This window comes from Panthera onca, chromosome A1, assembly GCF_046562875.1.
Source record: "Panthera onca isolate mPanOnc1 chromosome A1, mPanOnc1 haplotype 2, whole genome shotgun sequence".
NCBI classification, from domain to species: domain Eukaryota; kingdom Metazoa; phylum Chordata; class Mammalia; order Carnivora; family Felidae; genus Panthera; species Panthera onca.
In genome coordinates this window covers 184456241-184528329 of record NC_138339.1, presented here as the reverse complement: position 1 = coordinate 184528329, position 72089 = coordinate 184456241, and the positions used below count along the sequence as shown (strand labels likewise).

At 34.7% G+C, this 72089-nt stretch overlaps 1 pseudogene; it reads right to left on the bottom strand.

Annotated features, from left to right (window-relative positions):
• Positions 1 to 40700: 40700 nt before the first annotated feature.
• Positions 40701 to 42002, bottom strand: LOC132680272 (eukaryotic translation initiation factor 3 subunit E pseudogene; annotated as a pseudogene).
• Between the last annotated feature and the right edge of the window lie 30087 nt (positions 42003 to 72089).

Sequence of the window (72089 nt, the reverse complement as noted above, 5' to 3'; positions counted from 1 at the left end):
TATTTTTAAATTTTGAGGTTCTAGTTTCAAGCAGGAGAATACTCCATTGACTTACAGTCTACAAATTTAAAAGTAGAACAATTTCGGGAATTCCTTGGGCCTTCTGGTCTTAACAACAAAATACTTGGAAAGGGATAATAACAGCAGATAGAGATGGCTGAGCAAATTCTAGCTGGCAGCTCAGTGCTAGGAGCCAGTCAGTCTCCATTGATTTTTAGTGTGTATGCTCCTTGCTTACTCTAAAGCTGATTAAAAGAAGGCAGTGTCCTTTTTACTTTTTGTGTTGGGACACCAGAATTTGATTCATTTCAGATATATCCCATGATATATTTAATATTTTGTAATCCATGAAACAAGGGGGGAAAATCCAGACATAAAAATATTTGATATTTCTGGGCATTCAGACCCAACTATTACATAAAAGTAAAATATTGCTATATATAAAGAATAGTTGGAGTTTGTGAAACATGAAAATGTGAGACTTACAGAGAGCCTTTACAAATTAGACATTAATTTAATTTTGAAAACTATATAACTCAAGATAGACTCTGCTATTTGCCCAAATATTTCATGGGAAAAGGTATTTTTAAATGATTTATTTTGTAGCTTCTTATATGTTTATATTTAAAATATTTTAGCATTATCATAAAATAGCTTAAATAATAAATATATAATATGCAAGCTTCTTCAAAAAATAATAAAATGCATTGCAATATAAACAGAATTTATCATGATGATGTATGTGGAAGTAAAAGGCATAAACTATTAAACTTATTTTAAATCCAATGCTTGACTTTCCTCAGGTATTAGATATTTCAATTTTTAGGTTTTAAAAGTGATTACTCATTGATTTGTGTATGCAAAACACTCTACCTACAAAACAAAACAAAAAAAAACACCTTGAAATGTAGGTAATAGTTGAGAAGAAGAGACTCATAATAAGGAGTAAAGGCTTCATATTTTTTGACAAAAATCAGAGAAATTAAGTTATAATTAGGATGTGAAGATAATAAAGGCTAGATTAGTTTATTCACAATTAGAAAGTAGCAACTGACACCAAGTCAGGGCAACACATACCTCATTGACAAATTTTACTTAAGCTCATTTATGGTTTTACTTGTACATCAGCCCACTCTTAAGAGGTCCTTATAACAACAGGCTCCAGAATCTGGCCCAATTGGAATACAAAGGCACTCCCATTTGCCCCACACCTTCCTCACCTTCTCTACCCCAAATCTCCTTCACTGTTGTCACAGTAGAGGCTTTAGCAATCTCCTCTCATGTCTCCTGGCATCTTTGGTAACACCTGATGGTCATAAAATGTCCATGAACTTGCAAGAAACTATGTTACTTGGTTTTATACCATGTGCCATTTAGAGTGGTAATTATTGTTGTAGAATTAGCTCTCTGTTCTTGTGGCCTGCGTTTCCTCCAGTACAGAACATCTGAGCCACTAACTTGGAGGTGTGAGTGGAGACAGAGGTCTACTTTTGGAGTGACACTTCTTAGACAAAAGTAAGACCCTGGAAAAGGGTGGTGGGCTCCTGTCTTGTTGGCTTGTTTTTCCTGGAGCAGAATATTTGCCCTATGAACAAGTTTAGGTATGATGGCAACCAGGTCCCCACTATTCTTAGTCTGTCAAAGCTGTGGTAGAGCCTTAGCTCTACAAGTAGAGACTGGGTCGAAGAAGAAATCCTACAAGGACTTGGCTGCACTCACCTATAATTTATCCTTTGTAACATAGCTGAGTGGAATGAGAAATGCTAGTAGCCTGCCTATCTCACGGAGATGCCATAGCCTTCAACTTTAAGTTGGGTGAAGGAAGGAGTCCTGTGTTCTTGGATACACCCATCCAGAGTGCACTTTCTATTATGCTGAGCTAGAGAAGGAAGATAAGGAGCATGCTGTGGTATAAATGCCATCCTACTTACTGAGGTTTAGCAGGCATTTTTAAAATAAAGCCTTCTTTATTTTCTGTATGCTCTTAGGTCAATTTTCAGAGATGTTCTATGGTTACATTTTTTAAAAAGAATTTTCACCAATTGTGCCTGTTTCATTGGGGAGCAAGTCCCTGTAGCACTTCACAAAACTATTTTGAAAGTAGAACTCTCTCATGAAAACCTTTCATGGTGATAAAGTTAAAATAAATGTATGCAAACCATATTATACTTCTCTGATTTAAAAATACACAGACAGCATAATGTATACCTTTTAAAAGAGTTTGTACCTATTGTTTTATATAAAAATTATTCTTTTACTTGGGATTTAAAATATTTATTTAATAGTCCATTTTAATCCTCATTGTTTTGCTCCTTAATATATATATATATATAATACATATATTAAATTACATTAAAATACATATATATATATGTATTTTTTTCTTCATAAATGATTTAAACTAAGGAGAATTAGGAAGCATTCCTAATACATACATTAAAATACATATATATATGTATTTTTTTCTTCATAAATGATTTAAACTAAGGAGAATTAGGAAGCATTCCTAAGTTCATAAAGTGGTAAAGCCAGAATTCAATTTCCATGGTATCAAATTTGAAATTCATTGCTCATTGTTGTTCTAATAAATTTACTGATCAAGTTAATGTGATTAATAAGAAGTAACCAAACACATTCAAATGTGTTTTTGACAGTATCCAGTATAGATTATCTTAGGTTCTCATGCAGTTTGAGACTAGGTCACCTGTAATAGGACCAATTTGAATTCACTGATGTGGTATGAAGATTATATTAAGTTGAAAAACATCAGAACAAACAGAAGCTACAAAAAGTAAAAAGACATATACAGAAAAAAAAAAAAAAACCCTCACCTAAAATTTTTTTGCTGACTTAAGCAAAGATCCTTCCCCCATAAAAAAAAATGCATCATAATTCTCCTTTTCTGGAAATTTACAGCCAGAAAGGAGAGGCACCACTCATGCCAGAAGAGAATTTACATAAACACAACCTTATCAAAACTTTCCTTGTCATCTACTTGTTTCTCCTCTTGTTTCTCATTGGTTTCTCATCATTTGCTTTCTCTTGAGGTTCTAACTCCCTTTCTTCTTATGATGATATATAAGCCTTTAATTCTAGCTGTTCAGGGAGTCACCTCTTTATGTGCTCCCATGTAGGAGAATACATTTTGCTTTCTTTACTGTTAATCTGCCTTTTGTCAGTTTACTCACAGACTCCCAACCACCAAGCCACTAAACCTTAGATGGTAGGTGGAAAGGTTGTTTCCTTCCGACTCCTGTTTTGGAAACTGTATTGCTACACCATGGGTATCAGATCAACTGGACAGCAATAGTTCCAACTAGAGAACTATGAGGAAAGTAATTTGACTTCAAATTGAAAATTAGTCACTGGTAGAATAAGATCCTGATTACAGAGCAGCCAAATGCACATAAAGATGTCTTGGGATGTGCTAAAAAGAAGAAACAAGAAAGAGTATGTAGTAAATCCAACTGTTAGGGCTAAAGGATAGACTAAGGATTCTAAGGCAAGCAAAACACTGAAAATAATAGGAAGATTTGTTTGTGCATTAAGTCAAAGCCAAATTAATCAAATGATGTAAAAAAATACCTCACTGAAATTTTGTCACTCTAAATATGATGCATTTTTTTTAAACATGGTAAAAGTATATTAAAAACCCTATTGGAAAATTTGGGGATTATCAATGTCCTCCCTAGATTTCTGTGAATTTCTAGGATCTGGTTACCAGCTTATGTTTTCATGGTAAATACATGGTGCAAAATCTTTCTTCTCTTGATTTAGTTTAGATTACTAATTATCATGCAACTCCTTATATGCTGCCTCTATACTGTAACATAGTCTGACAAGGTACTGGATCCCTTTGTCTAATTTTTAAAACAACCATAAAACAGCATCATGAGAGGAGCCAGGGATGTGGCATAAGTAAAGCTTTGGAGTGATAGAATTTTATAGCATAACATTTTAAATAGCTTTAAAATATGTTTATCTAAAGTTCTGATTGGCTTACAGGTACCTATAAATCTTATATAGTTTAATATGTTTTGTCCATTTTTTTCCGGAGTAATAACTGAAATAATATTTTCACAAGAATGATTTATTCATTTACATTCAACCTCAAATTTGAAGGGAATAATTAACTTCGAAATCATTTTATTCTACCCTGTGAACCATGCAACATTTATGAAAACTAAAAATTATCTGCCGTTATATCACCATGACATAAGTGAGTAAATTTTGTAGCTCAAACCTTCTTGGTAATCCCTTAAGCATAAATGGAGATATCCAATATTCTAAGGAAGATTCTGTAAGATTTTATACCAAAGGGGTTATGGTAAGAGATCCACAGTTTGTATGAGATAAAATAAATAATATTTTCTTACGATCGTAATGTGATAGCACATTATTTTCTCAGTAGATGCATACACATGTATGTATAGTTTGCCATGTATATCATTAACCTCTTTACATCTCATATTTTGTATACTTATTAATTTATACTTCAGTCTTATTTTGAAGGTCCACTGTAACCCTCACTTTAATATAAATTGATTCCCCATTACAATCTCACATTCAATTCTTTATTTTCTTTTATATATCATAATAATTTGAATTGCCCTCATATTTAAATAATATTTAGCATGTTTCCCCATCAGTATAGTTTAAGTTTCATAAAATGCAGACTATGTATATTGTATCACCATGTTATAGAATCTCAAAGTTATTTATAACACGAATGAATATCTAAATAACTCTTTCTCAATTGTTTGCTTTCATTTTTTTAATATAGTATTTACGCATTTAGGATTTTCAGGGTTTATTTTTTTTCTCTCAGTATGATTAATGATGTTATGAGACAAATGAATTTTTAAATTTTCATATTTGTTTTGTTTTACTTGTTTTCTCATTTGTTAAGTGTTGCAGATGTGTTTTTGTGTGGCACCAAATTAATTTGCATAAAGTAGCTATTTTAAATCATATCCATATGCTACATTAAAAAATTGCAGTTAATTTATCCTTTGTTGATAAATTTAAAAAAAGCATTAGTTATAAACAAAGAAAATTTGCATTTACCTCGTTAGTGCACAAGGAAAAAAATGTTTTTACCATTTGAGGTTATTTTGTAATTGTAAAAATTTATTTAATGAAGACATATCCTTTTCTTGTATCTTTTTCTTTTCTGTGCCTGGTTTTCTCAAAACTGCTCCATTTAAGATTTATGTTGGCCCTATCCTAAAAATATAAAATCCAGATACCATTGTGGCCAATTGAATATAATTTCCACAGGAATAATGGGAGAACCTGAACATCTGTATAAATTTGTATAAACCAAAGTTGACACAAACTCTAACTTACATAGCACTTTAAGTGCCCCTACCACACACACTCACATGGAAACACATACATGACAAATGAAAGTAAAATCTGAAGGAAAAAATTAACTGCACAGCAACAACAAAATCAGGACTATTAGCCTTTATCACTGTATCTGAAAATATTTATTTAATACTCTTTTAAGCTTTTCTAAGTTTATTACAACCAATTACAGAAAGAAGGGAGGAAGGAATAGAGAGGAGTAAGAAAGACAAAAGAGACAGAGAGACAGAGAGACAGAGAGAGGAAACGTAGACATTCTTGAGCCAGTATTGAGACATTCCTTATGGGTGACACAGGTTTCTGAACATTTTGCAGAGACATTGTCTACCTGTGTCCTAGAATATTTTCAAAGATATTTGTTTAACAATCAGCCTAAGAAAATAGAAACTGTCTCCCTTTGGAGCTGGCATGCTCACTGCCTTTTATAAAAGGTTTGAGTTTCCTAAACTAAGGATGCTTTTCATATAATGCAAACTATTCCATTTGCCTGCATCCATTTGGACCCATCTGATTGCCATGTGGCATAGGGGGCTGAGGAAAAACCCTGATGCTCATGCTGCTTTCATTGCCATTAGCAATAAAATTCTTTGTCTCTGACCCATGTCTCATGTTTTGCCCACATCTGTAAAACTGTAGCAAACTACTTTGTGAGCTTGCAAGTAGAGCAAAATTACACATCTTTCATGGTTGTTGACAGTTTTAGCAATGATGATGGAATGCTGATATATAGCATTTGTGGAAAAAAAGAATGTAGGCTTTTTATAGGTTGATTAATGGAATTTGAAGTAATTTCATCAAAACTGATAGTGAACATATTGTCCAAAGTGTTATGGTCTAGTGGGTAATAAGTAGTCTTCTGTTTATTTCTTATAAATGTAGACAAATTTGGGATGAGATGGGACTCTGTACTAAACAATAAGTTCAAAGACAAGTGACCAAGTGGTGTCCTAATTGTTGGTAACAGTTCTCTGAGAGTAGTTCTTACCAATCAGTTAGTCTCAGCTCCACCCCATTGTAACAGCCAGCATTAATTTCCGTTCTGAGTAGACCAAAAGTTCCAACCCATTTCAGACAGCAACTATAGGTTCATCCTCAGCATAGAATCACGGGATAACCATGGGGGTGGGGGATCTGGAAGCATTTACAGGTGGTTTCCATGAGAGATACAGGATTTAGGGTCACCTATTGTTTTTATTAGAATTGACATTAAGGTTATGGAAAATGGCTATCAAATCATGATCTAAACTGACTGGTGAATGATATACCCAGCATTTAAATTTAAGGCTCTTGCAAAACTTATGGAGAGCTGTGACATAGAATTTTGTATGAGGGGCACCTGAGTGGCTCAGTTGGGTTAAGCATCCGACTTCGTCTCAGGTCATGATCTCACAGTTCGTGAGTTTGAGCCCTGCGTGGAGCTCTGTGCTGATAGTTCAGAGCCTGGAGCCTGCTTCGGATTCTGTGCCTCCCTCTGTCTCTCTGTCCCCCCTACCCCTGCTCGCTCTTGCTCTCTCTCTCTCTCTCTCTCTCTCAAAAATAAAACATTAAAGAAAAAACAATTTTAAAAAAAGAATTTTGTTTGAGAGGAAAAATATAAGAATGGCTGTATAAGACAAAGTATCATCATCAATGGCTTCCGTCTCCAGTACCTATTGTGGTCTACAGGATGTCTTCATCAGATGCCAGTGTTGCTATCCCTCCACTGCCACAAAATTGGCAATTTGTTTTAAAAAAACAACAACTGTAAATACATATTGTTTTAAAGCCGATAGATGATGCTTACACCACAAGTTTAAGTGGGGAAAAGTGACACATAACCATTTATAGAGAACATGTACTGCCTGAGCTCAAATGCATTTAAATGCATGTGACTCAAAAAATGGGAGAAAAGATATTTTTAATTTTTTTGTTTATGTCTGAGCTGTGGCATTATATGTGACTCAGATTTTGTTCGTGAACCTTTTTAAAATTTTCTTTAGTGTTTATTTATTTTTGAGAGAGAGAGTGCAAGCAGGGAGGGTCAGAGAGAGAAGAAGACACAGAATCCAGGTGCAGGCTCCAGGCTCTGAGCTGTCAGCACAGAGTCCCACATGGGGCTTGAACTCACAAGCCATGAGATCATGACCTGAGCCAAAGTCAGACGCTTAACCGACTGAGCCACCCAGGTGCCCCTCATATTTTATTCATTGAAAACTGTATTTTTATTTATTTAATTTTTCATTTTCTTAATTTAAATTTTTAAAATTTTATGAGTTTATCATTCAGGTATATTAAAGCTCCTTTAATCTGTTTTCTGCATTCAGGTAAAATGTTATGTCTTAATATATCAGAGGTTAGCTATTAAAATCTAATTGTTTATTAGCAGACAATTTCAATTCATTCAAGTATACCTTATATAATATGATTTTCAGACCTATTATCTCCCTTTTGTCATTCCTGATATAAAAATATTCCATAGCTTATCTGAATCTCAGAACCCTGTTTTGCCTTTATATTTTTCATGCTCTCAGAAATCAAAATGAAGTTGGATGGTTCAAAATACTTCCATTGAAATATATACAAAATTATCAGCCCAATTTGTAACCTCATTAAGAGGACACAAAATGGAACAACGGAAGAACCAAATTGTGTACTTGGATGTGCCAGACCTATAATTAAATTTCATTTTGATGTGAGGTATTAATCAGTGTTTGAAAATCATGTATCCATTTATACATTATAAATAAAAATTATGAAATGATATATATTAATATTGTATATTACATTTTCATTAGCCATATCACTTCTTTATGGCCCCAATATGACTTCATTTTAGAATATTTGGTAGCAGCAATTAGACTATCATCAATACTTAAGTTTTTTTGTTTTGTATTTAAAAAAATTTTTTTAATGTTTATTTATTTTTGAGAGTGAGAGACAGAGCATGAGCAGGGGAGGGGCTGAGAGCAAGGGAAACATAGAATCTGAAGCAGGCTCCAGGCTCTGAGCTGTCAGCACAGAGCTCGGACTCACGGACCGTGAGATCATGACCTGAGCCAAAGTCGGAAGCTCAACTGACTGAGCCACCCAAGTGCCCCTAGGGAGGGAGAATCTTAAGCAGGCTTCACACCCAGCATGGAGTGGGAGGTGGGGCTCAATCTCACGATCATGACCTGAGCTGAAATTGAAAGTCAAATGCTTAACCGACCGAGGCATGCAGACACACCAATAGTTAAGTTTCATTATTTTTTTTTTATTCTGAAGATTACATATACATGTATGATTCGATTTTATAGAGTCTAATTTAATTTGTCCATATTTTGCAAGTGTATTGTCAGTTTAATGATAACATATACTGTATATTTAAAAGATTGTTCAAATTGATACTTCCTTCACTCCCCTTTACTTTCCCTTTCAAAGCTCTAAGAGAAAAGAAAATTTATTCTTTCCTTTTCCCCTTTTATTCTATATAGGATTCCAATTAGAATTGTATTTTTTATGAATAGGTGATTTTTCAGTCTTACGAGATTCTATTAGTAGCTTTCTGTCAACAAAGCATGCTTATCTAGGGGCGCCTGGGTGGCTCAGTTGGTTAAACGCCCGACTTCAGTTTAGGTCATGATCTCATGAGTTCAAGCCCCCTGTCAGGTTCTGTGCTGACAGCTCAGAGCCTGGAGCCTGCTTCAGATTCTGTGTCTCCCTCTCTCTCTGCCCCTCCCCTGCTCATGCTCTGTCTCTGTCTCAGAAATAAATAAAAACATTAAAAAAATTAAAAAAAAAAACAACAAAGCATGCTTATCTAAGCCTGGGGAAGGTGTGCTGTTCAATGAGAAAAAGAGGAGCATGTTTAAGGTGTGTTTCCATATAGAGCTATTTCTTACACTTCAGTTGTAACAGCAGCTCAGATGTCACAGAGCTCACTAGTCCATTGTGATCATAAAACAAATGCCTTTTTTTATGTCTTTATTGGGATATAATTGATATACAAAAATTGAAAGTATTTGGGGCACCCTGGTGACTCAGTCAGTTGAGCATCCGACTCTTGATCTAGGCTCAGGTCATGATCTTGTGTTTTGTGGGTTTGAGCCCCACATCAGGCTCCACGCTGACAGTGTGGAGCCTGCTTGGGATTCTCTCTCTCCCTCTCTCTCTGCCCCTCTTTGGCTCATGTGCTCTGTCTCTCTCTATATATAAAAATAAATAAATAAATTTTATTAAAAATTTAAAGTATTTAATATATATAATTTGATGAGTTTAGATATAAGCATATAGCCATGATACCATCATCACAATCAATATAATAATTATATCCATCATTTCCAAAACTTTACTTGTCCCTTTGTCACCATCACCTCTGCTACTGCTGCTTCTGCTTCTTCTTCTTCTTCTTCATCTTCTTCTTCTGGTGGTAAATATATTTATCATGAGATCTACCTTCTTAAGAAAATTTTAAGTGCACAAAACCATATTTTTTTACTATAGACACTATGTTGTATAGCAGATCTCTAGAACTTATACATCCTATATAATTGTAACTTTATACCAACTGAAAAAGCATCCTGTGGAATGGGAGCCAATTTGACTTTAATGTATAAAGACATATACTTAGAATATAGTCCATAATGACAAATTAATGACTTCATATGGTGATCAGTCCCCCAAAAGTGTCTATTTCAACAATTAATTAAAAACTGGCTGTTTTAAAATACTTTATACGTATTTTGAATGCTGTGTGTGTGTGTGTGTGTGTGTGTGCGTGCATGTGTGTGTTTTTGGGTATGTGTTCTCCTTGTAGGTGCCCAAGGAAGATATAAAGAATAAATGATTTTCCTTGCTACTACTGACTTTGCATTTTATCACATAACAAGCAACTCAAATGTATAAAAAACAGGTGATGCATAAATTTAACTAAGAAGTCAAAAGATTAGTATACTGCAAAATATAAAATATTGATAAGAGCTTAAACAAGACACACACACAAAAAATGAAAGATACACATATTCATGTACTGGTGGACTTAATATTGTTAAAATGTCCTTTGCCCAAATTAATCTAAAGATTCAGTGCTGGTGGCTCCACACTCCTAATTTCAAAATATATTCCAAAGCTACAGTAATCAAAATAGCATAGTTCTGGCATAAGAACAGACATATAAAACAATAGAACAGAATAGAAAGCCCCAAAATAAATCCATGTGTGTACAGTCATCTGAATTTCAACAAGGTTGCCAAGAATATAATGGTGAAAGAATAGTCTCTTTGACAAATGATGTTTTTTAAAAAACCCTGAATATTAATATACAGAAGAATGAAACTGGACCCTTATCCTACAGCACACACAAAAAAATCAATTCAAATGGATTAAAGACTTAAAATATAGACCTAGAATTATAAAACTAGCAGAAGAAAATGGAAAAGGTCATGACATTGGTATTGGCAACGATTTCATAGAGATGATACCAATGCATGAACAACAAAAAGAAAAATAAACAAGTGGGACTACATCAAATTAAAAAGTTTCTGCACAGGGGCACCTGTGTGGCTCAGTTGTTGAGTGTCTGACTCTGATTTAAGCTCAGGCCATGATCCCAGGGTCTTGGGATCAAGCCCCATGTCAGATCCCACACTCAGCTTGGAACCTGCTTAAGATTCTCTCTCTCCCTCCGTCTGCCCCTCTCCCCTGCTCACGTGCTCTCTATCCCTCTAAAATAGAAATGAATTAATAAACAAACAAATAAATACAGTTTTGCATAGCAAAGGAAACAATGAGCAGAATGAAAAGGCAACATGTCTGATGAGAGAAAATGTTTGCAAACCATATATCAGATAAGTAATTAATCTCAAAAATAGTTAAGGAACACCAGTAATTCGATACCAACAATAATTTAAAAAACTAGTAAATTGATTTTTAAAATAGATTAAGGAATTCAATAGACATTTCTTTAGAGCAGACATACAAATGGCCAATAGTATATAAAAAGTGCTCAATATCACTGATCATCAGGAAAATGCAAATAAAAGCCACAGTGATTCTGAATAACACACTGGTCAAAGAGAAATGTCAAGAGAATTTTATTAAATTGAACTAAATGAAAATAAAACACAATTTATCATAATTTGGAAAAGCAGTTAAAGCAATACTGGGAGGCAATTTTGTAATGCTAAATGACATACATTGCCAAAAAGGAAAGATTTAAGATGAATAATGTACACCCCCACTGAAAAAACTACAAAAAGAAAAGCAAATTATACTGAAAGAAAGAAAGAAGAAACAAGGAGGAGAAGGAGGAACAGGAGGAAGAAGGAGTGGAAGAGAAGGAGGAGGAGAAGAGCAGAGGATAAGGAGAAGTAGAGCAAAAATTTTAAAAATTGAAAACAGGAAATTAATTGAGAAGATCAATCAAACCAAAAGTTACTTCTTTGAAAAGAAGCTTCTAGTTAGTCTATCTAAGATATAAAGAGAAAGTATACAAATTGCTAATACCAGACAGGAAAGAGGGGATATCACTACAGATCCTATAAACATTAATAATAATAATAACAATAATAATAATAATAATAATAATAATAATAATAAATACTATGAGCAATTATATGCCCATGGACCAATTTCTTCACAATTTTCCAAAACTCACATGCACACACAATATATACAATCTGAGTTCATGGACAACGGAGTCCATGTCAATATATCAAGATGTTAGTTCTTCCCAACTTGCTTTACAGATTCAATACAATTCAAATTAAAATCCCAACAAGTTATCTGCAGATAGAAGCAAATTGTTTCTACAGTTTAAATGGGGGGGGGGGGAAACAGAGTAGCTAGCACAACATTAAAGGAGAATAACAAAGTTGGGAGACTGACACTACTTAACTTCATTACTTACTATAAAGCTGCAATAAACAGGATGGTGTGGAATTAACCAAACCAAAGCAAAACAAAACAAAACAAAACAAAAACAAAAACAAAACAAAACAAAATCAATGGAACAGAATAGAAAGCTCAGAAATAGACCTACATAAACATGGTCAAGTGATCTTCAACAGAAGGTCAATGGCAATTCAATGGAGCAAAGTTACTGTTTTCAACAAGTAGTGCAGAAACAACTAGACATCCACAAGCACTGTTGGTAGCAATGAAAATGGTACAAACCTTGTTAGAAACATTAAAATGACTTCTCAGTATATAGAAAATAGAACTACTATGTGATCTAGCAATCCCACTCATGGGTATTTATCCAAGATAATTTAAACCGTATTCTCAAGGTGATATTGCTGCTTTCATGTTCATTGCTGCACTATTCACAGTAGCCAAAGTACGAAAGCAAACTAAATGTCCATCAAACAACGAATGGACAAAAAAAATATGATATATACTTTCAAGGGAGTATTCTTCAGCCTTAAAAAAAGAGGAAATTCTTTAATATGCAACAAAATGGATGATCCTTGAGGACACTATGCTAAGTGAAATAAACCAGACACAGAAAGACAAATGTTGCATTATTCCACAGATGAGAGGTATCTCAAATAGTCAAATTCATAGAACAAAAGAGTTTTATAGTGGTTCTAGAGGCTGGACAGAGGGGGAAATTAGAAATTACTAATCAATATGTATTAAGTTTCAGTTAAGTAAGATGAATAAAGATATGCTGTACAATATTATATCTGGTGTCAACAACACTGCATTGTACACTCAAACATTGGTGAAGATGATAGATCTCATGTTAATTGTTGTTGCTGTAATTAGAAAAAAAAAGATGAGAGTAGAATTTTCTGACTCTAGGACACACTTCTTTCTTTCATGTTAGCCATGGAAACGCTACTTCAAACATACAGGGTTTGGTGAAACACAGATTAGAAAACACCATTCTAAGACCATTTGTGATTATTAATGCTCATTTTTGAAATCATTAGTCCAGATGAATACTTCTTACCACTTAATGTGTGTACAAATCACTTGGGGATCCTGGTAAATGTACATTTAGATTAAATCTGGATAGGTACAGTTACTCTGCATTTATAATTAGCTTCCAGGGGATTAATGTGGACTCTCCTCACTGTGAGAGCCAAAAGGGGATATATTATTTAAATCAAATTATTTTATTTTATCTAAAATTATAATATATATTTTGGGTCAACTCTGATATATATCACTAAATTACAATTGATTATATTTTTATTTAAGTTAATTTTATGACAGCCAAATCATTTATTCTTTATTTCTTTTTCTTTTTTAAAATTTTAATTAATTAATTAATTAAGTAATTATTTTTTTACTCTTATTTATTTTTTTTAGAGGTAGAGAGAAGAGAGCACATGGGAGCGGGAGAGAAGGGCGAGGGAGAGAGAGAGAGAGAGAGGGAGAGAGAGAGAATCTTAAGCAGGCTCCACGCTCAGCATGGAGCCTGACATGGGACTCAATCCCATGACTCTGGGATCATGACCTGAGCTGAAACCAAGAGTCTGATGCTCAACTGACTGAGCCTCCCAGATGTCCCAATTGCTAATCATTTCTTAAGTACATGAATAACTGAGTATTAGGGTGAGGCAGCTTGATATGTATGGGCTGGCAGTCATTAGAGAACACTGTGAATAATAAAAAAATGCCCTAGGTAATTTCTATAAAGAAGATAAGTAATGGCTGATAAATAATATACTCTAATTATCACACATTAGTTAACTCTTATGAGAATACACAAAGCACTGACTTGTATTCCTAATTTTCAAGAGAGAAATAATACATTAAATCAATATTAAATATTTCCCAACAATTTACAAATGTTGAAAATATGGTACTGCCACCTCTTGGTTAGAGGTATAGTAGCAAGATGAGTGCTGTTTAAGAGATATATATTTTTTCATTGTTTTATATACTAATATATTTAGTAATAATAGTAATATGTTTCCATCACTTTATTTACTAATAGTTGATGACATCAGATTTCAGTCATTTAGGTAGAAAGACATCAAGTATTTGGACTCATTTGTGAATACCTTACCTTGTGTTGATATATTATGCTAAAGAGTTTCTTAGTGCAAAATAGCTAGCCTTTCCCCTTTATTCTGGTGTCACTAGCAAAAAACATAATGGGAAATTATTTATTTGGTAGAAAGTCATATATGTCAGTGCTGATTTTCATTATGAGTAAATTGAGGCTATTTTTTCCTCTTCCTTTCATGTAAAATTGAGCCATTTGGAACAATCTGCCTAGCTATGGAAAGAAGAAACAAGTAATACCCACATTATTTTACAAAGAGGATGAGATTTTACTACTTGGTAACATCCTGGGACTTAATACATCATTTAATGTCATATTCATATGACTTCATGGATCAATTTTGTTAGACAAAACAAAGAAAAATCAAATATGTACATGTATATATAGTTCTTTTAGAACATCAGCTGCAATTTCAGTTGCCTACTGAAGGTAGAAAGGGAGAAAAACCAAATCACTGAACAATATTGGAAGATTGAGTGTCTGATATTTGATACGTATTTCTTTAAACAGTAAATGACAACCAAAAAGGAAAGATTATACATACCATTGGTATGAACTGAAATGTGCAAGTTTAGGAGGGAGTTTCCAAATCTTATTTTTTAAAGAAATATAGCCATTTAATTTTTTCTGTAAAACATTATGTTTTATAAATGATGAGTTCCTTTTATTCTTCTTTTTAAAACTGTAGGCCACTGGTTTGCTACCTATCTTATAGTATATAGAATCTTAAAATAGGATGTTTTGTTAGAGATCATGTCTTCCTTTTTATTTATTTTATTTTCTTTAATGTGTATTTATTTTTAAGAGAGACAGAGTGCAGGCAGGGGAGGGGCAGAGAGAGAGGGAGACACAGAATCTGAAGCAGGCTCCAGGTTCCGAGCTGTCAACACAGAGCCCAATGCAGGGCTCGAACTCACGAACCACGAGATCATGCTCTGAGCCAAAGTTGGATGCTTAACTGACTGAGCCACCCAGGCATCCCAGAGATCATGTCTTTCTTAACAGTTTTACAAATGAATATCCTAAGATCAAATTGATTTGACCATGATGTGGTCAAATGTGCCTGGATTAGAAGTCAGATCTAATGATATTTAGTCTGATGTTCATTGGTAAAGTATACTGAAAAACATTTTAAGACGACGCTTACTGTAGAAACATTAATGTAAAATTTAAGTACATTATATCTGTTTTCCCCTCTGGTGTATGCTATAGGACACAGGGTACGCATGCATCTAATCATGATTCTTCAAAGGTACTATAGATTGTTTTTCCTCTTTTCCTTAGGTGTTTTTCATTATTCATGCCATATAATGAATGACAGAGTCTCTGTTGAATATATTAAAATCTGTAATATATTGATGGTGTTAAAATGTCAATTCTTTGTTTATTTCTTGCAAGGAACTCAATGTGTATTATGAAACTAGCACATTAATCTTGCATTATCACTTTGAGATAGTGGAAAACAAGTATTATTTGACATATGACTTGACTTATGAATACAGAAGAGAATCTGAAATATATTTTTCAAATAAATAGGAAGATAGTGATAAAAAGGTGATTACACTTGATGATAGTTAATTTACTGCATCAACTTGACTCGCCACAGGGAGTCCAGATACTTGGTTAAACATTATTCTGAATATTTCTGTGATGGTGTTTTTGCATGTGATTAACACAAATAGGTAGGCTGAGTAAAGCAGATTGTTCTCCCTAATGTAGATGGGCCTCATCCAATCAGCCGAAGGTCTGAATAGAACAATGGGCTGGACTTCCTCCCAGTAAGAGAGAATTCCCCTGCTCAATGGCCTTATACTATTGGTTCTGTTTTTCTAGAAAATCCTAATACATACTGCTTACACACTGTGCCTTCTAGCTGAATGAGTGATATCTCAATTAATTTTAGTTTTTTTTCCCCCATAGATGATAATACCACCCTGACCACTTATTTTTTCAATAAAAATACGCTAAGTGGTTATGAGGCTCAGAAAGAAACGGTTACCTGATTAGCTCCTTTAACTTCCCTATGAAATATTAATGAATACTCAAAAGGGATATAAAATGCAAATCATTGTAAGGAATTTGTTATATGACCAGAAACACCGAGCAATTTCTACCTTGCTTAGATCACAAGTCATCTGGTAAAAGATTGGAACAACAATAGGAAAGACAGTTGATTATCATCTATGAACTCCTTTGAGTTTCCCTATATTTCAAGTATCCTCTAAACCTCTTAGATGAACTTAAACAATTGTTTCTTCATATATTCCCCGGACTCTCTATCCTAACCTATTGATCTTATTAAATTGAACACTCAACCAGGTGCTTTAAAAAGAAAGCCTTTTCTTTAAAATGAGACCAATTCATCAGATGTCATGGACTTAGAAGGCAAAAGAGGAAGTGCTTTAATCATCAGCTGGCCACCTATACTGTACCACAATATATTTACAATCTGAGATTTTCCCTCTTGTTACTTAGTCTCTATAATTCAGTTGTTTCTCTTAGGTGAGAAATTATTGTAATTGAATTGGGCCACAAAAGACCATACAAGCAGCAAGTGTGCATTTTTCCCAAAATTTTAATCTCTTTGGCAGAGCTCAGTAATTTTCATATTGATTGATAACAAAATACATTATTGAATAATTTATTTTGTGTGTTGAACCAAAACATACTTAATATCTTTACTATAGTTCAGATTATTTTCTGAGAAATATTAATTAAAATTATATTAATTGTATTCTCTAGGAAATTTTATTTGTCTTTCTTAGTGTATTTATTTTAAGAGAGACAGAGACAGCACAAGTGGGGAATGGGCAGAGAGAGAGAATCCCAAGCGGTCTCCATGCTGCCTGTGCAGAGCCCGATGTGGGGCTCGAACCGATGAAGCCATGAGATCATGACCTAAGCCAAAACCAAGAGTCAGACTTTTAACAAACTGAGCCACCAAGGCACGCCAGAAATTTTCCAAATATATGTAATTTCTATTTTCCATTATCTCTAAGGAGAGGGAGATTACAATCAGAAGTCCCACATAATAGACCATATCTATAAACTGTGTATCCTCTGAGAAGGGTGGGGGGGCTTTACCTCACTCCCACTCAACCTCCATGATTTTAGTCTTGAGTTTCTTTTTACAGTAGCCAGTATCATTTTACCCCCATCTTGAATCTATAGCTATTTTCTACTGTATGCTCATTACAGACTATTCCTGTCTATGACATGATATGGTAGGAGATATAAATAAAAATCAGTTGTTCCTCATAACTAAGTATACACATATATTACAATAAAGTTACTAAACTGAGTATACTCTGAAGGTTATAACATTTTGATCATTCTCAGGAAAGAGAAAACTATAAAGACCATTGGAAGATTTAAAATAAACTGCATGTTCCCATGTAAGAAGGCCAAGCACTGGGATCAAAGATCCCTACACAGACCTGCGCAGCTACAGATGTGTATTAGTAAATATTCAGATTTATTATAAAGTTTATGTATATCAATCTGTCCTACAACTTAGGGTTTTAAAAGAGGAATTAATATTAAAGAGTTAGAAAATATGATGAAACAACAATAATCTGTAGATGTTCAAAAGATAGAACACGTCTATAATTCAAAAATAGATCAACAGATAGATCACAAACAACAGTCTGTAACAGTGTATTCAACTTCAGAGCATGACAATGGAATATGTAAGACACAGAAGACAAACATTCTTCAAAAATCAACACTACAGACTATGATTCAAAAAACAAACTGAGCTCACGACGACAATTGCCCTATTTCAAAAGAGAATTTTAAATATTCAATGTGATAAGAAATAGCGAAAAAAAGCTAACAGTATTCACATTGCAGAGGCATTTTCCACTCACATGCCCAGTAATTTGAAGGAAAATCATCAGATAAAAGCCAGACAAGAGAAAACAGGAATAAAACAAACCAATAAAGCAGAGGAAGAGAAGCCTACATAGAAGAAAAATACTGAAAGGGTAATACATGAGAAGTATTAGCATAGCATCTCCCATCCCTGAAAATAACAGGGGATAGAAGAAAAGATGGGTTGTTTGGCAGTTGATAACATATCTCAATCCAACTGTTAGTACAATAGGATTAATAAAATGAGTTATTGGCCATTGTATGTCTTGTGGTATGCTATAGTAACAATCTCAAATCTAATGGCTTAGCATTACAAAAGTTTATTTCTCACTCACACTGAGTCTATCATGTTGGCAGTATGTTTAGCTCATTATAGTTATTCTGGGATCCCAGCTGATAGTAGCTTCATCTTAACATTTGCTTCCAAGATCACCTTGGCAGGAGAAAGAAAATGTGATGTTATTTTCTCAGGCTTTGAAAAAACCCAGTGGAAATGATACATGCCACTTCTGCTCACATTTCATTGAACAAAGTAAGTCAGACTACTGTGCTCAATTTAATACCCTATGTGATTTCATTTTTCTGTATTCTACCTTAATTTGGAATCATGTTTACAAATAAGCTTGTAGAACAGACACTATAGCTCATCATAGTGTTTGTCCTGCATGAAAATTGTCTCAGACTATTTTAAGGCATATTTTAGTCTATTTTAATATGTTTGAGTGTTGCCTGAAAACAGCATTCTTAAAAAGCATGGCAGGTGGTGTTAATGCAGGTGGTCTGGGCATCAAACTTTGAGTGAACAAAAAAAAAAGCATCTAACCTTTAATGATGAATCCCATGCTTCTTCTCTCTCGCCACTTGCTTCATTGTCAGGGAGAACACCAGCTATGAATCAAGTCAGAAAATTTTGACATGATAATTGTAATTGAAACTTTTGGAGGAAGGGGCTAATGGGTAAAACCTTTTTCTCAATGGAACTAACTCCTAAAACCACTGTGTGTATTGCTGTATGACTTTTTCTCTTTACAAAATTCTTCTCTCTCCTTGCTCTGAAATACTTTCAAGAAAATGGAATCTTATGCATCAAAAGTAGCTTCCTCCTCCACTTGTGAAGGCAAATGTTACCAGAATGGGACATAGGAAAAAGTAGCTCTAGGAAGGTCTGTTAGCATGATTCTAGGATAGGCAAAAGATGTTGTTAAAACTACTCGATTACTTCATCTCAATAAAATAGGACATCATTAAGGGTTAGAATCAGATTGCAAGCTCAGCAAGTGTCCATTCACTGATTTTTCCCCCCTCAGAACAAATAGTCCAAATAACCTCACTAGCCTAAGCCGTTGTGTTAGGTCTTTCATGCTGCTATAAAAAAAAAAAAAAAAAAAAAAAAAAAAAAAAAAAAAAAAAAAAAATCCATGGGCTGGGTGGCTTATAAATAACAGAAATTGATTTCTCACAGTTATTTTTAATTTTTTAAAAACTTTTATTTTAGAGAGGGAGAGAAAGTAGGAGGGGAGACGGGCAGAGGGAGAGAGAGAAAAAATAATAAGCAGGCTCCAAGCTCAGCACAGAGCCCTACACAGGCCTCAAACCCACAACCCTGGGATCACAACCTGAACCGAAATCAAGAGTCACTCACTCAACTGACTAAGCCACCCAGATGTCCCTATTTCTTGCCGTTCTTAAGGCTAGAAATCTGAGATCAAGGCCATGGCCGACTTTTTGTCTGGTGAAAGCCTGCTTCCTGATTCATATACAGTTGTCGTTTTGCTATATTTTCACATTGGGGAAGGGGCAAAGACTCTATGAGGTCTTCTTTATAAGAGTGTTAATCCCATTCTTAGTGGCTTCACCCACATGACCTATCAGATCCCAAAGATCCCACCTCCTGGTACCATCACACTGGGTTTAGAAATCAACATTATGGATTTTGTGGCGACAGAAACAATCTCTCTATAACAACTGGTAAAACTGTGATCATGCCAGATTCATGAATGAGAATTTGAGGCTTTGATATTCTAGTCATACTCCTATTAACTAGAATACCCTTTTATCTTTAATGGCTGCCATTATACTTATTCTACTTATGTATTTTCTCTTAAAAAAAAACACCTAGTTTAATTTCTCTGTGGGAGAGTGTCTTTCTGTCCATTTCCCAGCTAGTTATCTAGCTTTCTACCACATTAAATTAATTGTCTCTACAGATTTTCTTTCCATTTCTTCCTACAGCAACTTGTAATTCTGTTTCTCAGACTTTTGTCAAGCTCTTGGTTCTTAGCTGGTCATTTGTTTTCCTAGAGAATTGTTTACTTTCACCTTTTTTAAGGAATTTAGAACATTCTGACTGTACTAATTTTATTTTAATGGATGCTTTTGAATTTTTGCATAGGCATATTTCACACTAAATTTACATGAGATTATATTTACATGAATGTCACATCTATATCACATAAATCCAGGATATATATTTTACTATGCAACACTACAAGAAATTAGTCATCTCCAAATGTCAACAATGACCTTTTTTCATACAATTAAATAATAAAAAAAACACTGTTGGTCTATTTGCTCATTCATCCATTCTTCTCTAACCCATTTTGTTATTCCCATATTTTCTTATTTGTCTAACCATAATTCATTGACCACTCACACTTCTGGGTGATGAGTAGATAGAATAAAATGATATGAGTTATGCAAATGGTTCAGAATTACTAAAGTTTAACTTTAGGCAGCAGAAAATCGTATAGTGTAAGTATGAATAAAGTTCAGGAGATAAAATGATAAGTGATTGGAAAGTAGTTGCAGTCTAGAATAGAAATGTTCTCAGTTTCTCAGTAATAAGCTTGACTATTATCCCCCAAAGTATTTTGATATTGAACTATTTCAGACAAAGTGACATTATGATCATATCTGAATTTTAATACAAATCACGCTGGTAGCTCTATGAAAAATGGGTTCAAGAGGATTAAATCAGAAATAGGGAATAACTTGGAAAAAATTTAATTAGCTGTGATAGAAATTATGAGCTCATGAACAAAGGAGACATAGAAATAATTCAAATAAATTGATAGATATCATGGGAGAAGAAATGACCAGGATTGGTAACAAATCATATGAGGGATTAAGACAAAATAAAGAGTCTCAGTGGCCTGCCTCCCAATTCTCTAGTTCTTCAGACTTCATAACTTGTTAGGTCATTATTGTGAAAAAGAGAGAGAGAGAGAGAGAGAGGGAACTGAATACACACACTTGAGTGTGTATGAGATGATATATCACCTCTGTGTGCATGTGTATGCAGGTGTGTGTATGTTGTCATATGTACTCCCCCTATAGCTGCATTAGCTACCTAAAGAGCACATCCTCTTCCCTGGCCAAAAGCTGGAGTCAGGGACACATTTGTGGCTCACTGTATGGTGAAAAATGTTCCTGAGGTACTTCTGAAAATGTATTTTCTGTGGTATTGGAAGAAGCCACATACAAGGAGGATTGTCACTTTAGTGAAAACCAGGAGGAGCCATTAAAGGGAGGGATCCCACTTGTGGCATTCTACTGTGAAGACATCGGAGAGGGTCTTGGGAGCACTTCAGAAAACCAAGTGCTTCTGGAACCAGGAGCTGGAAAATCTACCTTCTGCAGGAGTTGGGACTGGAGGAAGTCACACCCAACAATAGCCTAACACTGATGAAATATCACACAGTGGGAACCCAGAATAGGATTAACTATACCATAGAGTATTCTAGCATGGGAGATAGCTTTGCCTTGAAGGAGACTGGAGACAGGAGCTGGACTTAGAATGGAGAGAAGAAAAGAAAAATTCCTTCTCCCCCTGTGTCCTTGCACCACCCTCTATTGATAAGTTTAACATAGTGAGTGCCAGCTGTCATATGAAAATATTGGCAAAGCATGTCTACATTATCACAGAGCAGGCAAAGGGTATATTTAGATATTAGGGATAATAAGTCAATAGCTGGAGAGTCCACACCTTTATATTTTTACTTAAAAAGATATAGCTAACCTTCTTACAAGTGAAGAAGTTCTCACCTCTCAAAATGAGAAGATATATAGTTCTAACAGTCATTTTAGGAGAGAGAAAGAGACTGATATATATATTCTATTTCCTTCCTTCCTTCTTTCCTTCTTCCTCTTTCTTTCCCTCTTATTTTCTTCTTTTCTTTTTTTCTCTCTCTCTCTTTCTCTCTCCATGTTTCATTCCTTCTTTCTCTCCCTTTTCTCTTTTTCCTCTGTGTGTGTTTATATGTATATTTATGTGTGTGTGCTTTATACATATATATACACATACATATATGTGCGTGTATTTATATATATGTCATGTTTGTTTGTTTATTTATTTATTTATTTATTTATTTATTTATTTATATCATATATAAGACAGAAAAGAAAATATTAGAAATACTTTGTAAGATTAGTATGGTTACAATCTAAAATTGGTCACAATGCATTAGTTGATACCTGTGATTTCCTATTTCTACTATGCATTCTATATTTTTCTATACTCAGAACATCAGTTGATAAGAGTTTTTATCTGGTAAAATTGGTGATGCAAAGTCTGAAGGACTGAGTCTTTCTGTCTCTCTCTTTTGCTAAGGTTCTCCATCAATCTGTACTACTGAGTGTGGAAGTACTAAAAGGCACCACAGAACATCCCCTAGATTTCAGACATAGTCATCTTTCATCTAATATGTAGCAGCAACACAATATCTCCATGGTAATTGACATCAATCACTTCAGCAAAGACAGGAGGCTTTTTTCCTGCCTATTGATTCAGTAGTAAAAGAAGCCCAAATAGCCTGTAGCAGTCTCATCTTAATTTGAATTGGAATTGTATCGTGACCCCTTGACATGTCTTGAGTATTTGTCACGTCTTAGGGACTAAGACTTTCAAAATAGCAGAGGTTATCATTTCCCAGATGGGAAACAAAAATTAGATAGAATGAATATTTAGAAATAAGAGTGAGATGGGTCACCCCCACTTCTGCTGCTTGTCTTCTGGGCTGTTGTATTGTTACTTTGGGGAAGAAAGCAGATGTAATATTCTCTGATTGTACAAATTACATACTGCATCCCTTTAGGATATTGTCTCTCAATTGATGCCATTACTGAATCTTTGACAAACCATACCATTTTTAAATTAATTAAATCATTTCTTGGGTGTAGGAGTATGTATCAAAACAAGTTAATTCCATGAACATGAGCCCATTGCTACTCTTTCTTTGCTAAGAAATTGCTTTCTTTACCAGAATTGTTGTTATGAATATGGGTAAGCCATTCAGGCAGTCTATGAATAGTGATGTTGGCAGAAGTATTACATGAAGAGAAGACACATTCATATACAGAATATGTATATTCCAGTGAGAATAAATCTCTGCCCTTCCATGATAGAAGAAGTCTAATTTTCTCAACAGCCACCAGGCTGGCTTGCCTTCCTTCACAATGGTGCCATATCTTACAATGGTCCTCAGTGTTGGCTTCCATATTGATGAATTAGACACTCAGCAGTATTTTGAGTCAAGTCAGCCTTGGTGAGGGAAATTCCATGTTGTTGAGGTCATGCATAGCCTCCATTTCTACCACCAGTATCATTTTCATCATAGGCCTTCTGAGCCAGTACTGGATGGGTTGGGGAAAGATGTTGCCTGATACCCATAAAGCATATTAGTTTATTCTCTGATTAATTAAATTCATCTCTCATTGTGGACACTTTTTGGTAGACATTCACACTTGCACAAATATATGCACAATATATGTCAAATCTGAAAAGTCTATTCACATACTTCTTACCCAGATTTCCTTGTTACCAATCTTCCAATCCTTCTTCTTTCAAGGTCTGTCCAGTTAAACCATTAGCATCTTCTCTTAAATAATCTCAGTATGTGCTTATGGCCATCTATAATCAGATATATTAGACAACTAAGTATACTACTTCAAGTTCTGCCCACTGGAAGAACTTCTTTCTATTATTCTTTAGGGGTGACCCTAAGTGAGGCTGCAGTACTGGAGATGTCCACTTTTGGGTGGTACCAGCATATTATGCAAACACATAGGTAAATTAGACTTGACAGTTTGGTTTTGTTTTTTTTTTTAATCTTCAGCCAACTAATTATAAGAAATTGCCCAGGAAACCACAGACATGGATTGTGGCAGAGGAGACTACAATAGCAATCAATGTTGAAAGTGTCTGAATTACCTTCTCAGGCAACTTACTGCTTACTTTTGGTCCTGCTCAACCTTGATTATAATTTCTTGGTTACAATTTGCTTATTTTATGTATTTGTTTATTATATATTCTAACCAAGTTTTATCAGCTGTCCCATGGAAAGCTTCCAAGTGGGTTGTGCAGGTGCTCCTGAAGGAGGCTTTCCAGCAAGTTTCCATAACACCCACATAGGTACTTTCACAGTGAATTCTATCTCTCACCTCAGGCAGCTTCTCAGCAAGTGTTTTGATATCGTGTGCATTTTTACTGCTTGCCAGTCTTGGCCTACAGCATTATGGATAACTTTTCTGTCATACATTAATGGAAGGGGCTAAGTGCTGGGAAGAGTTATCTGAGGTTCTCCTGTTTTCTTAAGAGATCTAAATTTCTGACTAGAAGGTCAGAATTTGTGCCTTCATTTGTACTTTCTCTCAGCCGTACAGATAGTGCTTTTATCTCAATGTCTACTACTTTTGTATATTTAGGGTTTCTTTATTTATTAATATTTAATATGCTGTTAACTAGCTAATGAATCTGTAAGTTAAACTTCAGTGTTCAAATTATTATGTGGTTTATCTCGTGATTGAATCCTAAATGATACATCATCTTTTCCCTTGAGGTTCTTTTCCCTCTCTAGTAATTCTGGGGACACACCATTTTGACATTCAAAACCAACATGTAACAGGAACTACAACGAGTGTTGTTGGGAAATTGATAATAAAATAATGTAGTTAACCTCCCCATTTGCTTGAAGTATAGTTGTGGTGGTGGTGGTGAAGCAGGAGGGGGAGGAGGGGGAGGAAAAGGAGGGGAAGAAAGAGGAGGAAGAAGGAGAGAAAAGAGCATTATGTAACAAGAGGAACTACTATGGACAGATGGTAAGGAGACAATTTCCTAAGGTGCAAACATTAACCAGACATGGAGTCTAGAAGAAAAACTCTGATAAGTCGTTCTTTAGCATCCCTCTCCCCACAAAAAACCAAAAAACTTCTTAGAATACTGCTTTCCTAAATCTGAATTTAGAAGACATCTGCCTAAATGAATGAGCTATATACAATTCAAGGGTATTGTTTAATTTTATTCTTAGAATTTTGTCCTAGTAGCTGCATATCCAGCTGTAGACCATTCTTAACCAACAGAACATTGCTGTTGATTTGCCATAATTTGGAGAAATTATGATCCCTCTGTGCTCCCTATAGATAGTATGTATTTTACCTCCAAAACTTTCCCAGATTTCAGAGTACACTATCATCTCAGTGACTTATTATTATCTGGAGAAGTTCAATAAGAACTAGAAAACATTCTCTTCTTTCATATGATAGAATAAAATAAAGAATGTACCAACTGGGGCTAAGTGCTGGGAAGAGGTATCTGAGGGAACATCATTATTTTATTCTTCTTCTAATGCATGTTCTTCAATAAATTCAGAAAATAATCCTTTATGTCTTTGCATAGAAACTAGTAGTACAATTTTGATAGTTCTCAGTCCCCTATACATGTGTAACTTTCTATACAATCTAGATATAGAGTTCATAATTCAAAATATCCAACTACAACACATTAGTGAATAACGGATCTGATTGCAGTATTATGAATAATCTACTACCAGGGTACAGGATCATATTCAAACTACCCAGAAGCAATGGAGTTCATCCAATTTATATTTTGCAGAATATTTTTCTATGCATTCTTCTAATACACTGTTTCAGATTTCTGGTTATCCAATACATGGCTCCATACATTCAGCTTTGCATACTATTTTATTTATTGATTCATGTAGTAATTATTTCATGTGGAAGACCCTATGAGTCTTATTTTTTATTATTTTTAGAGAATAACAATTGATACCACCACAAAGCTCAACTATCTGGTGGCAAGAAGCACAATGATTACTTATAGATAAATTAATTTTAAACAAATAAGAAGGAATAAAAGAGAATAACAAAGTGGGCCTTGCTTTACATAAAGTAGGAGAAGTCATCAGCCAAGTAAGAAGAGAACATTGCATGCAGAGAAATATACAAGCAAATATGCCAGTTTGGAAAGCACTGGGTTTGTGGTCATTGAAATTAATACATCAATGTGTTCAAATGGTGGTAGGTAAAGAGTAGATGGCCATATAATGGAGTAGCTGAGCTGGTCAGGAGCAAAGGACAGCAACTAAAGACATTCAGTGGAGGCTTCTGTCTGATAACTTTATTCTGGGCCATATTCATTCACATAATCTTTTTAAACTAGATTACCCACCATAAATCTGCTTAATGAAAGATTCTATGAGTTCCATTGGTTTAGGCAAATTCTAATGTATGCATGTAGTTACATTAATTCAGCTGAACTGTAATCCTAGAGAATTTGGAGGTACCTAATTTAACACACAGAAAAGTTATACAGTAGCAATCATTTAGAATTTGTGTTGCACCTCAGATTTCTTTGAGTCCAACATCTATGATCTTTTCACTCTATTTAATTTATGAAAGTAAAATCAAGTAAAATGGTGTGGATGGAATAAAAAATGCATGGTTATCCCTAAGAAGGGACACAAAAGGGGAAGGAGAGAATACACATAAACTTGGAAGTAGAAAGGTATGTTTGGAGAAGTTAAATAGAGCATAGTAAGTGCTTGAAAGCTCAAGATTAAGTCAGACAGATTCAGAATGAACAAGATTCTCTAGTTGTGTGATCTAGAGAAAGTTGCTTAACTTCTTTAAACAGGATTATTAACTTCTTTCAGCCCATATTTATTTAAAGTGAGGATAATAGTAACTACTTAATAGGATCATTGCAAGAACTTTATCATCACTTACTAACTTTCACATTGCTGTACACAGAGAACCCTACTCTGGTTTCCACAGGTTCCTACCAGTCACTTCTAAGACTGAAAATAACAGTAACACAGAATTCCTAGAATTTTTGTGGCATCTTAATTGGGAAGGCATTCTGTAGGTACAGAATGCATAAGGCACATTGTTTTATCACAGTTGGTTATCAGTAAATACTAGTTATTGTTACAGAAGATTTTTCTCTATGATTAAATGAGTCAAATTTTTGGGTTCTTTTAATTTTTTAAATGTTTTATTTATTTTTGAGAGAGAGAGGCAGAGAGACAGAGAGAGACAGAGACAGAGACAAAGTATGAGTGGGGGAGGGACAGAGAGAGAGAGGGAGACAGAATCTGAAGCAGGCTCCAGCCTCTGATCTGTCAGCACAGAGCGCAATGCGGGGCTCAAACTCATGAACTCTGAGATCATGACCTGAGCCAAAGTCAGACGCTTAAATGACTGAGCCACTCAGGCGCCCCAAAATTTTCTATTTCATGTTCATGTTTGGGACGCCATAAAATATGTACAGTAAAATGAAGAATTCTTCTCTCTAGAAGATCACATCAACTCCATATTTACTGAGTTTAAGTTAGGACACACATGTTCTTCAAGTACATTCGATTTTCATTTACAGTCTAAGATCCAATAATTCAGGCATTGGCATGATACCTGGATTCATCTTTGGGATATGTGATCCTAAAACAAAATATTATTTTCTATAAAAATTTTCTTATTTGCTCATTTTGCATCCTGTAATGATTTTTGATGATGAAACAAAAAGAGTGGTGATATGTTTTTTCTTTTTTCCTCAACATCTTCAATATTTTTTTCTTTATGTTCTTTTTTTTTCTTTTTTGCACGATTTCAGGATTTCTTCCTATTTTTAAGGTTCCCATTTGCAGTAGAATTCTGACACTCCCCATGCATCTGACTGAAGCTGTGTGTGTGTGTGTGTGTGTGTGTGTGTGTGTGTGTGTGTGTATGTATTCTCTTCAGTTTCCTTTTTCTTTATAAAATGCTGAGTGTATTAAGCCAACACCACAGCAACACAGTTGAAACTTCTTGTTCTGCCAATTTAAGGAATTATAATATTTCTCTTAATAAATCCTATCATCTTTTCTATGTTCGCCATTTATTCTACAATAATGTTAAATATGATTGTGTGATTCTCACATATTCTACATGAGATACTTATGGTAGATAAAATTGACATAGCAGATAAGGGTACTGAAGGTTATGTAAGTAACATGCTTTTCCTTAGATCACTAAGTGTTGATTAATACATATAGGATTAATCCTTGGATTAATTAGCTCTGAATTTACACACACTACCCCAAATTGAATGTTCTTCCTAAATCAAATTTGTCTTGATGTCATATTGAGATGAATACAATTATTCTCATGTAGATTGCATAACTACTTTATATGGTTTGGATTTATCTCAAATGTTACTTATCTATGTATCTGGCAACATGAATTTAATATTCTCTTTCCTCCAAAAAAAGACACTTACATAATGCCAGTCTAAAATAGCATCACTCAATTTATTTTACCCCTTATAAGAAGTCACATATATTTTATCTTTGACTACAATGACAAATGAATTCATGAATGTTTTCTTTCCTCAATAAGAAATTCTTAATTTCTGAGATCACTATTTCTTCCTTTTCCCAATTTCCCAAGTGGCAGGCTACCTCTTGAGCATTTGAATAAAATGCTTTCATAACATTCAAAAACCTTCATGTCATAAAAAGAATGTATAGATATTTTATATAATCAGGATTTTAAAAGCACATCTACAATAACCAGGAGCTACTTCTTTAAAAAAAAGTAAATGGAATTGAAATACAGTAAATTAAAATATTGATTGCAAGGTAAATTCCCATTTTGGAGTAAATAGTAGAACTGATACTTATATTATTTGCTTTAAAAAGGAAAGAAAAGGAAGATAAGGAAATTAAATGATAGCATGGGAGTATAGACTTTTACAAGGATAAATATCATTTTTTTTCTTATATAATTTGTGTATCTTGACAACATCAGAAAACAGAAAACTCTACAGGTTTGAGTTACTGATTAAATAACCCTTATATCTCTCTTTCCTTGAAAATACTAAAGACAGACATGTTTTACTCTGAGAAGTGCTGTGATATGTGAATAATTTCTATAAGGAAATCTCTCTACAAAATGATTGTCTGAGTTCTTAAAATTTTCTTTCTTAACTAGAATGTTTACATATTTTATTCACAAAAGTATACTTGCCTTAGTAAAATCAACCAATTTGAAGCTTGTAAAAATCTTAAAGCACTGAATTTCTCCTCATGACTGCAATTCAGTCCTAAATAAAAATATCAAATCCTTTTCATTAATCAGGCTTTGTAGACTTTGGCTGTTGAGAAGGCTGGGGAGAATGGGCCTTATCCAGGGAATATCTGAGAAAAGCTCTCTTTGCAGTTGATGTGCACATTTGGTTTAGCAGATGTTCTTTGTTGATTGAGCCACGAGTGACTATATCCTAGAACTGTCTAACCTCTTTCTTTCCTTCAGTCAATCTTTTCACAGCCTGGGTTAATCTACTAACAGATGCTTCAGAAGAAGTCAATAAATGGAGGAAAACTGATTAATGTTTAAACACAGGAATGCTTAGTAACCTTATTATTTATGTATAAACTAAAAATATTAGCAAATTGTTTAAAATAAAGTATACACCAAACCAGTTTAAGATTAAAAATTCACAGTAAATTAATTCAAATCATTTTTTGCCATTTAGACCTAAGGAACTTTAGTTTTATATATTTTTTTATGACATGAACTCATAAGATGGTGTTAATCCATCTCTAAGGGACAACGTTACAAATATTTTAAATTTTCAAAATAAAGAATGTAAAAAATAGTAACAATAAATGTAAACTATATATAGAATGAAAATTTTCAGTAAGGGTCAGTACATTGCTATTTCAGTAGTTAACTACTCGATAATGACTACTGTGCACTGAATTTTGTCCTCTGAAATTTGTATATTAAAGACCTAACCCCCAATGTAACTGTTTCTGGAGATAGGGTTTTTAGAAGGTAATTAAAGTTAAAAGAGGTCTTAAGGATGGAGCCTAACCTGATAAGATTGTGACCTTATAAAAAGAGAACGTGAGAGATCTCTCTCTCCTTGTCTCTGCCGTGGGAGACATAGTGACAAGTTAGCCATTTGCAAACTGGTTGCTAATTAAAATATCAATTATTTTGTCATGAAATGTGGGAAAGGAGGAAAGGAAGTTGAATTACTCTACATACTGAGAGGAGAAAATTTGAACCCCATGGAAGGAAATTAAATAAGGATTCGCTATGGAACTAACTTGTGAAGCCAAGAGAGACCAATGTATTATTAACAAGATGGATGGTAGGGGCTCCTGGGTGGCTCAGTCAGTTAAGCATCTGACTTCAGCTTAGGTCATGATCTTGTGGTTCGTGGGTTTGAGCTTTGTGTCAGGCTCTGTGCTGACAGCTCGGAACCTGGAGCCTGCTTCAGATTCTGTGACTCCTCTCTCTGCCCCTCCCCCACTCATGCTGTGTCTCTCTCCATCTCTCAAAAATGAATAAAGGTTAAAAAACTAAAAAAAAAAGATGAATGGTAGATGTCTGTGTGCTCTATACCATGGTCAAATTAGTAACTAAACTTTTTGTTGGATTTTAAAGAGAGTGAGGATGGTAATGGTAGGTAAAGAAGAAATATCATATAGCTCATCAATAAAAGGTGCATTGGGAAACAGGAGAAATGGAGTTCCTGGGAATATTGTTTTAAATGTTAGACATTCTTCACTTCCATAATCCTTGGGATTTGGGGTTTGAAACAAAATTATATTTATCTCCAAAAGTAAGAAAGACCAAATTCTGTCTAGGGTACATGTAGGTTGTCCATTAAATATTCAAAATATATTTAGTTTTTGCAGTCCATAGAAAATTCTGTCTTTGTTACTGAGTATATAAAGCATGTGTACAGACATATGTGAATAGAATCCTAAGGTTTTGACTATCAACAGAGCCTATACTGTCTCAACAGTGTGTCTTGAATAATTGACACAACCTAAGAAGATCAGAGAAATCACCTAGATAAGTAAATGATATTGTTCTTTTCTATTTTGGTGAAATGATTGGAACAAGATTAATGCAGTGGCTGTGGTAGCTCATGCCTGTCAGTAAGCAGAAAATTCTCATTTTAATACCACCTCAATTACCTCTCAATTACTAAAGATCCAGAAACAAACACTAGAAAAAAAAATCACAGGAATATGCACTGGGAGCTTAGGAGTCTATTGAAAAGTATTAAATACAACAACTAAATCATGAACATGTTTGTTAAGTCCTAAATTAATCAGTCAAACTGATAATCGTAGTGCTTTAAGCCTAACATAATGAATTAACAAAAAGCTTACCCAGGTACTCATTTCAAAATATAATCAATACTAAAAATATAGACTTAGAAATATATATAAGGAGAATCCCATTTTAAAATGCATTGAATTAGGGGTGCCTGGGTGGCTCAGTCGGTTAAGCATCTGACTTCGTCTGAGGTCTGATCTTGTGGTTCGTGGGCTCAAGCCCTGCATCACGCTCTGTGCTGACAGCTTGGAGCCTGGAGTCTGCTTTGGATTCTGTGTCTTCCTGTCTCTCTCTGCCCCTCCCTTGCTCTCACTCTGTCTCTCTCTAAAATAAATAAACATTAAAAAATATTTTTAAATGCACTGAATTGAGGAAACATCTATCAAGAACTAACAACAATTGCCTTTGATCTAAAAACTTAACACTTATTAAAACAATATACATCATACCCGTAATGTCCAAAAAAGCAATGAGGTTGAATAAACCTTCCCTTATTACAAATAGCAATTATAAAAACTAATACAATATCAACAAATTATCTAAATATACTGTAGCATCTAAATAAGACAGAGAACTCTGGTAAAAATATCCACAAAATTATGCTGACAAAAATTCTAAATAGATTTTAACAGTTATCACATCCCTTATATTAATTTATAGTCATTAGATGACAAAATAGAAAGATATAAAAAATATAAATGACCATGTCAGCCATCAAATCTAATTGATATTTGTAGAACACTATACTTAACACCTGCTGGATAAACATTATTTCAAACACATATGGAGTGTTCACAAAGATAGACCACTTATTGATCTGTAAAATAAATCTCAAGGTCACAAATGGATCTTTTTCAAGCTATGTTCCTTGATCATAACATAATTAAACTACAAATAAAGAAATTAACACATATAGAAGGCCCCAGATATATAGATATTAACTCATTTCTAAACAGCACATATGTCACCATATAAAAATAGAAGGGAACTATATAATATTTTGAGTCAAATTATAATTTAAAACTAGCATATCAAAATTTATGTGAAGCTGCTAAAGAAATATTTAAGGGAAGTTTTTAATGTTAATTGCAAATATTAAAAAAGAAATGTCTGAAATCAATGCTGTAAACCTACAACCACAGGAAAGTAGTACAAGAACAGCAAGGAAAAAATATGGTAAGCAGAAGGAAAGACATAACAAAGATTAAGAGAAGAAATCAACAAAATAGAAAACATGCAAAAATGGAGAACATAGAGCTGCCTCATGTAATTCAGAACAATCAGTTAAATTCATATTTCAGATAAAGTACATTTTTAGTATGCCACGTATATTATATGGAACATGATTATGCATGCAAAAATATCTATTGTCAATCTGAATTCAAATTTAATTGGGTTCTTGTATTTTTTTATTAAACCTGACAACTCTAAGATAAAAATCAATAGCATCAAAAGTTTGTTCTTTGAAAAGACAAATAAAATTGTAAATCTCACACTCTATTGATGAAGAAAGAAAGGAGACATGTGACAAATTATCATTATTTCCAGGGATACCACTCAAGATCATTCAGATTCTAAAATAATACAAAGGGGACATTATAAATGACTTAATGCCAGTTCTGTGAAATGAAGAAATTATTTGGAAGTCACAAATTACGAAAACTGACAAAAGAAAATAATCTTATAAGAGGCTAGAGAACCTCCTAACTCCTTCTACCATGTGAGGACACAGCAAGAAGATGGCCATCTATAAACCAAGAAGAGGACCCTCCCCCCAAACCTGACCTGTCTGGCACCTGGAGCTTGGGCTTTACAAATATTTCTTGTTTAAGATACCCAGTCTGTGGTAGTTTGTTAGCAGCCTGAGCCGAATAAAATACTTTTTCCTTTACCATCATGATTGTCTAAACTTGTGGCTTCAGGGGCTTGGGAATGTGGAGAGTAAGATACTCCATTCCTTTATGCCCCGTCCTTCCCTTCTGCCTAAAACTAAATCTGACTTATGGGGGTGTAGGAGTGAGTCCTTCAGAGTCTCTTCTGAGGCTTTTCTGCTGCCAGGATCTAGGAAGTGAGAATTCACATCTGGCTCAAATGTTTCCATAGCTGCTAAGCTTCCCTTCAAATGTAGAAGGTAGGGTAACTCCCAAATGTTAGATCTTGCTAGCATGTTCTTCTTGACCCAAAATAAACTCATAGAAAATCTGACACAGGCCTGAAAATAGAAGTATAGGCTGCGCTATTTGTATCTCTCAAATCTTCTTTTTTTTCTCCATATATATCTGTTCATTCATTCATTCATCCATTCATTCATTCATTTGCTGTTGAAGTGGCCAGAGGATAAACCTAGATACTCACTTATGCCATCATCCTGCTATTAGAGCCCGGACTGGTCTTTTCCCATATTGCAGACACTTTCAAGCTCGCTGAGATTTCTGTGGACCATTTCCATTTACTTGGCTATGAGACAGGGGTTGGGGACAAAATTCTGGATATACCATCCCCTTCTCTATGGCAGAGGGGGGAAATGGCTTCATGCCTTGGCTGCTGAACTTCCACCAGGTAGACAATTCTGATATTTCTGTGTCCTGCTTCCTGGGTTATAAGTAGGCTCAATGTGTATCAGTTCATCCTGTTATACCAATTCAGTGTTATTCTCAAATTTATACATATACGGACATACTTGTGCCTTTTTATCTGATTATGGTTAACAAAATATGTATCAAGTAGTGGATTCTTAAGTATTTGAACACATGAATGGTGCATTATGGTGGGTTTTGTTTTTTTTTTTTTGGATTTTTTGCATTTTATTTTCATTTTCTGAATTTTATAAATTATCTGTAATTATGTTTAAAATCAGAATAGCAATAGGGAAAATTAAGCACAATTTATCCATTGTTAAATAAATACATTATTTTTAAAAAAATGTTTATTTATTTTGAAAGAGACAGAGAGTGTGAGCAGCGGAGGGGCATAAAGAGAGGGAAAGAGAGAATCCCAAGCAGGCCCCACACTGTCAGTGGAGAGCCCTACACCAGCTCCATCTCACAACTGTGAATTATGACCTGAACAAAATCAAGAGACACTTAACGGACTGATCCACCCAGGTGCCCCAAATAAATAAGTTCTTAATATATTGCTTCCTAATTATAATTATAAAATTATAGAGTAAAATTATGTAATTATATATAATTAATTCTAATAATATTTTATTTATTTTTATACTCCAATAGGATGCGAATAATATACGGTACTTTCAAATCTAACACTAGTTTTACCAGAAAAAGTTTCATACTCTGAGTGGCTTAATACTTAAGGTACAATTTACTATATAGATGAAAATTTTATTTTTTATTTTTATTTTTTAAGTTTATTTATTTATTTTGAGAGAGAGAGAGAGAGACCATGAGTGGGGCAGAGGCAGAGAGAGAGGGAGAGAGAGAGAGAATCCCAAGCAGGCTGAGTACTGTCAGCACTGAGCCTAATGTGGGGCTCCAACTCACGAACCATGAGGTCATGACCTGAGCCCAAACCAAGAGTGTTATGCTTAGTGACTGAGCCACCCAGGCACCTCTGAAAGTTTTAGTTTTAAAAACTAAAGTTCACAATTAAATGATAGATTAAAACTTGGCAAAATATCTTGTATCCATGTCATGTTAAACTATTTTCTACTCCATGACTAAAAAGTAGAAGTGTGTTTGTTAATAAACAGTAATAATGAGTAATGCTAGTTGTTCAAGGGTTAAAAGTTTTCCAGAAAATTTATAATCAGTTTTAATTCAAATGAAAGAGTAATAAAATGATGGAAATTTTAGTCTCAGTGACATGATAAAGTAATATTCTCTTGGCCTAATTTCAGAATATGTGTCAAAATTATATATAAATTTATATAATTATAACTTTACTATTTTTAAAATTTCATCTACAGTTAAAATTACCAAAAAGTAGAATCTAGGCAATAAAGCAATTGAATGCCCAAGAACACTGAAAAGAGAGAAAAATCTAAAAATCTGGTAGAATATATCCTGTTTAGTTTATGGTCATTAGTTTTCCCTTAGTTTCCTTAATAATACAGACCTATGTGGAACTAACACATATTGTTGGCTTTTTGAAAATAATTTCAACTTTGTCTTACTGGTAACATCAATATCAATAAATGCTTTAAATAAAATAGTAAATTATTTACATGTACAAAGTTTCCATTTATCTATAACGGTGATTGTGTTTTCTTTTGGACAATATAATGTCCATAAAAATCTGCAAGAAAATTAATAATGGATGTTAACAAATAATAAAATATATGGGTAGGTATTGATAAGAAAATATTAAGGAAAATAGTAACATAAAATATGAAAAGTGGTGCCAAGATGTTCTTTAATACAAAAATCTAAATGATTTCTCAATTTTCCAAAGTTGTATGATTGTATCCAAGCATATAATTTGATTATTTAGGGAAGTATATTTGGATACCTCTTTTTGATAAAGCCAAGAAAATGCTTGATAAGCCAGAGTGCCATGAGTAACTAAATAGAGGTGAATTTCTCTACATATCAATATCATGTATTAAATGAAATGTGACTCACTGGGGCATCTGTGAATTCAGAAAGAAAATGATGTACCTTCAAATATATGTAAGGAAAGAAAATTCAGTGGTAATCTGAGACCAAAGAGGTATGGCCACAAACAAATTCTTAACTTTTTTTTTTTTTTTTTTTTTTTTTGCTGTGAGTCCTGTATCCTATCTCTCTTCTCCCTACTCAAAAGCTTTAAACACATATAATATATATGATTTCTGTTGATGGCTATTTAAGCAAACAGGGAAATTGAAGAACTTCATGGTTCTGGAAGATGAAAGCAGTTATAAAAGACTTCAAGTTTAGATAAGTAATTTAACAAAAAGAGAAATTTAGAGCTAGAGGTGATAAATCAAATGTAAACCTTCTCAAAAATTTTCTTTTCAGGACATATATATTTCCCAACAAAAGTGAGATTTAGGATGAAGTCAAGACACTAAAATATAAAAAGAAATGTTGAGATTATCTGTGTTGCAGACTCAAATATTCAAAGGACATGAGATTAGTAAGATATCATAGAGGCAGTACAATGAAATAATAATGATACTAGAATTTAAATGCACACATTTAGAGTGAACAATTTCAGGACATGCAAAAAGAAAACAAACAATACACACACACACACACACACACACACATATGCCTTTTTCATTCTCTTAGTACAATACAGTATGACAAAAATATTAGCTTGATAATGGTCTGTTTCTTCTATGAAATTTAACTTGGCCATTATCCAGATTGCTCTTCTCAAGGGCAACTGGTCTAGGTGCCTTTAATTTGAAAGAGCACCATTTAGATTCATGACCAAAACTGTTCTTTCTGAAAGACCATTAAGTGTATTTTCAATATTTCTAATCAACATTAGCCAAGAGAGATCTGGACACTATTCATCACTTAGCAAATCAGAACAGTTTGGATTGTCCTTTAAAAATTTGTTGTCCAGGTTATACAGCCAACAATATTACTAAACTGAGAAATAATGCTTTTATTTGGTTCAGAATTGGTTGTATTTCAAATTTGCTTAAGTATCAAATTGAAGGGAGTTACATTAAAATACTGTCCTATTTGGGACGATTTGTTGCTTTTTCATTTTCCAGAAGTGCAAAAGTTAATGTCATATTGAGCTTACCTAGTATCTAAGAAGGTTCTCTTCTAGAGGCATCCTTCAACAGTTTCTCTGCTTATAGTTTGAATACTTAGTATCACTTACTAGGTTTTAGAAAACTTTTCCCACTTACAAATATCCTGTGCTTTCTTTTGTGGGTAATACTTTAAATGCTTTTCCCTCACCTCAATCAGATAAATGTGAAACCAAAAAAAAAACTGAATGATTAATTTCATCAGAAATTAAAGTAAGCTTCAACATTAAGTTGCACATATAAACTGAAAAATATCTCCAGTGAGTTCTAACAATAATCAAGCCCTGTACCCACAACCTGCCTTAGATGATTTGTTTTCCGAAGTAGCTCTGGAAATTTTATTTGTGTGTCTAAGCTTTTCTGGTTCTATTGTAAATTGTCTTTTCTCTTTTATTATTTATGTTGGAAATACTTTTGATTTAGTTCATAATCTTCCTGCAAAAGATACATTGTACATTTGTGCTTCTTCATACATTATACATAACAATAAGCAAAATTTACAGCAGTGTAAGCAAAAGAATAGTTAGCTTTACTGCAATATACAAAATTCAGCCAATTCAGCAAAAGCCTTGAAACTCTAGAAGAAACATTTTCACAAGCTGCATATGTGTTATAATAAGCCCTTCAAATATGTGCGCATACACATTTTTTTTTTACTTCAGAGAAAATTGAATGGTTTAGTAAATTGAAAGCGGCAAGTGGAAACACAGCGCTCTCCGTTTTGCAGCAACGGTGTTTAGGGTGGCAGCTCCCAGTCTAAGATCTTCCACAGAATCTGTGAAAGGAAAATACTACTAATTTCAAATCTCCATGTAAGTACTGAAGCTATTTTGGTGGAGAGTATAGCTGTCATACAAAGAAAATATTGAACAACAGAAGAGTCTGACGGGGAGACCCTTACATTCCCCTCAGCTTGAGTAAACTTTAGGTAGGTTTCTTCCTGACTACAGGCCTCTGACCTTCCTTTCCTTCTTTTTACTTTAGAAACTACAATTGTGAATTCTTTTTCTACTTTTTTGAGATGTAAATCTTCTTCCAGCGTCTTTCCAGTTTTACAAACCCAGGAATATTTTTCACAAGGATCTGGAAGCCATCCCTTTGAAATGTAATCCCCAGGAAAGACAGAGTTTCTATGTCTCAGTCTCTGAGAGTGGGTAGGAGCCAAATTTAGATTAGTACCAGTTAGCGAACAGAGATGGCCTAAGCATTTGATCAACCTTCCTCTCCCCTAACATCCTCCAGAGTTTTTCTAGTGGCTCATCCAACATTTAAAAACCCTCCTGTCTTTTGCATCAGTGGAGTTGAGTTCAATCTCTCTGTCTCATGGCAATACTCTTGACCTCTACTGTGATATTCTTGAACAAAGTCCTCATTGCCAGTTTAATTCCATCCAATGAATTTTTTAACAAGTCTGTCTAAAATCACTATGTGCAGTAATCTCTGGGGAATCCATTCCTATAAAGCTTCAGGAATGGTCTAGTCAGACTATATTTGAGTGTGAGAATTTGGTGCTTTCCTAATTGCCTACACAATCACTAATGATTAGAAAAAGGCTTACTTTTTCCTCATTTAAATATTTTATTTTCAATAGCTATAGGCAGTCATTCCTTGGTTTTTATTTTCTGACCTTTACCTACAACAAAAAAAGGTATCTCCAGAAGAAATTCAGATCTTGTATTCTGAAACATCATCCCATGTGTTAACAGTTTTCCTGGGCTTATTCTTCAGCAAATGTGCAACAAGGGCTAGACTTTTGTCAGTCCTCAGCACATAAGCTTCATTCAGATATTATGGGTCCTCTTTGCTCTTAAAGGTATAAGGATTCTTTTAAAAATATGTAATTTAGTTGAACAGAGTTTTAGATTTTACAATTTTGGCGGTTCATATATCCCAATGAGAATTCTATATAAGGTATAAAAAATTATTCTCTGCAAACTGCATCTTTACATAGGCAATTGAAATTCTGTTTACATTTCAAAGTGCTGAAGGAACTCTTCACCTGGGAGATATGTATTACCTAACCAACTCTGCTTCCAGCCACAAGTCCTCTCCAACCTGAATTAATGGAGTAGTATAGCTGTTCTCTGCCTCAACATTGGCTCTGTTCCCTCTGTTTTTACTGCTTCATATTCCCCAACTCCTTAAGTAACTGAAGATATTTTCATGTTAATCTAGTTCTACTACTTAAAAATCCTCCCATAAATTCAGAGATACTTTACCTACAATATTGTATTTCCTAAGTCAATGAGATTTTCAACTAAAAGTGAGTTAAATTACACTTGAAATTTAACTTGCTCACTATTGTTGGTCATTTCTATTAGATTTCTTGTTGTAACTATTGCTCTAGAAAATCTTTAGCAGATTTTTATCTGTGCTTTAGCTGAGTTCTTTTTTAAATGGTTTATAAATATTTTCTAGTATCTTTTCTATGATTAATTTCCCTTGTATCATTTTTGTTCATACTCACTATTACAGAATCTGCCTAGAGTTGCTTTATTCATACATCTAGAATACTATTATTCCATCAATAATTGCTAGTTTGTCCTTGCCTTCTGTTTTTGGTAAATTACTATTGATATTCCCAAAGGTCCCCACCAAAGTTCCACAAATTGAATGGCCCATGACAAAGTTTATTTTCCCTTATCATTAAATCTGCTAGGGAGTTTGCTAGGTTCTTGCCTACCTGTTAGATTTCAGCCTGGTTAATCTTGGGCCAAGTGATCACCTTTTAACTATGTTCCTTTTTTTTATGAATTTGAGACAGATTGCTAGAGAATTGACTGACAGAACTGATTATCAGCATTGTGACAATGATTTATCTTATCCTTGGATTTGGGAAGAGAACATATGGTCAGTGACTCCATTGGTTGCAGAAATGACATTCATCCTAGCTTCCTTGCTCTTGTTTTATGCTAATGCATAGCTTTGCAGTTTAAAAATATCTCTCATCATGTTTCCTGAGGATTATTTTTTAAACTTCATAGTCCAATTGATCTAAATGGGCAAATATATTCCTCTCCTTGCCTGGATCATACTAAAAAAAAATCAACTTAGGTTATTCCAAAATAGAGAAATTGTCATTAAGCCATTTTCTTTTATATCCCAGAAACTCAATAAAAACTCTGAACAGTTATCAACATGCTATTTAAATGTAATGTAATATTTGTAGTCTTAACCACAAATCATAATACATTTTCTACTACCTTATTTTTTTAATGAAACACGGCCAATTTTATTCAAATTTCCCCAAATTTATGCTCAATATGTTGTTTCCACAATGTATGCCACCATTTATATAATGGTTTTATTATTTTGTCTTTATTTTATAGTTTTTTTTTCATCTTATCTTTATACAGTTCTTCAGTAGAAGCCAGAGTCCTCAGTTGCCCAGTTAGAAGCCTCTGACCTACTTTTCTGATGAAGTTTCTTCTCATAGCCAAAATCTCTGGCTTTTAAATGAAAGGTTTTTGGTCTTTTTAATCACTTGCTGATAGCGTGAAGCTGCATTCTTCCCTATAACCACATGACCTAATTTAGAACCAGTCTTGGCAGCCAGTCCTGCATTTCTCATCACATTGACAATCCACCTTTCATGTTCAGTTTGTCTGCCAACATGTGAGTGCAGATACACAGGTGAATGCAACAAAAAGTCTCAAATATGAAGAGTCAATGATTTTCAGTGAAATCCTTAAGCTACCTAGAAGTCATTCACAAGTACTGATTCACATTCCCTCAGTATGTGGAATTTTCTGAGCTCCATCAAAGTCAAAGTTAACATAAAAGCATTCAAGAAATTCTGTAACTGGGTCTTTATATGTGTAAGACTGTGTTCAATAACTTTAACCAGATCTTTTAGCAGCTGCTGGCATTTTTGAACATCTTTGTTCGTTATGATGGCTGTAGCCTAATAGGGAGGAATATGTGGGCATATCATCTAAATTGCATTAAGATATGATGGCTGGCAAAAGAAGAGATCAATAATGTTATCATGCCCCTTGATTAGTTGAAGAAAACAGAGGACAGTGGATGAACCTTGTTTGCTGCTGAAGATACCGAAGTGGAAAACTCAGAATTATTACCTATGGTCTCTTTTAACCATGGAAGGTCTTCCATAGCTGCATCCCTACTCTGAATTAAGATTTCAGAGGCCAGTTTTCCCCTGAGTGAACTCAAAACATTTCTGGCTGTTGCTGGAACCAACATTCTAAAGAAGTAAAGATATTCTGGTGCTCCAGAGTAATTCCCATATTCATATTGGATTTTACATAACTCTAGAGTATATCTAAATTTTCCTACCTAAAACCATGCCTGCCCACCAGGTACTTAAACAGCATCTGCCCATCTCTGGTTGACTGCATCTGCCTTGTAGTTTCTGGATCTTCAAATGTCTTCACAATTGGTTCCATTTCTGCCTGAAGCTATTTCAGTCATGCAACAACTGTGGCTCTTTTTTCTCTCAAAGCATGCAGAATATCATCAGAATAAAGGTTTTTGTACATATTGGTAGCAAAGTGTATCATGTTGATATCACTAAAAAGATACAAATTCCCTTGTAATATTTTTTTTTCATTATACATATCTTATGGAGAGAAACTCAACAGAAAGATTAGATGTCAATCCAAAAATGTGTGTGATGTGAATAGTCAAGATGTACTCCACCATCTTGCCAAGGAAAACTGTTTCAACTATGTTATTGACGTAGACACAGGAAAGAATCACAAATTCAACAAATGTAAAATAACTTTTATTTACTTTACAGTGGAGGAGAGACTTTAAGGTGACCTCCATGATTTTTGTATCCTGGTATTCACACTCCTGTATAATCCTTCCCCTTCAGAGCAGGAAGACATGTGACTTGCTCTAAACAATGAAATATTGCAAAGGTGGTAAGATGCTTACGATTATATTTACATGATTTCAAAATATTGCTGTGATTGTGGTACTCATCCGACTAGCATCTCTCTGTCCGGCTCTTGCTCTCTCACTTGCTTCCCATCTCCTTCTCCCTGTCTCTTCCCATTACTTGTCTTGCAGTAGCAAGCTGCTATATGTCTTATAGCAATGAGAAAATAAATTCTTCAAACAACCTGAGAAAGCTTAGAGGGGGATTTTTCATCAGTGAAGCCTCTAAATAAGAAGGCAGTCTGTCTGATGCCTCGATGGCAGCCTTGTGAGCCCTGAAGGAGACAACCAGTGGTCTTGCCTGGACTCCTGAATTACAGAAACTGTGAAATAATAAATGTGTGTTTTAAACTACTACAATTATGGTAATTTATTACACAACCATAGAAAATTAATATACCTATAAATGCTACTTTTCTATTGTTGTTTTTCTATTTCACTTACTACCATCATCATACATTCATTTATCTAGGCTTAAAATATGTCACCATATTTTTTTTTCTTTTCCACCATTACCAACAATACCCAGTCATTCAATAAACCCTGTCTGTTGTATCTTAGTTAGATTACTTCTGTGACCATCTAATCAACTAATGGAATATTTCCATAACCCAGAAAATTTCCTTATGCATATTTCTATTCACTTATTCTTACCCCAGATTCTGGAAAAACAACGATATGGTTTCAACCATCATAGATTAGCTTTATTGCTAGAACCGAAAAAAAAAAAATGGAATTCTCTATTAAGTACTCTTTTGCATTTGCCTTTTTTCACTCAGTATGTTTTTGAGATTCACCCATATTTGTATATGCAGGTCATTTTCTTTACTCATTCACTCATTGAAAGATTTTGTGTCATTTTAGATTAGTCATTTAGACTAATGTAATTCAATCTTCCTTGAACATTAATGTATTTGTCTTTTTGTCAGCATATGTTTTCATTACTCTTGGCACTATATCTAGGAGTAAAATGGATGAATCATAGTCTGAGTGTATGGTTAATATTATAAAAAATGGTAAAGCATATTCCAAAAATAATGTAATATTTTATACAACAGAAATAAAAGTTTCGGTTACAACCAATAATCATCATAAGTTGATATTATTTAATTTTAGCTATTCTGGTCGTGTAGCCTGTTTTATTACACACAGATTTTATTTATCTAGTCATATATAAATGTTCAGTAAATCTACGTTGCATATCTCTCCTTACTAGTAGTCAACTACATCTGTTCATAGTCTAACCACTCATCTACACATAATCCAATATTCTATCTTATTTATGGCTTTAATTTATTTCCGTTCCATATAATTATTTACGTTTTCATCCTCCTATCAAATTTAAATGAATTATCAAACAGCAAGTTCATGTCTCCTGAGAATTCTTCCTTTGTTGAACAACTAAAAGTAAAAATAAATATTTCGGTCTGTCGTAGTCTTAAAGCAGTGATTTTAGAAGTATCATTCCAAGATCAGCAACATAAGTATAATTTGGGACAATGTTAGAAGTTGAAATTATCCAGGCCTTATACTACACCTACTAAATCAGAATTTCTGAGAGCGAGACCAATCAGTCTATGTTTTGACAATACCTCCAGATAATTCTGACGCCTGCTAAAGTTTGAGAGCCTTATTCCATTTTTTATAAAATTACTACTGATATTTTGTATGGCAGTTTATGAATCTGTTTTATTCAATAGACTATGAGCTCATTGAAGCTAGGGACTACATGTTATTCATTTTTGTACCTCTGGTAACACCAAGGATCCAGATTTGTACAGCATAGAAAAATCAATGCTTGCTGAATTAAATAATATTGAAAGGTGAAACAAGTTAATTTTTTCTTTATCAATTGAGTACTGAATAATGATGTTTATCTTAAAATACATGCCCTTTGCTTCAATTTTACTTTTAGTACCTCAAAATAGACAAAATCAAAAATATCAAAAGACATGTGTTGACTTGCAGTATTTAACTGAGCCATTTTATTTCATTTTATTTTTAACTGAGCCATTTTAAATACAGAGAAACTAGAAATATTCTTTCTCTCCTTCACTTATTAAGTCTGACTCTCCTGAAAGGGGAAATATCTCTAGATGTTATTAAGAAATAATTTCCTTTCTTTCTGAAAAAGAATTTTATATGCTTTTCTTTTGGAGGCAATAGTTATTGCTTTCCTCCTTGGAATTAATTCTTATGGTTAATGAGTGTTTTGCAGTAGTTACAGTCATCCTCTCCATTGTTGTTGATTAGTTGGTTTGTTTGCATAAGGAATCTCAATTTAACTGATTATTTTACATAGGAGGAATTATTGTTATACCTGAACTGAACTGAATGCTCAGGTGTACACTCTTTAATAATTCTCCTTTTTCCAATTGCTGTTTGAAGACCCTCTTTAAAGGAACATGATCTTACCAGAGTTCTAAATTATTATAGTCATAATTCTATTGACACCTTCCACTACCGGAAAATGTCATGCATAGAATAACTGAAAGGTCTTCTTTTTCAAGTTTATCTGTAGACAAGTAGTAGTCAAAACAGCTTTTAAATTAATTGTGTTTTTTGTTCATCAACCCTATTTTAGTTCAGATCTTCTAGTGCAACATTAGTAAGCATGCAGTTCTTTTTAGATTTAAGTTTGTATTCAAACTCATATAATGTAAATTTATTGACTCTATGGATTCTTCCAGATAAGGATTTTTTTTTCCTAAACAAAAATTAGATGAGTGTTTAGTAACAAACCATTTCTGAGTACTGGTGTCATGTGAAAATCTAACTTACTCCTTTAAAAAAATTTTTTTTAATGTCTATTCATTTTTGAGAGACAGAGAGAGACAGTGCAAGCAGGGAAGGGGAAGAAAGAGAGAGGGAGACTGAGAATTTGAAGCAGGCTCCAGGCTCTGATCTGTCAGCATAGAGCCCTACATGAGGCTTGAACCCACGAACCATGAGATCCTGACCTGAGCAGAAGTTGGACGCTTAACTTGAGCCACCCAGGCGCCCCATAATCTAACTTACTCCTAAGGAATTGTTTCTCTTCAGTGATATCATATGTGACTCATTTTTTTCAAGTTCTTACTTTGGGCAGAGAAAAAAGAGAAATCTGAGTCTAAATGTATCTCACTGGAGGTTGAAATAAACCATGCATAGGTAATGACGTTATAATTGAGTGGCACTAAAATTTGACGTGCATCAGAGCACAGGTCTACAGATCATCAGAGACTCACTGACTTGATACCTACCCAGATAATTCTGCTACAAAAAAAATTTTATTTATTTATTTTTATTTTTTTAAGTTTATTTATTTATTCTGAGAGAGACAGAGAGAGCATGATTGGGGAGAGTGAGAAGGGAGAGAGAGAGAGAGAGAGAGAGAGAGAGAGAGAGAGAGAGAGAGAGAATCCCAGTCAGGCTCTGCGCAGAGTCCAAAGCAGGGCTTGAACTCATGAAACCGTGATATCATGACCTGAGCTGAAATCAAGAATTTAACGCTTAACTGGCTGAACAACCCGGGGGTCCCCAAACCAAATTTTAATAATGAAATCAATATGTTCTTTATTTAACAAAAAATACTTCGACCCACTTCAGTCAACCAATCAGCAAAGTGTTTGCATTGCACTTGGCACTGTTGCAATCACAGTATTTATAATATACCAGACTTACTGTGATGGGCTGACTTTTTAAGGTTTGACATTGTCTACATTTCCTCTTTCTTTCTTTCTTTCTTTCTCTTTCTTTCTTTCTTTCTTTCTTTTTATCACCTATCAGGAGATATACACTCTGACTTAATCCTAATGTTAATAACCTTTGAATAAATCTAAAATAAGTTTCTTTGTAACTAGTAGTAGCCATCAAATATGATAAACAGTGTTTTAATAATAGTTCACAAGTTAGTCATTCAATAGCTTGTAAATCAATCAGAATATTTGGATATTTTATTCTATTTTTAAAGTACTACTCCATAACCACCTGTTATGGGTGCTCTGGGTGGTTCTAGGGAAACATTATTTGTTGTCCTAGACTTCAAGTCAATACCTTGACTTGGAGGTCCCAACTAACAGAAACTAAGTGATAAAAGTGAATTATTTTCAATTGCTAAACAATTGAGTCAGAACTGAACATGTTATGAGAATAGATATGTTAGATTTAGTTTCTGGTCCTCAATAAAACTTTAAATATTTTAAATATTTTAATAAAATATGCATCTTATTTTGGAAAATTTTCTCTATAATAAATTTAATGTTAAACATGCAAGCTTCTGTGTTTTATTTTTTTTTAATTTTTTTTATTTGACGTTTATTTATTTTTGAGACATAGAGAGACAGAGCATGAACGGGGGAGGGTCAGAGAGAGAGGGAGACACAGAATCGGAAACAGGCTCCAGGCTCCGAGCTGTCAGCACAGAGCCCGATGCGGGGACTGTGAGATCATGACCCGAGCCGAAGTCGGTCGCCCAACCGACTGAGCCACCCAGGCGCCCCAAGCTTCTGTGTTTTAGAAAGAACTTGGAAGTTCTGATTTTTTAAGAAGACTACTTTTTAAGTTTCTGTTTGTTTCAAGCCACCTCTTTGGCAATAAAGCATGTAATGAGGTGGGTGGGCTTTTTGAATGCCCCCAGTTAATACTGTTTAGTGTTGTGTTTAGAATACACACACACACACACACACACACACACACACACACATATATGGCAATAATTATAGACACTTACATAGTTTCCTATTTATATTGACTTGATCAAAACTAGTAAGAGTGGCAATAGCTCTAAACTTGTGAGCTTCTCATAATTTAGTTATCAAGTAAGTAAATTCATACAGACATAAATAAAAAAATTACTTTCATTCATTTACACCCTTGGCTTTACCCAGGTTAATATGCAATGGTCCCTCAAGCCTTGTGCTTTGGACATCTCCAATATCAGACCATTCAAATGTGGTGACCCATGATCTTTTTTATTGTATTTTAGTGAAAAAAGGTGCTGTTTAGCATTGCTTCCTCTTTTTACTATCCACAAACCTTGGTTTGTTCGATTGTTTTTATTTTTTGTTGTTGAAGTTTATTTTTAACAGGGCCTCCTAAAAAACGTAATTATTTCAAAAAAAAACTATCTAGTCCAGTTTTTATATTATGCTTTTTTTCTGTCTAATATGCAATTATCAAAGATTCAAGGAGGTGTCAGTATCCTAGGAAAGATAGATGTCTGAATCTATGCTACAAAGTCGTTAAAATTAAAAAAAAAGGACTACTTAAATCTAGCTAAAAACCTAGAGAAATCAATATTTTCTACTAAAGAAAGTATTTTTAAGTAACTGAATTGTGCAAGTTTGTGTGTATGTCAGTATGTGTTAAGGTGGCCAATGTTGGGCTTGTTAAACAGTTACTGATGTTGTGATTTGAAGAAATCATTTTAATCCCATTCTAAAATATATTATCCTCTGCATCTAAAAGAATTTGCCTGTATTGTTTACATAATGTAGGTATGTTATTTGTGAATGTGAATATTTTATAATATTTTTTTCAGTATATTATAAATATCCAGAGTTTTGAAACATATAAAATGTATAACATTTTAAGAAACTATTATGAAATATTTTAGAGTTTTCATGTTATTCTTCCATGTATAAGTTGTGCTCATTTTTAAACCCATATTTTTTGAGCAGCAAATTTGTGTCAAGCACTATGCTACTTGTCTCGTGGACTTTAAATTTGGGTACTGGGGTTTTCTAAAAGAGATGCAGATAGTGACTTTATGAATGTACTTTCATTTATGATAATCATAACTATTTAAAAGAAAATAAAACTGTAGGGAGTGATAACAGTGGATGGAATGTGTGTTTATTCTAACTTTGATGCTGAGACATTGACAACAGGAAGTAGTTGAGGAGAGAATTTGGGATTATGCAAATTTAGTCAGGGGGCAGCTTGCTGTGTTCAAGAAATTGAATATGGACCATATTAGTAAGGAATACAGAGATAGGTAGTGGTACAAAATGAGACTTAACAGAGCCGTTTTAAGCAATGGAAAACTAATTTTCTAGATTTTCTTCTAAGTGCAGTGAAACAACTTTGAGGGCTCAAGGAATGGGATTATTTTATTTGTATTTTAAAATAACTTGTGGGTCCATATTAATAAATTCAGCCTGATCAAACTTTATGTTCCTCCTGCCATTATCTCATTCTTAATGTCCATTCTTATATATGTTCCACAGCTACATGTTATTATAATTTAGAAAAGCCATGCAGTTATTTTGAATTATGTGCACCTCTTCAAAAGTCAATCTTTGTAGTTTACATTCTAGGACCTTCTTAGACTTGAGTCTATTAATATTTAGGTCTAGAAGCAAAGAAGAGTGGTGAGGGTAGGTCCTGAAGGAAATCTGCATGTCTTGCTAGGCACCTACCTTAGGGGAGGCCATTACAAGTTCTTCAGGTAGAAGAGGGTTAACGGATTCATACTGGGCTGGAGGAGCAGCTTCTACCAGCAAAGGAGACTCAGCAGTATTTAGAAGTTCAGTGTCCCCAGGTTCATCAGGATCTGCCAAAGTCCTTATTCCAGCTTTCAGAATCTCATTCTTTCCTAATCAATGCCCTTGATCTAACAGATGATACCCTGCATGGTTGGGGTTTCAAATTAGGTTGTAATTCAGTCACTTGTATGATGAGACTTTGGATTTGGTTTTCAGAAACCTCAGCTCTGGGGCTCCAGGGGATAAAGGCTTCCTTCAGATATAAAAATTTTTAGGTCATATTTGCTGAGCTTGAACTGAGAATTTAAAACCCTGAGTTCATTTTTTTCTTTTCCAATGTATTCCAGCCCAATTATCAGCCAACCTCATTATACTGGTTGGTTTGATAAAATTGTTGTAAAGTATCAAATACATGGTCAACCAGAACCTTACTTTTGTAAGTATTCACTTAAGACTATTCAATTATGACACAAAAGAAAACACACACACACACACACACACACACACACACACACAAGTTCACACATCCTCTTTTAAATGCATGGTGCTGAGTCAATTGAATATCAATATTGGGAACAAAAAAGAAAAGAAAGAAGAAAAATTGAAATGGAAGGTTGATCACTACCGTAAATCATATGCATAGTAACACTATCAACCTGGATGTGAAAGCAAAAACAATAAAGCTACTAGATGATAGCATAGCTGAATATCTCTGTGACTTTGAGGGATGTAAAGATTTCTTAAATATGACACAAAAGTCGCTACCCGTAAGAGGAAAGATCATTAAATCAGATTATAATAAATTTAAGAATTTCTGTTCATTTAAAGATGTTAAAATAGGGGCGCCTGGGTGGCTCAGTCTGTTGAGCGTCCGACTTCGGTTCAGGTCATGATCTCACGGTCCGTGAGTTCGAGCCCCCCGTTGGGCTCTGTGCTGACAGCTCAGAGCCTGGAGCCTGTTTCCGATTCTGTGTCTTCCTCTCTCTCTGACCCTCCCCCGTTCATGCTCTGTCTCCCCCTCTGTCTCAAAAATAAATAAATGTTAAAAAAAATTAAAAAAAAGTTAAAGATGTTAAAATAGTGGAAAGAGGAACCACAGAATGGGAGAATCTATTTTTTAATAAACTAGAATCCAGGATATATGGAGGAGTATAAAACAATAAGAAAAGAGGGACAAAATAAATATCTAAATGACTAACAAATCTGTGAAATGGTTTCTAACCTCATTAGTCACAGGGGCATTGCAAATTAAAACCACAATGTGAGAGTTCTACACACTAACCAGAATGGCTAAAATTGAGGGAAACATTTAAAAGCTAAGACAAAAGAAAACTGACAGTACCAAGTGTTGTCAAGAATGTGAACCAAATGGAATTTTCATATACTTCTCCCAAGAATGTAACTAGTATAATCTTCATAGTCTTTCACATATTATACTAAACATATATGTACTTATTTTATGAGTGAGTAATTTCACTCTGATAATACATCTGACAAAAAAATCAATCACTGTGTTCTAAAAGACATGCACAAGAATGTTCTTGAGCTATCTTTCAGAATACTCCCCCCCCCCCCAAATAACTCACATGTCCATTTGTAGAATGCATAAATAAATTGGGATATATTTGTGTAAAGAAATTTTGGAATGAAATGAAAATCTGTTGTATCTATGCATAACAACATGGATATGCCCTACAATCATATCATTAACCCAAGAAGCCCCTTGTAAAAAAAGAATAATTGTATAATTCCTTTTGTATATGATTCAAACAGGCATTAGAAGTCATGATAGTGATTACTTTGGGAGAAGAGGGAGATAGTAGTAATCAGGAACGTCATGAAAGGAGGTGTTTGAGATACTGTCATAGTCTTAGCCTAGGTAATATTTACATAGGTGGGTCTATTTTTTTCATTAAAAAAAAATATATATATATATACACACACTTCTCATTTTTTTTCTGAATGTATGTTGTACTTCAATATAAAAAATTAAATGAAAATACTCATGTTAACTATGGAAAAGAAATAGGTCTTTAACCTTTTATTTTTTTATTTGTTTTAAATGTTTTTAACGTTTATTTAATTTTGAGAGAGAGAGAGAGGCAGACGCAGAATCTAAAGCAGCTGCAGGCTCTGAGCTGTCTGCACAGGGCCTGACTGGGCTCAAACCCATTAACCGTGAGATCATTACCTGAGCCGAAGTCATGACCTGAGACCTGAGCCCTGAGCCGAAGCCGGTCCCTTAACCGACTGAGCCACCCATGTGCCCCAACCTTTAACACTTTAAAAGATAATTCAATGAAGACAGTCAAGATTTATTTTTTTAATTTATTTTATTTTATTTTATTTTATTTTATTTTATTATTTTTTTTTTATTTTTTAATATATGAAATTTACTGTCAAATTGGTTTCCATACAACACCCAGTGCTCATCCCAAAAGGTGCCCTCCTCAATACCCATCAACCCCCCATCAACCCTCAGTTTGTTCTCAGTTTTTAACAGTCTCTTATGCTTTGGCTCTCTCCCACTCTAACCTCTTTTTTTTTTTTTTTTTTTTCCTTCCCCTCCCCCATGGGTTTCTGTTACGTTTCTCAGGATCCACATAAGAGTGAAACCATATGGTATCTGTCTTTCTCTGTATGGCTTATTTCACTTAGCATCACACTCTCCAGTTCCATCCACGTTGCTACAAAAGGCCATATTTCATTCTTTCTCATTGCCACGTAGTATTCCATTGTGTATATAAACCACAATTTCTTTACCCATTCATCAGTTGATGGACATTTAGGCTCTTTCCATAATTTGGCTATTGTTGAGAGTGCTGCTATAAACATTGGGGTACAAGTGCCCCTATGCATCAGTACTCCTGTATCCCTTGGATAAATTCCTAGCAGTGCTATTGCTGGGTCATAGGGTAGGTCTAGTTTTTTTTTTCAACTTTTTTTTTTTTTTTTTTTTTTGGGACAGAGAGAGACAGAGCATGAACGGGGGAGGGGCAGAGAGAGAGGGAGACACAGAATCGGAAACAGGCTCCAGGCTCCGAGCCATCAGCCCAGAGCCTGTCGCGGGGCTCGAACTCACGGACCGCGAGATGGTGACCTGGCTGAAGTCGAACGCTTAACCGACTTTGCCACCCAGGCGCCCCAGGGTAGGTCTATTTTTAATTTTCTGAGGAACCTCCACACTGCTTTCCAGAGCGGCTGCACCAATTTGCATTCCCACCAACAGTGCAAGAGGGTTCCCGTTTCTCCACATCCTCTCCAGCATCTATAGTCTCCTGATTTCTTCATTTTGGCCACTCTGACAAGACAGTCAAGATTTAAATGTGCGTGTATTTATCCAAAAGCAAAAAAAAAAAAAAAAAATCTTGAAAATGCTTCATTAAAATGGTATTTCAAAAAAAGAATATGCAGTGATGATATTTTGCCTATCTCTACTGCTACATCACACCATGGACTTTCAGTGCCTTCTTTACCACTGAAACTCAGGTGATAAACATCTTTAAATCTAATCAGAGTTGAGAACCAATTCCAAAAACCTTGGACTCAATTCAGAAAACTCATCCTTAAGACTGTGTTCTCCAGAACTACCTTCAGTTTCAAAATACGTGTCATGCAGTGTTCTCCAAGGAGAGAATCAGAACTGGTAGGATGTGTGTCCATACATCTAATATAGATGGACTTAATTATATATATCTTTCATGTTGTATGCATTTAATGTATATTTTAATATATATTATGTATAAAGAAATATCTTAACGGATGACCCGCACAAGCGGGTGGACAAGCCAGAAGGTAGGGACCGCGCAGCTGAAACTGCGCTCAGTCAGCTGGAGCCACCACGAAACCTACGCAAACCACGCAAGCTACGCCACCTATGGAGGTCGTTGGTAGGTGGGCGCTGCGCCGGCGCATGTGCGTCGTGAACAGCCTGAACCACGCCTGCAGCCGCAGTGGGGATGTCAAGGACGCCTGGCCTGCTAGTCACCATGGTCGTTCCCAGAGCCACTCTGGACCCGCTCGCCTGTGCCTGTGCCAGATTCTGAGAGTGAGAAGAGCCAGGAGCCCAGGTGGGTTGACCTGACCCAGGCGGCAGGCTGGACGGGTGTAACATTCAGAAGGGGAGGGTGGGAAGTGACCCAGCCTTGGGAGTCACCGTGCTTTGTGGCCAGTTCACCCCGTTCTGTAACCGCTTGCTAAGCATTTTTTTTTTTAAATTCATAATTGGAAACACAAATGTAAACAAGAATAAAAAATATTTGGGGGGGAGGAAAGAATATATATACATACAGACACAAATATATGTGTTTGTATGTTTATATATGAATGCCTGCTTATAATTTCCTTTTTGATAAAATATATAATATTGAGCCTTTTTGTTATAGACAGTGTGCACCAGGCACAGAGAAAAAGGCAAGGACTCTGTCGTTTAAATGTCTGTTTAAGAGTTGAAAAAAAAACCCATTAATATTACACTGTATGTTAACTAGCTGGAATTTAAATAAAAACTTTAAAACAAACAAAAAAAATGAGTTGAAAAACAGTCACCAAGCAGATGATTACATAAAATGTATCAGTTTATGTGATAGAGGGACAGTGTGCTGTAAAAGCTCAGAGGAGAGTCGTATAAATCAGACCAAAAATGTCAGGATAGTGAGACATAATAAACTGATCTCTGCTTTTCCTAGACTACTACAACCTACTTTTACCTGAGGGCATCCTTACTCTGGCTGTTCTATCATCTTGGAAACTGCTCCCCCTAAATAATTGTATAGTTCACTCCCTTAGTTCAAGCAGGTTTCTGCTTGGATATATATCTCATCAGAGTGGTTTCCCTGGCCACTCTGTCTCCCCGTGATGTTTTATTCACCTTACCCTAATTTATTTTCCTCCATAACACCTGATGTCACTTACTTCTTCCTAAGCTTTTGTTTGAGAACCAGTAGAGCATAAATTCCATCTTTATTATTCAGTGATGTATTTATTCTTAGTATCTGCAATAAATCTTGACACCGAGTTGACACTTGAAACAGTTTTGTTGAAGATGAATATATATAATGAATATATATAAATAATAAATATATATATAATAAATATATGTAATTTAGAATTTGAAATATGAAAATAAATTAGCCTGAGATGGAGAAATGGAGAAGTGTGGAGAAATGAATTTTAGGCAGCCAAAAATCTTGAGACAAAAATCCAGACTGGCAATGATAGCTTAAACTCAGCGAGATGTGGTAAGGTGGGAATTATGCATGGAGCAGTGGTTAGAAAGTAGAATTACATAACTTTATTATTTTTTTAATCTTTATTTTTGAGAGAGAGAGAGAGAGAGAGAGAATGAGTGGGGGGAGGGGCAGAGAGATAGAGGGTGACACAGAATCTGAAGCAGGTTCCACGCTCTGCACTGTCAGCACAGAGCCCCACGTGGGGCTCAAACCCATGAGTGTGAGATCATGACCTAAGCCAAAGTCAGATGCTTAAATAACTGAGCCACCCAGACACCCCTAGAATTACATAGCTTTAAATTAGTTGGAGATGGAGGTAAAGAAGAGAATCATACCAATAATACAATTTAAGTTTCTTGCTTGGAAAACTTGATGTTATGCACAGGAGAAGAAACAGGGCCCATGGTGTGAATTGTAATGATTGGAGTATTGGACATTTTGAGTTTGAGGTGCTTATGGAATATCTAATTGCACACGTCTGGTTTTTAGGAATTTACTATATGGATCTGAATATTGGCCAAGATCTAGGGACTGGAGATAGACATCTGAAAGCCCGTAAGTGATAACTGATGACATAGAAATAAATCAGAGAGAATGTGTAGAATAAAGTGGACCTGGAGGCTCTAGAGATGAGAACAGAAAATAGGCTCTGTAGCATGAGTGAAGATTGAATTTACACAGAGAGGAATGCCACCTTGTTCATAGGAATGGAAGATATTTTTATCTGATGGCTTCTGCTGTTTATATCAGTGTTATTCTATATAGTTATGACGTGCACTAGTCCCACTCATCAAACTTTGCCTTTTGTCAAAATATATTCATATACAACCCAGAGCTGCTTAATATAGATTCTTTATTATTGAAAGTTGTATGATTGAGTACAATCATACTTACGTTATTTGTATGTAGATGTGGCTTCTCCCAGAATCAGGTCCAGAGCAAAGAAACTGAGTGGAAGTAGTTATTTGGGAGGTGCAGGGAACATCAGTGTGGGAGTGGAGAACTTAATAAGGAGAGGATATACTCTCCAACTTGTTACTAGCTTTAGTGTCTGGAACTTCATTTCGAGAGAGAAATTCTGGAAAATGATGTAAAAACACGTGTCTCAAAATTTTCTTAAGGGAGCTGGTGTATGTACATAAAAACTCCTATCAGACATAAATTGAGAGATGCTCTTGAAGGTGTGATTTTTTTCAACACTACTACCTATGTGCAGTGCATGTGGGCAGAGGACTTAAGGCTTTGGAGAATGCTTCTAGGCAAAGAGCTGTTGATGTTGCCAAGCACAACTAAGGCACAGGACTTGAGGTATCTGGGTGGGTCACTGAAGGGTTTCAAACTGTTCTAGTATTTTTTTTTTTTATTCATAGGTAAAACCATTCTATTAATATTTTTGCATATATTTTTATCATATATTTTTGCATATATTTGCAAATATTTTTGCATATAATTGACTCCATTCTTTTAAAATTTGATTTTATCCACTCTAAATAAAATCAAATTTTAAAAGAATTAGAGTGGGAGAGAGCCAAAGCATAAGAGACTCTTAAAAACTGAGAACAAGCTGAGGGTTGATGGGGGGTGGGAGGGAGGGGAGGGTGGGTGATGGGTATTGAGGAGGGCACCTTTTGGGATGAGCACTGGGTGTTGTATGGAAACCAATTTGACAATAAACTTCATATATTGAAAAAAATAAAATAAAATTTGATTTTAGATCCAGTGTTTATTAAGGGCTTATTTAATGTTTTCTTAATGTTTTCAAGCATCCAAGAGTGACTACATATTACATAACCAAAATGATCTTCATAATGTATATTGCCCTTAAAATATAGTTCAAATAACAGTAAAATAATTTGAATACCAAATCTGAGATGGATTATTCTATAGAATAATCATTTTATAGCAGCAACTATACTGAATGACTTTTCTTTGAGTTATTTCATATATGACTTCCTTTATACTTGAAATTGTTTTGATTATTTTAAAATAACTAAAATGAGGGGTGCCTGGGTGGCTCAGTTGGTTAAGTGTCTGACTTCAGTTCAGGTCACGATCTCACAGTTTGTGAGTTTGAGCCCCATGTTGGGCTCTGCGTTGACAGCTCAGAGCCTGGAACCTGCTTCAGATTCTGTGCCCATCCCCCTCCGGCCCACCCCTGCTTGTGCTCTGTCTCTCTCTGTGTTTCAAAAATGAATAAACATTAAAAAAAATTTTTAAGTAACCAAAATGAAATAGAACATAGTATAAATTTACTGTCTCCCAAGAGCTGCTTTATTGAGAGTGTGCTCCATTAGCCTATTTTTCTGTCCTTTTCATATTTTCTACGAATTTGACTAATCACCAGTATAGTTATTGAATACATTTTTAATGGATTACATAAAAGAGATTTCATATAGTGTCTTTATATTTTTAAAGTTTGAACTATGCTACTGAATTATTGGTTTCTTTTTTAGCATAAATTTTTATTATTTTTCATCATATTTAGTTTGTATTTCTCATGAAAGCCCTCTTGCCACATGGTATTTATTTATTATATCTTATTTGATAAGAGAGAGAGGGAGAGACACAGAATCTGAAGCAGACTCCAGACAGGCTCTGAGCTGTCAGCACAGAGCTCAGTATGGGGTTCGAACTCACAAATCATGAGGTCATGACCTGAGCCGAAGTTGGACACTTAACTGACTGAGCCACACAGGCGCCCTGCATATAAGATTTTTTAAAAATGCTTATTTACTTGACAGGAATTTTAAACTCATTTAGGTACCAAATATGTAATGATAATCTTTCAATTGTTCTTGAAATCTTTACAGCTACATGACTTTAAAATAATATTTTAATTGATAAATTTTTCTGTGTACTGTCAAAAATTTGCTAAGATATCATTACTTAAAAAAAGTTCTGTTGTGGTATAGTTGATATACCAAAAACTATACATATTTAATGTATCTAGCTTAATGAGCTTGTTACATGCATACATCCTTGAGACAATCGCTATAATAAAGGTAATAAATATATCCATTGCCTCTCAATGTTTTCTTATGCCCTTTGTGTATGTGTGTGTACTACAAACACTTACTGTGAGATCTATCCTCTTAACAGAATTTTTCAGTGCACGATGCAATATTGTTAGCTATATATAGGCACTGAGTTTTACATAGATTTTCAGAACTTATCCATTTGTATAACTAAAACTTTATATCCATTGAGCAGCAACTCCATTTCCCTCTGCCCCCACCCTCTGGAAGCCACTATTCTACTCTCTATGAGTTTGACTACTTTAGATAACTCATTTAAGTGGAATTATGTAGCATTTTCTCCTCTTATTGTGACTAGCTTACTTCACTTAGCATAATATCCTCTAGATTCATCTATGTTGCCAAAAATGGCAGGATTTCCTTCTTTTTTCAAGGCTGAATACTATTCCATTGTTTATACCACATTTTCTTTATCCATGCATTTATCAGTGGATGCTAAAATTGTTTCCTAATTTTGATATTGTGAATAATACTGCAGTTAACATGACAGTGCAGATATCTCTTCAAAATCCTGATTTTATTTCATTTAGATACATACTCAGAAGTGGGAGTGCTGGATCATTTGGTAGTTCTATTTTTAATTTTTGGAGGAACCCCCATACTGTTTTTCATAGCAGCTGCACCAATTTACATTCCTGACAACAGTGAATAAGAGTTCCAGTTTCTCCACATCCTAGTCAACATTGTTTATCTTTTGTCTTTTGGATAATAGCACGACTGACAGTTGTGAGGTGATATCTCATTGTGGTTCTGATTTACATTTCCCTGATGACTGATGCTGAGCATCTTTTCGTACTCCTGTCAGCTATTTGGCCACTTGTTTGCCTTTGGTGAAATATCTGTTCAGGTCTTTGTCCATTTTTCTATTTTGTTATTTTGTTATTTATTTTCTTATTTGTTTTTGATATCGAGTTGTCTAAGTTGCTTATATATTTTAGATATTAATACCCTGTCAGATGTATGGTTTGCAGATACTGTCTTCCATTCCATAGGATGCCTTTTTAGTTTGTTGTCTCCTTTGTGGTACAGAGCTTTTTATTTTGCTGTAGTTTTACTTGTCTGTTTTTGCTTTCATTGCCTGTGCTTTTTTCAGGAACTGGGGAGTGTCTGTGTTGTGAATGGAGGTCTTGGTCTTTGGATTCCCCACGAGAAGATTCAGGTGGGGTATCCGTGCTCAGAATAAAGACAGCCAGAAGGAAATTAGTAAGCACGAAACACTTTATTAAAGCAAAAGTACAATCTCAAGGTGGGAGAGCAGGCAGGTTCCCCACGGTGGAACCAGACCCAAGGTTGTTTTGGGATTGGATATTATTGGTTCTCTCTGGGCTGGTAGGAGCTATGCTGGGCTTCTAGTGTGTAGCTTTTTTTTTTTTTTTTTTTTTTTCTTCCATCACTGTCCTTCCCTCTACCTTCTGTCTCATTCCCATTCAAGGACTTGAGACTCTTCCTGGGGTGTTCCTTCCACTGTTCACATCCAGCTTCTACCTAACACTTTGGTGTCAGATCTAAGAAATGATTGCCAAGACTAATGTCAAGATTTTCTCTTATGTTTCCTTTTAAGAGTTTTATAGTTTCAGATCTTACATGGTAGTCTTTATATTGATTGATTTCTGTTTATGGTGTAAATAAGGGTCTGATTTCATTTTTGTGTGTGTGAATGTCCAGTTTTCCCAAGAATATTGGTTGAAGAAACTGTGTTTTTAACCACTGTGTATTTTTGGCAGCCTTGTCAAAGATCAGGTGACTGCATATGTATTGGTTATTGCTGGACTCTCTATTCTGTTCCATTGATGTACATATTTATCTATGCCAGTACCACACTTTTTAAAATTACTGTAGTTTTGTAATATATTTTGAAATCAGGGAATATGATGCCTCCAGCTTTGTTTTTGTCAAGATTTCATTGGCTACTTGGGGTCTTTTGTGATTCCATATCAATTTTAGGACTATCTTTGAAAAATGCCATTGAGATTTTGAATAGGCATTTGATAGCATTGACTCTATAGATTGCCTTGGGTAATATGGACATTATAATAATATTAAGTCTGTCAATCCATAAATACAGGATGTCTTTCCATTTATTATGTCTCTTTAAGTTTTTTGTTTGTTTGTTTGTTTATTGGTGCTTTGTACTTCCAAGTTTAGAGGTTTTTTCAACTCCTTGGTTACTCCTTGGTTAAGGTTACCCAAGTATCTTATTCTTTTTTATTTTTCCTGACAACCAGTGCTTTATTAGTGAGGAGCCTTGGTTTGAGGAGTGGGGAGCTAGGATGGACAAGAAGCTCCCATCTTAAGGAATTTTCCTGGACATCAGGCATTCCTCCATGCATATTTCAAGTAAACACATTCATGGATGAAATCCTCAGAGGGGAGAGCGCTGTGACTGAAAGCAGCAGGGATGGGGGGGCTCCCTAGGCACAGCTGAGTCTGTGGGACAGCAGAACTTCTCCAAGTTCCAGGTGACATCATTACATCACACTGGAAACCAGGTGATGAACTTGGGGCTGGTCATGAGCAGTGGCATCATTACTGGGGGCCGGAAGAGCCTCTTGTAGGAAGTTGAAGAGGGGGTGCCCTTGTGCACCACTCTCCTCGCACTTCTCAGAAAGCATGACTTTGGGCTCGAACCTGTTCTGAGGTCTGAGGAACTTGAAGGAATTCAGGATCTCTTCCTTCCTGGCATTTCCTGATGCCAGCACCGCTTGCATGGGAAGCAAATATTGACCAGGCCCCTGGCAGGGGTGCTGCTGATGCTTGTTCTGGGCATAGTCCTGGATAGTTGTACCTCGGAGCGACACCGCATTTTTGGTCAGCAGCATGTTGGCCCCCAGGAACCCAGGCTCACAGGCTCGTCCCTGGCCAGCAGTCCCTTGGGAAAGGCATTCCTGGAGCGCTGGGGGCTGCAACTGCAGGTTGGTGGCAGGGAGTGCAGCTGCGCACATGGCCCGGCTGTGGGACCAGAGTGCACAGCTCTTTTGGTGCTCTTTTAAACGGGATCCTGAACAGACCAATAGTGAGTAAGGAGATTGGATTTGTAATTAAATACTTGCAACAAAGGAAATCCCAACACCAAAAACCTTCACTGGTGATTTCTACCAATCTTTAAAGAAATAATAACAATACTGGTCAAACTATTCCAAAAATCTGAAGAGGAAGGGCTACTCTCAAACTGATTTTATGATGCCAGCATTACCTTGAAACCAAAGCTTGAAAAAGACACTACAAGAAAAGAAAACTATAGGCCAGTGCCCAAAATGAACAGACATGTAAAAATCCTTAATAAAATATTGACAAACCATATTCAGCAGTACATTAGAAAGATCATATACCATGACCAAGTGGATTTATTCCTGGGAGGCAGGGATGGTTCAATATGTGCAAATAAATTAATATGATACACCACATTAACAGAAATAATAAAATCATATGATCACTTCAGTAGATGCTGAAAAACACATTTGAGAAAATTCAGCATCCTTTCATGCTAAAAAAAAAACTGTTAACAAATTACGTGAAAGAATTTACCTCCACATATGACAGTCTCCTAGCTAACAGCATATTCAGCCGTGAAAAACTGAAATCTTTTCCTTTGAGATCCAGAGTTACATGGATGCGCACTTTTACCACTTCTATTCAACATAATAATGGAGGCACTAGCTAGAACAGTAAGCAAGAAAAAGAAATAAATGCACCGAAATTGGAAAGGAAGAAATAAATTTATCTCTGCTTGCATAGGGCATGATTTTATACGTAGAAAACCCAAAAGACTCTACAGGACAGCTGTTAGTACTAATAACTGAATCCACTGAAGTTGCAGGATACTAAAACCAACATGCCAAAATCTATTGTGTTTCCATAACAATAGGGTAACTGAAAAGGAAATTAAGGGATCATTTCAAAATATCACATTAATACTGAGAAATCAATTGCCCATTAAACTGAATTGTTATAAATGTACTTAAGAATACATTGTTAATATTTGCTAATCAGTGTTGTGCTAGGCAATTTTTGCTATGATTGCCTGATACTGTAGCAGAACAGTACTGCTTTCAGGCCACAAAATCATGAACAAGAAATAAATCGTACAACTGAGTGAATCACATTAATCATTGTATATAATTAGACATACTTCTTACAGTTAAGTGTTATTTTTTCCAGTTCAATCTGTGTCCTTAGCCTGTGGTTCCCTGGTAGGTTTCTTATACATGGTGTCAGTCATCCGGCAGTGCTTTGTGATTTATATGTCATTGGATTTAATTCATCAATATTAGCTATATAAGTTTGAAATAAAACTGTAATAGCATAAAGAAATAAAACTGTAAATAATGTTGAAATAAAACTATAATAGACTAAGGAAAGAGCCTTTAGAAACTTATATTTACAACTCTGTATTCTAATAAGTCAAAAAATTTAAATATCAAATTATATTCAAAATATTCAACTGGAGAAGAGATAAGAAACGAGTGGTTTAATAGTCACCAGAAATATAACTTTTTGTTATTAATTGTAGAGTGGTATTTCCTATTCTGGATATAAATTGAATCAATATAAATTGTAGCATTTTTCATAAATATGTTAATAAACAGATATTTGCTGAACATGAATCAGTAAAATGAGGTCTGAGTAAAGGGATATGGAATTTCCATATATTTGGGATAAATTAAGAAATATGAAGTTAAATAAATAAAAGTTAAAGTTAAATATTGCTGAGATATCCTTCAGATGTTACTTTAGCTTTGTACCAGTTAATTTTAAAATTGTAACATTAAATATGTTTCTCAAGTCTGCTATGAGTCTCCTACTCTTTCTCCTTCCCACTCCTTGGGGCTGTGGCAGACAGTGTGGGACATCACTCCCAATGATAATTCCTCTTAGTATTCATGCCATTGCATAAGCTCCTCCTATTATATGTAAGCTGGGCCTAGTGACTTGGTTCTAATGAATAGAATATAGAAATTAATGGGTTATCTCTTCTAGTAGGAATTTAGAAGTAACAGTGACTCCTATCTTGTTTGCACACTTTCTTTCTCTCTTGCTGGTATTCTCTCTTGCCATCTCATTTGACCACTCTGATGAAGCAAACTGCCATGTTGTGATATATGGCATATAGAGGAAAATGTGTCAGGAAACTGAGAGACACTTACAGTCAACATCTCATGAAGAACTGAGGATTTGGTTCAACAGCGTATGAGTAGCTGGATCCTGCCAACACCCACGTGAATGAGTTAGGAAGTCAATCCTTCCCAGTGGAGACTTGGGAAAAATGTATGCTTGTGAGACATCCAGAACCATATGCATCAGCTAAGCCATTTCACATTCCTAGTCCACAAAAATTGTGAAATAATAAATGTTTTAAGCCACTAAACCTTGAGGTAATTTGTTATACAGTAATCAATACCTCATATACAGGTTGTGGGCTAACTTATTCATCCCCGTGGATTCATTTCTCATCAATTTACTGATAAACTAAAATTCAAATTACACACCTATGATGCCTACTGAAATTTATATCCATATTTCAAAATTCTCATTTTATATCCACATATGACACTTCTTAGGAACTATAATAACCAATATAAAAAATAAACTCATTATCTCCCCCACCCCCGCAAATTCATTCTGTCTCTTAAACCTTAATTCATGAGATGATACTTTTTCAAACCAGTTTCCCATGATACTGTTTCAGATTAAGTCATTCTTAGCATCTCCCACTCTCGTGAATCTACCATCTGATTTTTAAAAGTTAAATTTATTTTATTCTACTTTTAAACATGTCTGGAATCTGTTTTATAACTAGTGTTTATACCTCAGTTTAAAATGCTGTCAATTTTCAAATAAATTGCTATACCAGCTACATGAAGAATATCCATTTTTGACATAGCAGTGGAAGTGTTTTAAAAATAAACATCTGCTTACATTTTTTTTTTTTTTACTCGCTACTTGCTCTCAGGTGAAAGTCAGACTTTTAACATGGATTTAAAGGATTTGATAGAAATGCCTTGTTTAACTCTCACATATCACATTTTTATTTGTCTTAGACTTAAGATCATGAAAGCAGTCACATTTTTCTGTATTATGTATTTCTTCATCCTCAGGCCCAGTTCAGTTTCTTTTCAATTAAATTCATGATAGAATGAGCAAGTGAATGATTGACCATAGTCTTTCAGATTTCAAATTATTGTCTTTTTAATATTAGGATTATGTTAACAGACTCTAATCTGTTAAACATATGGATTTGTAAAGACAGAAATGTGTGGATTTTAGGCCCAACTTTGCATTAATTTCTTGTCTTTGACTTTTAGCAAGATATTCCACAGAAAATTACACTAGTTCACTAAAGTTATAGTATAATTGAACCTGACGAGCAAGAAGAGTCAGCATTCAGAGCATTAGTAAAACACAGGAATGCAAGAGGGTAGAAAGCACATAAATGAAAATAACAAAAGGAAGTCAGAAACATAGTTTAACATATGTTCACATTGAGGCTGTAGCAGTATCTGACCATCTGTTTCAGGCTACTGGCCACAGAGTCAGGCTGGATTTTCTAATAGGTAACAGTCTCTCCAAGTAACTGTTGTATCAGAGATAAACATTTGTTTTTACCAGTTGAATGCCATGTGTCCACCACTGATAAGAGTAGATCCTGTGGCACCAATATTCATTAGTGATTGCAAATGCTTTGCCTTGATAGAAGAAAAAAAAAAATCAGCAACTCATTCACTGGATTAGCTTTCTTCTACTTTTATGCCAAATTCAGGAGTGGAATGGAGTTTTGTCACAGTCTCCTGTTACTTTTATGACACATTGCACAGTCAAAGAGTGCCATGAAGATGGGTCTTTAGGTTTTGCTTCAGTATTTTCCTGTATGAGTCCAACTGGAAGAAACTTTGAAGGCTTTTGTAATTTAAATAGGAGCAAATTATTTCTACCCCCAGTGTATCTTCCATTTTAGTGGAAATAATGGTAAATGGTATATAAGTGGAGAATAACTTGTTCCCTGTAGTCTGCTTAGATTTTCACTTTGAAAACTTGCACCTGTAAGTATTATAACTATACTGTAATGTATACTTGTAATACTATACCTGTAAGTATTACCAAGGTACTTTGGCAAATATAGAAGATAATTTGAAAGTCATTACTATAGATTAAGATAATTTATTTGAAAAAGTCTTACATTCAAAATATAAAAAGGAATGCATCAATTGTGTAATATCAACTTCTCAGTTTAAATTTGGCAAGGTTTTCAATTGTATGAGTTAATTTCATTAATCTTCCACCATTGCTAATTAAATTTCTTTATAATGTAACAGTCATAAGAAATAGCTAACTTTTCATTCTAATTGGAGTGTTACTTATACAGAAAACTGAAGTAAAGGAAACACACAGATGGAAGCTGCAGGTGTAGCCATCCTCTAGGCTTTGTCATAATCATGGGATTGATTACTAAACAGAATGATGTCAAGAATGATGAAGGATCTGAGATTAACCTAATTGCAGACTTGCAAGTTAGCCTACCACAGTTTTATGTCTGCTGACAGAAAACATGAGACATCTGTATCAGAGAGAATAGACTTTGTTATTCAGATATAGCAAGAATAATAATAATCATATCAGTTCCTTTCCATATCTCCCAATCTACCTTCCCAGCTCATGATGCAGTACACACATAGCAGGTTTGTGTCCCAGATGGGAAAGTTCAAGATTATGAAACTTTAATCTTTCATAATGAACTGCAAGCAAACTGTCCAATATATTCCATAAACGGAGACCTTATCTTTATTAAACTCAGGAGCAGACAATTCTGCCTTCTGCTCTGGAAGGAGACACTTCCAGGGCTATTCACTATTCCACACCCTTGAAAAGTAATCCAGGAAAAAAGAAATTTAAAAGTTGTCACTGTTTCTACCTGTCATTGTCTCTACTTGCAGGTGTTCCTGAAATGTGAGAGACATCATGAACAGGAACAACAAAAAGGCAGTTGATTGTATTCTATGAATTAATAGAGATGGCAGTGGAGGTAGGGCTTGGTCAAAAATCCATCTGGGGTTGCCAGTGCCAGTCCTTGGAATTCTCTCATAAATGAATCAATTATTAAAAATATATTGACTACACCCTTAAAATTGCTTTAAATTATTAATCTTTTAAAGATGGAATATTTTGTTAAAAATTAATATAATTCAGCAAACTCGTGCCTAATATTAGCATACTAATGTTCATTAGTATCATTTTATCTTTTATGTGGTTCTGAACTGAGAACACGTTTTATTTATTTTTTTTTTCAATCTTCCTTTTATTTATTTTATTTATTTATTTATTTATTTATTTATTTTTTAATATATGAAATTTACTGTCAAATTGGTTTCCATACAACACCCAGTGCTCATCCCAAAAGGTGCCCTCCTCAATACCCATCACCCACCCTGCCCTCCCTCCCACCCCCCATCAACCCTCAGTTTGGAGAACACGTTTTAAAGATGGGAGTAGTGAAAACAGTTTAGTAGAGGAAATTTTTCATGGAGTCCAGTTATGTACAGAGAGTGGTAAATAGTGAGGAAAAAAGTAACCAATTATGACACTTGGGAGATTGTGTTTTATGAAGTCAGGGGAACAGCACTGGGATGAAGGTAGGAAAATGTTCCAGTCAAGGCTTCTTCATTTGTAATTGCCCTTTGATCTGCTCTCATCACTTAAGATGGTTGCTTTCTTAAGAAAGTCACTTCCCTAAGGCTAATAAGTCACTTTAATTGTAGTTTTGTTATACACACATTACTAAAACTTCATAAATGTAATTGGCTACATGATCTAAGAGTATTCTCACTATAAAAATTATAAGAACAATTTCTCTAAGTAGCAGTGATAATGTACTCATGTCATCATAATTAATATCCCAATCACTGAAATTATATACCATTGGATTTAACCCACTACTCTTTACTAGCTCTGTATTCTTAGACAATTTTCCTAATTTTTCTGAGTGTCATGTTGTCCCTTTGTAAAACAGGGTTTGCACTTAATAAAGACTTTCTTGTGATATTCGAGTTTATGTATAGTAAAAACATAGAGTTATTCTGGAGAGATTCTATCCACTTCTTAAATAGGAGGTACTACCATAATTAGCATTGTTATTATTTTAAAGAACAAAGGAATAACCTTGGGTAAACAACTCTGAGAAAAAATAAAACAAATGAATATCATAAAATGTAAATAATACTTACAGAAGCTAGAGAAAAACTTGTAAGGATGAGAAATATACTGTACTGATATTTCTATATATTTGGAGAAGAGGATAGTAAAATTTCTGAGAATAGAAAAGAACACATCTTGTTTCAACTGCCTAATCAAAATTAGTTTCATCAAAAATCACCCATGAAAGAGTATAACAGGGAACTGAAAATGAATTATTCAGGGCAAGAAAACTTCTGGAACATGTGTCTTGCTTAGAATTCAGAAGAAGTGAAATATAAAATATAAAAGAATGGAGTTGTGTCTCCCAAAATAAATAAAAATGTAGTTTCCCTTACTGTTTAATCTTCACACAGTTCCAGTGTCTACAGTGTTTCAGGACTAATGAAAATCCATGGGATTTGGGGTAGAAGAGGACAGTACATAATGCTGTATTCTCCTTCTGTCAGCTTAGGCACAATATTAGGGACAAGGTAGTTAGGATTGAATAGCCAGAGATTCTTACATGGATTAAATGTAACAACAGCATGAAAAAAACTTTGGATTATGTTGCTAAGTGTGACCTTAAAGATAAGTAGTAGTCTTCATTGTGTACATTAAGAAAATTCAATTCAGGGGGGCGTCTGGGTGGCTAAGTCAGTTGAGCCTCCAGCTCTTGATTTTGGCTCAGATAATGATCTCACAGTCATGGGATCGAGCCCCACATTGGGTTCCATGCTGGGTGTGGAGCCTGCTTATTATTCCCTCTCTCCCTCACCCTCTCCCTCTACCCCTGCCCCTCTCGCATGTATGCTTTTGCTCTCTCAAAAATAAATAAATAAAAATTTAAAAATTCAGTTTAGAAATCATAAGCCTTGCGTGTAAGAGCCCTAGGACTAAATGGACTCTGCTATACTGTAGTCCCTCCATCACTCCGTAGTGACTTCTCATAGGGATATTTAAAATGATATAGTCAAGTATACCAATGATGGAGGAAGTTCTAAGAGAATCAACATATAGCAAAAAAGAGCCACAATGAGAAGCACTGTTGATTGAATCAGAGAACCCCATTATAGCTGCCTTGACAATCAGCCATAGGCGTGCTTGATTCACCTTTCTGCCTTCACACATACGATCACAGGACTTTGCTTATCCAGGTGTTCAATAAAATGCTCCCTGAATTGATTTGCTGTGTTTGAAATTCCAATTAAGTTGTCAACACTGCTTATACTTCTTTATCCCAGAACCTCTAGAGGTTCTTCAGAATGAAATATCAATGAGGTTGATAGTGGTGGGATGGAGGTTATTTACCTCGCTTTAAGTTGTTTGTCCTAATATCGGTTCATCTGTTTCTCATGAAATCTAACAAAAGAGCTTTGTATTCCCTGTTACTTGTATTCAACATTAGTGCTCTCAGCAAAGTAGATTAATGAAAACAATGTTTAAATAATAGTAATTTTGATGGATGGGCATTGGAAGAACTCTATATATCCATTCTGTAAAATTTTTATTTCATTTCTAATACCACTTGTATCCCCCACTAATCTGCTATTAATTGATTGATTGACTTATTTATTCTAGAAACTATTGAATTTTATTCATTGTCAGGTAGTTAGCTAGGTTGCTGGGGATTAAATGATTAATAGGAGAGACTTAATCCTGGCTTTAAGAAGTTGGGAGTCTTTTAGAACAGCAAACAAGGATTTATTTTAGAAGTGGTATCATTAGATTTTAGCTTTGACAAGGTGACTTTCCTTAATGTGGGGTTAATGAAAGACTTTCTGGGAAAGTGATTTTAAGGAGTGAAGAGGAGGAGAAATTAATCCATGAAAAGAAGAGCAGAAAGCATGCTTTGGCAGAGATGTTGTAATCCTGGGGACATGAAAAAGCCTATATTTTTGAGGAAATGAAAGTAGCTGGCTATGGAAACAGAGTGAAATAAGTTTGTATATGAAGTCCATAAGCCAGTTCATGCAAGGTTTTATAGTCCAAGAGAAAAGCCATTGTAAAGTTTTAAATAGGAAATTGTCATTATCCAAATAACATTTTAAAAAATAAATCTGATATTTAGTGATCAATAAAATGAAAGTTTTCAAGAGAGGGCAGAGCAGGTGATAACAGGCTATTACAGAAGTGTTCTTTTAAAAAAAATATATTTGACATCTTACAGGGTTAAAGTGTGTTGATTTGATACATTTATATATTGCAGCATGATTGCTATTATAGTGTTGGCACCTCTATCAGGTCACATAATTATTCTGTTTTGTGATGGGAATAATTAAGATGAAGTCTCTTAGCAAGTTTGATGTTTATAATGCAATATTGTTACCTATAATCACTCTACTGTGTGTTAGATCTGCAAGACTTACTTATCTACGAGTAGCAAGTAATATACCCTTGGCATCTCTCCTATTCTTCCACCTCCCAGCCTCTGGTAACCACTATTGTATTCTCTATTTTTATGAGTTTTTTTGTTTGTTTGATTTTAGTTTTTAGTTTAGTTCATTTTTTTTTCACATATAAGTGATACCATGCAGTATTTGACTTTCTTTGTCTGAATTATCTCATTTAATCTAATACCCTCAAGGTCCAACTATGTTGTCACAAATGGCATAATGTCATTTCTCATGGCTGAAGAATATTGTACGTGTGTGTGTGTGTGTGTGTGTGTGTGTGTGTGTATACACATATATATGGATAATCTTTTTTATCCTTTCTTCCATTGATGGGCACTTAGGTAGTTTCCACATCTTCGCTACTCTGAATAATGCTGAAAAACATGTGAGTGCAAATATCTCTTAGATAACTTGCTTTTCTTTCCTTTGGATATATTCTTACAAGTGGAATGGCTGGATCTTATGGTAGTTCTAATTTTTTTAGAACACTCCATATTGTTTTCCATAGTGGCTGAGGTTTAGTGTGAGAAAATATTGGCTTACTAGTGTCATGGCCCTCTAGATGAATAATAGATTTGAAAAATATTTCAGGGGTGTAATCAAGCAATTGGTGATTGATTGGAGGAGAAGAGGGAAAGGGAGAGGGAGAGAAAGTCACTCTTAAATTTTTGGTATGAGTGCCTGTGTGGAGAGTACTCTTGCTGAGATTTGGACTGTTTCCCACATGTATGTGTGTGCGGCAGGGGATGGGCAGGAGAAAATCAAACATGTCTCATGAAGTAGTTGAAGCCTTTGTATTTCTATTGATAACCAATTGGCTTGAGAAAAGGATTTGGTAGAGCAGGCAGGATAAAAGATCTAAAATTGAGCATGGTTGGAAATAAGTCAGTGCTAGTTCCAGATAATCTGAAAATTTAAAGCGGTTTTCTTTATTCTTCAATTATTAGTTTTGGTCCTAAATAGTAAGCATGTTAAATTGCTAAAATTTCCAAATTTCCTTTGACAAATTAATTAACATTTAAGCCACATGGTAAATATTATGTATAAAAAGAACCAGAGAGTAGTGAGAGTCCAAGATATAAAGTATTATCTCCGGTTTCCCAGATTTGGCACCACTCTCCTGTGTATATATGTATGTGTGTGTTGGTGTGTGATATCTGTATCTATATTTATAAAGATATTGATGAATTACCAGTGTATTGAAAATATGATAAACTCAAACCTTTTATATTTAATGTGTGGGGTTCACGTGGAAGAAAATTAAATGGGCTGATTCAGCTGCAAAGCCTTAATGTGTTCTGTGATGTGGCTTATTGCTGTGGAATTGGTTCTATAAAAAAGTAAAAGTGCTCAAGTTGTTTTTTTAAAAACCATTTCTACTTTGTATGCTCTTTTGACAAAATAAAAATGAAAAGAGAGCAATTTAAAACCCTTTAAATGATGCATCTACGGCAATATAATATGTGGCATCGTACTGTTAAGAGTAGCATCAAATCCCATATCAGGTCAGCTATTACCTTTTCATTTAATTCAAAATGACCTTATGGAATGACTCTCATACTGGGCAAAATCTCATACAGTAATCTAGCTTTTAAAATGCTGTTTATATATTTTATTTTATTTTTCTTTAGTGCAATGTAAATCGCATACCATTGAGTTGACAAGTAAATGTGATTACTAACAAAAATACTCATCAGGATGTTATCTTCACATATTAATGAGAAAAAGAACATATTATAATTAGTGTTTGGGAGAAATAAACTTCACATTATCATGCAATATATTTTTCATGTCCTCATCATTTACCTTATACACCATGCATTTGTAAATATCATGCCATTTTTGGTTTCTAAAAATTACTTAAGAAAACATTTAAAATTTCTTCAAATCTTGCAACCTTAGGGGCACTACATCGTTCAACCATGTACCTTCTCAGGGAAGAAATACAGTACAATGTCAGAGGGGAAAACTGTTCTATATAAGTATCCTTCACTATAATGATTTTCCTTTTATTTTGAGTATAATATATTTGGTTATCTTAGACAAAGTTCCAGGTCTGATTCTTTTGTGTATGTGCTTTAATATCAGTAACTATGGCAACAAGATTTTAAATGCTGTATGTAGTATAAGTAAAGGGAAAATGGAGAGGATAAAACCCTAAAAGAAGAAGCTGTCAGTCCTCTTACTGTCATTGTGAGTCACAAAAACAATTTTCAGAATTATCTTGTAGGTCACAAAAAGATTTAGTTTATTTGCTTATTTTGTAATGAGTTTGCCTAGAATTGTCTACGTTTTTTATTGGCCTTTGTTTCATGTTATGCTTTTATGTGATGGCTAGAATTAGTTATATACAAATCACATTCCATTTCCTGAATGGTGCTGTGAGGAGGTCTGTGGAATCACTTCTCAGTAGAATAAACTCAACTGAAGAAACTAATATGAAAAAAATTAAAATCTCTGGTAATTATTCTAAGCACATAAAGCAAATAAACAAACACTTATTCAGGAAAATATAACTGTCATGGAGAAAAAGGAAATACCACAGGACCTGAGCTGTGGTCTGGTCTTTGACTTCATGCTGAACCCCTGTTAAAGGCTGTACAATCTCCCCAGAAGTAGGGAGCATTTCCCATCCCCACCAGCTCCTTGTTGCTTCAGCCAAATCCCAGGAAAAGTGAAGAGGGCTCCTTCTTCAACTTGCCCCAATGCAAAAGCCTGCCACTGTACACCAGGGGAGGAAAGATGACAAGACTTCTTTAATTGCCCTCACTCCAGCTCATTCGTAGGATGGGTGTACCACAACAGGGGGTGTCAAGCTGAGAAGAGAAGAGGCTGTTAACACAGAGGACATTGGGTATGTTCAGTCCTGTGTCCACTGAGAAGCAACATCAGAGGATTTCCAAGACAGAGGAAACAGATAACACAGAAATAGTCCAGCCAATTCAGTAAACAAATGAACAAGCAAACAAGAGCAAAACTGTGAGCCCCAGAGGTGCCTTAAAGGAAGTATTAAAAGGAACTTTTCCTATCCCAGGTATGCTATTATAAGAGAAGCAGTCATGTGTCCCTAACTCCGTCGCTAGAGCAGTGGCTCAAAAATTTTCCCCAGTGAAAGATTTAAGCCATTAGAACAGAGAACACCAAAGTTCTCTCCTCCAAAAAACTGACTTTATTTTGAACAGAGTATGGGGTGGCTTCAGCCTAGAATCTCTTAAAAACAAGAGAAATGTTAATGGTGAGCAATTAAGGAAGGTGGATATCTTCATGAGAATATTCTTTAAATCAGTTTAATTTACCAAAAATATCAAAGTAAAGAGAGCTAAGACGATCCTTCCTGGCGTGAGGAAAAAAAAACTGTCAAAGAAAGCTTCAAAAACAGTTTCTGCAAAGAAGCCCAAGTGGAGTTGGATCAGACTGTGTAATAATTTATGCTCTAAATTATTATCAAAAACAATAGAACAGTCAGCCAGCAGTTAGTGGAGCCTAACAGCAGAGTGTGATGCCAACACAGGCAGACAGCCTAACAGAGATTAGGGAATGAGACTTTCAAATAAAG